Source organism: Anguilla rostrata, chromosome 6, assembly GCF_018555375.3.
Source record: "Anguilla rostrata isolate EN2019 chromosome 6, ASM1855537v3, whole genome shotgun sequence".
Lineage (NCBI taxonomy): Eukaryota > Metazoa > Chordata > Actinopteri > Anguilliformes > Anguillidae > Anguilla > Anguilla rostrata.
The window spans coordinates 16,758,083-16,830,171 of NC_057938.1; the positions used below are offsets into that span (position 1 = coordinate 16,758,083).

General features: G+C 38.5%; 2 protein-coding genes across 2 annotated transcripts; one reads left to right on the forward strand and one right to left on the reverse strand.

Moving 5' to 3' along the window:
* Positions 1-29,711: 29,711 nt before the first annotated feature.
* On the reverse strand, positions 29,712-35,768 carry LOC135256681 (zinc finger protein ZIC 1-like). The gene is made up of 3 exons (XM_064338691.1): positions 34,542-35,768; positions 33,988-34,151; positions 29,712-33,670 (listed from the first exon to the last, which is right to left on the reverse strand). The coding sequence occupies exons 1-3, from the start codon at positions 35,506-35,508 to the stop codon at positions 33,470-33,472; spliced, it is 1,332 nt and encodes a 443-aa protein (XP_064194761.1). The 5' UTR covers positions 35,509-35,768; the 3' UTR covers positions 29,712-33,469.
* Positions 35,769-40,581: 4,813 nt separating this feature from the next.
* On the forward strand, positions 40,582-45,968 carry LOC135256680 (zinc finger protein ZIC 4-like). Its single transcript, XM_064338690.1, has 2 exons — positions 40,582-42,326; positions 44,712-45,968. Exons 1-2 carry the CDS (start codon positions 41,177-41,179, stop codon positions 45,146-45,148), a joined length of 1,587 nt encoding a protein of 528 aa, XP_064194760.1. The 5' UTR covers positions 40,582-41,176; the 3' UTR covers positions 45,149-45,968.
* Positions 45,969-72,089: the final 26,121 nt, after the last annotated feature.

Here is a 72,089-nt window from a genome sequence, read left to right on the forward strand (position 1 = left end):
GTTGCCATGCCATGGCACACAGTGTTCTGCATTATTGGTACTTCTGTGGCAGCGTTTCAGCATCATGCTCATTGACTGAGTGTATCGTCTTTATCCTAGTCAGAAATATATGGACATCTGCATGCAACAGGAGAAAAAAGGAACACGGCCTTTCTTCATTTTACATTATAATATAGTTTGAAAAATGTTTAAATGGTAGCTCAATCACTTAATTTTAGAGATAAACACCCTGAGAGCAACCAGGGGATTCAAAGTACAGTAGGAAAGAAGAAAATTTGCAGGCACCAATTAAAAGAATCAAATCCAATCTTACAGCATCTGTCTGACCAAATTAAGCCACGTCAAGAGTATTTGTCCAGCATAGTATTCAGGATTAAAGGATTTTCTTCCATGGCTGAGTTGAGTATTCACCATGAAATGACTGAGCACATTAACAGGAAGATAGTTTACTTAATATTGGCAGGCAACATTGATCCTTCCACGGACAATCCTACCCAAATGCATCATGTCCTTTTGTCTTTCATCAGGCTACAAGTGTGCACTTTGTAACTTGCTTCTCTGCATAAGCCTATTGAATGGAAGCAGCAGGGAACTGATCCTGAACATCAGGCTGGTAATGTGCTGGTCTGATCTGGTCTCAACCTTTATGTTAATAGCCAATTAAACAAAGAGTATGGCTTTATCCAGACTATCCATCACTGGCAAATAAATAATGAAATAGCAGATATTGCCATATTAATGAGCATGAAGATGATGTAAATAATAGCCATGACTGTAAGATATTTTTAATAAGACTGGGATTATTTTAATTTTAATAGGACTGATATATATATATATATATATATATATATATATATATATATATAAAGAGAGAGAGAGAGAGAGAGTTAAATATAGCAGTAACCCTTCAGCAAGTCATTTAACCTGTGGCAATGAAACTCATCTCCAATGATATCCACTGTTAGTAGGGTTCAGTCAGTAGGGTTCCTTAGGTTTACTGATATTTTTGGTTCTCCAAGAATCCATTGGCTAAAAGTCATCTATAGTGATATATGTTTCTCCTCTGATTGGCACTAGCTCTTCTGTAGTACTGTGTGTCCTTTCTTTGCAGTGGAGTGCATTATGCTTCAGCTGCAGTGCTCCTTACATGGGTGCTGACAGCACAGCAATCACTTGGCCAGAACTGTGAATAAAAATGTGGGAAAAATAAATCCTGGCTGCCCTCATGCCTTGTGCTTTAAGCTTAAGAGGTAGTGTGCCCACTATTTAACTAATGTGCATGTTGTCCTGCACATAAAAAAACTAGGAGGCTATGAAGCACCATGCCATCATTGATAGGCGGTAGCAATTGTATGAACTGTTTGGAATTCTTTGTTAGGGGTGTTTATAGTAGTATTAAACAAAACCCAGCCTTGCTACTTCAGTAGGATTCTGTTGTGGCAGCTTGGAGAACACAGCAGTGATTTTGGGCAATGTGGAATGTAACCATGGTAACTGGGATCACATGGCATCATACAATTCAATATTTTTTTTTTTCACCAAGCAGCTCCAGCACCACATGTGCCTTCTAAAAGTTTGGTTCCAGCAGTGATTCATCCTTCAAATTGCACCAGGTTTGCTTTGTGACAGAGTTTTCTGCCACAGTAAAATGTCAAGTGCTAATTCAACTCTTATCAGATAACATTCGGTCCCACATTCCAGAGTGGGACCAAATGGTATCTGTTTAGAGTTGAATTAACACTGTTAGAGTTGAATAAACACTGACATTTTACTGTGATGATGGTACAGAAGGCACACAGTACCCAATATGTCAGTTTTGGAATTGGGTTGTTGTGAGGTGTTTTTGTGAGATGTTGTTCAGAACCACTGCAGTAGTTGATTTCTAGTGACATTTGTGGTAGAAGCATTAGATCTTATTAGAAGCATTAGCTTGAATTAAATTTAATCTAAAATGAATGCAATTGAGCTTGAGTACTCTAGTACCTCTTTCAGTGGTAGCGCTAGCCCATGGAATGCTGCATCTTTGTAATGTAGGACATTTCAAAAATCTGCACTTCACACAAATTCACTTACGTCTTGATACAAAAGAGCTATTTATAATACACCAACTCACAATAATAACACCATAAATGTATGTTGTTAATACATACCTCGTATAATGCAAACAAAAGCTCTGTACTCCAGAGTTGACTGTGCCTTATTGGAAAGTGTATTCTCTGCCTTATTGTGAATTTGGGACTCCTCTGGTTGACTGGGCAACTGCACTCTGCCTAGTGAAAGTGAAGCCCTCCAATGCAATGGCTGTGCGGCTCAGTTAGAAAACTTTACATTGAAAAGAAGTGGTGGCTAGTGGCATGCACTTCACATAACATGCATGCTGAACTGTGCTCTCCAGAAAGCTCTCCAGAAATGACAGAGGACATTGGAAAAGGTAGGAGGGGTCTGCAGAAATGATGTGTGGAGACATTTGGAGGCACAATAGGGGAACAAAAGTGAATGAACAAACATACAAATAATTAATGTGACCAAATTCACGGGGAACATTTTAAGGGAACATTGTGTGACACAAGCTCTCACACCTGCTCTGCTTGCTGAATATAGTTGAACCCAGGGTACACAGCAGCCAGTGGAGGTGCAGAGCAGTTACCCTCTGTGGGGTGATCATGTTTGTTTCTCCAGTCAGGAGCTGGGCTTTGTGGTTACACAAGTTTGGTAGCCTCAAACCCATGCTTGTTTCAATCCCACAAGCCAGTACACATAAACATTACAGCAATTCTCGACCCACTTAAGATTTAGCTCCGGAATCTGAACCTGTGTGCCTTGGGCTCGAGTCCCAAGTCCTTTGCTGTTTGCTATCTAAGAGCAGGGAACTTCACTTCTATTGAATGTTAACATAATCATTGAAGGTGCAAACTTGAAAGTACCTTTTCTAAACAAATTCAAAAACATGGTTGCCATGTGTATGCAAGTAAGAAGTGAAGGTAAGTCTTGAGTGAAGGACTCACACATTATGTGTTATATACTTTGCCATGGCACACTATCACACTGCATTTCTTTCCTCTTTTTAGGAGAGGCTTCCCCTTTTGTATTATGCGGTGTATGAGTCCTGTTTCCTGTATCAAAACCAGAAACATCATTTTAAAACACAAAATAAAATGGGCTGCAGTGTAATGCCGTTGTTAAGGACTAGTTAGCCAACGGTTTAACCTAGGTTCCATGGCACAACGTTCCTGTTGTAAGTGGTAGGTATGTCTATAAGCAAGCATACGTATCCAGCTCTATAAATGGACGTGTGCAGTGCCATTGCAGTTACCATTTCAGTTACCCAGGAATAGGGATACTGTCAAACAAATCACTTGTAATGCTATGCTATGATAAAAAAAATACAATATGGCATGAGCCAGACAGCTTAAAGTGCTGTCTAATCAACTGGAGACTGCAGTACTGCCAGCTGGATGTGGCAAGTGCCTTTTGAGAGAAATTCTCTCTTTTATATAGCTGAAGGATAATTTGTATTCATTAAAGTAATGAATTACATCGTAAACAGTTAGCGCGAATCCACATAAATTGAAATACGTGATTGGTAGTGCCATCAGAAAAGAACCATGATAATAATTTCATTAACTTAAACTGCAAATGGAACATAAAATCCTATTTAAATATTAAAACATATCCCTAGGTTTCACATTCACTTCTTTATGAGGCTATTTTTACAATTGTCTTGATATTGTTTTCATTTATTATCAAGAATATATTAATCTCTTGTATAACCTGTGTAGTCAGTACCATTTCAGAAAGTTGATATTTACAATGCATGTCTAGCTTGAATTGAGTTTTGCTTTTTCTATAAAAAGTAATTATGCAAGGATTAACATGAGAAAATACTTTTACTTGGACATACCAATACCACATAAAGCTAAAGGCCCTTATAAGTCATATTTGTGTATTTGCAGTGCCACTGTACTGCAGAGGGTTATTATTAACAGGAAATATAGCTTATTGGCCAAGTTTTTGTGGGTTTGATCTCCAAACCCACAGGTTATCTACAGTAGCATGCAATCATATGAACTAAGCAATATGTGGTTTAATTTTACGTAATTCAATAAGTACACAAATAATAAGGTCGATTTTGTTTAGAGAAAGAGTGGTGATGCACGAAGAATGTGGGCAGTCCAGTCTCAAGCTAAACTGTGGAATATGAAGTGCGGAAACCTATTCATCTTTCCCATTGTCCTTTGAGTGGGCTTCCAAATGAAAGTATTGCAAAAAACTTCAAGGATAACAAGGAAAGCTGAAGAGCACATTGAGAGTCCCAATAAAGGACTGATAAATGATTAATTCTTGATTAGAAATATTGCTATTTTTCACAGCTGTCAGTATAATGGAAGCATCAGCAACATTGGACGAGACAGCGCTTTCTCCATAATTGAGCCTTTAGCTTCTAGCTGCGCCCCAAAGCTTTCCATTAATCAAGTGGAGAGAAGTTCAAGCTCTCTGACAGCATGGACAGCATTAGACGGGCAAAGTGATTTCTAGGTAGTCAGAGGAACCTTTTCAGCAATTCATTCACATAAGAATCTAATTGTTTTTTACCCCCAGAGATTTGGGTGCCTATTTAGGCCTTTAGCATCAGCTGCTGTTTTTTGTGCCCCTGTTTGTGGTGTAAAGGTTTTGCAGCTTTTCGCTTTGGTCCGCAGTGGTTTATGAGAAGACAAAAACACAGAATCCCGTTACACAAGGATTTTTGCATAACATGGCAAAGTTCTGTGTGTTTTGATTCAAATGCATATTACTACCGTGAGTAAGCACCTTTTGGGGCACATCGGGCATGAGACAGCTAATTTAACATATGAAATCAATACAATATTGTATATATAAATCTGCATCAATTACCATTCTTTCATGAAATATATTAATTAATTTTATGGTGTAGCATAGATTACTTACTTTTAAGCACAGAGACACAAAAAATCAGATAGTCATATAGTTGCCTAATGTGCCATTTCAGTAGAGCTTCTCAGATCAGTGACCCAAAATTTGGGCCTCAAGACTAAAGCTGCAAATGTTTTCAAAACAAAAATAAGAAGAACAAACTTTGTTTCCAGCAGTCTCAACTCCATGATAAGGTGTCTAAATTTCCAGCCATTAAAAATTAATAGGTGACCAGAGAAGCAAGGCACATTACCAGTCAAAGAGACGTTCATTAATTATGTCATCTAATTGGATTGAGGCAGGTGTGCAGTGCTTCGGCAGGAGTGGTCACTGCCAGGGAAAAGGGACCCGAGCGTAAGTTTTTCTATTAGGCGTCAACCCGTCCCCAGATCCGCCTGCGAATTACTCTGCGCGTTATTGATTAATGACCATAATTTATTACGGTGCCTAGGATCGTGAATTGAGTTAAATGCGCAATTAATCAATTTTTTTTTTACCCATCAAATTATGAACAACGGCAGAATAGATGCCCCCCTTTTCTCCTTCCTACCTGCCTTGGTGTAAGACTCAGAAGGTATGTGGGTGTGTACTCTGGGGTGATGGGTGGGGAGGTGGTCTTGAGGGGGGTAATAACCGTCTTCCACTGGTTTAAGGTTTCCTGTCACTGTGACTAATGTCACATCGAGAAATCGAATATAACTCCGAGTGATGAAAAGACCACCGTATTCAAGCTTCTCGGCCAGCCTTCTAAAATAATAAAACACCTCTTTACACAGCTGAAAACCATTTATTCACTCAAAATAAGAACAGAGCCCCTGGGCCCAAATACATCATTGTTAAGTCAACAACATTATATTAAGCCGATAACTGATATTGGGTGGAAATGACCTTTGGCGACGTGACGATGGATTTCGGCTTTCCGAAATGCATTTGTACTGTACCTATCATTTCTCCAAACAGCCAGGACATGTATGAACTGTTAAGACCAGCTTTACAGGATTGTAATTGATCATAAATTCTGAACACAGCGCTATTAATCCTGGAGCTCTGGCTAACGCTCATTGATTTGAGACCATATTTTCTCTAGAAAGAGTATTGTTTCAAAAACAAAACAAAACAACAACAAAACAAAAAAAAAACCTTTAGGGCCACCCAAAAAGATGTGTCACAATTATTCACACTTTCAGAACCTTGTGTTCACAGGGATAGTCATCTTATGTTGTGTTTTATGTGGACATACTGGAAGGAATCTTTTTCTTACATACAAAATCTGTAAAGATCCTCCAGACTGCATTGGTGGACTGCCTTCTTCAATTCAAACCACAAATATTAGATCAATTTCAAATCTGAATTTCAAATCTGAGTTGAGCATTGCAAAATATGACTTTTGCAGTTATTTAAACCTTTTTTGGTTTGTTTTTAGTTGTGTGACCATAATACCTTGACAAGACCAAAATGGACCTTTTTTCATCCTATGCACCAGTTGTGGGTTTGGCGTTGGGAGAAGAATGCTTACGTTCCAAAGGACATCATGCCTATGGTGAAATATGGTGATGGTTCTTAGTAAGGTTAGTAAAATCACAAACTCTAGTACGTTCCAAGAGATTTTGGCCAGACGCCTGGTATCTCACACCAGGAAGCTGAAACATGGCCACAAATGGATCTTTCAGCAAGACAATGATTCCAAGCTTTTTTTGGGGAAAAAAAAAAACTTGATAAATAATATCTCAGAGCGATTCTATTAGGGTGAAAGAAAAAAATATTATCTTATCCATTTCTGAGCATATAATATAACTCATTGCCTGTATGTTGTATTTGATATACCTTCTTTCCTCATCTTTTTTAATGGTCTGAATAATTGCGGGTGGCACTGTGTATATTTCCTCAATAGCATTCAATTAAGTTTGTAAAATCTAATCAGAATTGGGAAACTTTCTAAACATTGTTTTCATGCAAATATCAAATTGTGAAAAACATTTTTCGGACTAATTTCTATTGCTTTCCCTTTTACGTTTACGTGAATCTCCATATGTATCCAAATATGACCATCTCAGTAAGAACATGTACACAAACATTCAAGTAAGCAGTACATCATAACTGGAATGTCATTACACTAAATTACTGCATGGAACATGCCTCATCAGGCCCTTTGGAGGCAGTTTCTGTTGGTTGGAGGTTAAAGGGCTCCAGGAACATGCTGATCCCCTTAGTGAAAATCAAAGGGGTCCAACCTCAGGGACAAGGCCAGTGTCGGAGATGAGGTTAAAAAAAGGGAAAAGCTTGGGAACGTGATCAGTGAAACCACAATGGAATGCTAACCCTGACCCCGACACAGCTTCTGAGGGAGTCCCCGTGGAGTGGGACACTCGCGCCCTCCCAGAAAAAGCCTTAGAAGTGTTTTCATTTACTACGATATGTTTTTTTTCCATCGGTATTTTCATAACCTTTGCCTCTGTTCTGTCCTTCAGAGCTGTCTCTCCTTTTGTCAGCCAGAGCGATGAGAATATCTCTGGAATATGTTCCTTGGCTTGGAGATGCCAATGTCCTTTTATATGCGCAGTGTATGGCAGTCCATCGCAAAAAACTTCCAGGCCTCATAGTCGAAGGTGCTCACCACAAGTGCAGACTAGGCCCTATAGGCACAGATTCAAGAGTGGTAAGATGGCAGCCATCGTGTCCTTTTGATCCTCCCAACGCAGCTACTAGCAGCTACTAGCTGCTATCCCCGCTACAAGGTCCAATCAGCAGTAACTGATAGTAGACACTTGTTCATTAGCACGTACATCTGCGGAGTGAGCATACCTCATCCGCCATGGCACACGGGTGTGGGTGGCACAGCAGTGACTCAAAAGGTTAATCATCCTTGATAGGCTAATTTAGACAGTTATTTACTACAGCCTGTTTCGGATGTGCAATTATTTGGTACACATATCTATTTAATATCTTTTTTTTTTTTTTTTAAACCTGCGCTGCCTAGTATATTCAGAAGAATAATTACAGCCAATCATTCTAATCATGACAGCCTGCTCATGCTTTGTGCTGCTCCCTGAGCGGTGACAGTGACATCCTGTGCCAGTTATAATTTGGGGTCAAGTGGGGTCAAGCACTAACCAATTTCAGCAACTGTTCTAATTTAGCTGATTGTAATACCTCATTGCTGGGTGTAAAAAGAAAAAAAAAACATCAAAAAAGAATAGAAATCAAACCACGCATGAAAAACGTGATCCAGGAGTGAAACACACAAGATGGTATGATTTTTCAAGAATACACATGAATTGTTGGCTGCTGTCTTGGAGTACCGTTTAATTTTTGTTTCAAAACCATACAACACCTTTACCTTTTTGCGTGGCTTCTCAGGATGAGCTTTAAAGGAAACTAGATACAAATAAAATGTTAATAGCTTGTTTGTAAAAAAAAATGTATCACCTATTTAAACAGATGGATATCTCACGGAAGCTATTCAGATTGCCCTCAATGGTCTTTAATCACCAACCACTGTCCCACGTGCTGACCACTAGAGATAAGGAGCCGTGACTGGAAAGCAAGGGCAATTGATCATATAAGAGTTGTCTGACTCAGCACAAGAGGGCAGTGTTAAAGCCTTTTCTTTCTGACTGATTCCTCGACAAGTTTGGCAGCTTTCAAAGAGCCCGTGTCACCTGCCTCTCCTTCACCCCTCCCCTCTGAGTCCAAGACAGTGATGTTGGCAGGAAGGCAAGAGAGCGCAGAGCCACAGGAATCCTGGGATCTTTCTGAAACATGAGTAAGAAATACCATCTTATACAATTAATTTAATTGACAAATATAAAAAATGTATAAGGTAAAGAAGCTCACATTTTAGACCATTCACAATTTCAGCCAAAAAATCAAGATGACCTTCAAATACTAATCCAAAAACATTTTTTTTTTAAATCATAGATTTTGGGAAGGGGGTGAATTTTCATTACAGCAACGTAGAGTACCTTTAGTCCAAACAACGGCCTTGTACTTCAAAGAGCCGGGATTAGGGTCTAGCATGTAATTAATGTGGTCGAGAGTGCAGTGACAGCAGTTCACAGCTAGCGAGACAGCCATGGACCAGCTGAGAGCCTCTGTGCAGCACAGGCAAAACTATTCCCAACAAAGCTCCATCTGTAGTAATTGTATGTGTGTGTGTGTGTGTGGATAATATAGAATTGCTTATGTACTTACCTATGTACAGATACTTCACCTGGGACATAATTGTTTTATAATTTTATTTGAGTGGCTCTCAGCTCTTAATGTGATTTAGGCCTTTGACCTGTGTTGCTCTCCCAGGTCATTTTAATTTCCCACCAACTGTTAAGCAGTTGGACCTGGAAATGTAACCGGACTAGAGCCCCTTAGAGCCTCCATTCCCTCTCTGTCTCCAACGGGTCCCGTTCTCTGCTGTTCGCATTCCAGCATTACTAATTACAGAGTAAGAGTCCATTAGCAATATTCAATGTCGGGACAAGCAGTGACAAAATGTTTATTTTCACAAATGAAAAATATTGGTGAATAGTTGAATCAAAAAAAAAATTAAGTAAAAAACAAGAAAAAGAAAATTGATAAATGCAGTGAATAAAAGCAAAAAAAAAAAAAAAAGAAGGCAAAATGAGGGGTAAGAATGCATGATTGCCTGGTCTGCCTGTTTCACGGGGTATGCTGATTTTCAAATGGAGAATTTTCCAGTGTCTTTGAAGCCTACACCCCACTGAGTGTCCAAACTTTGCCTCTGAGGAACACGAAAGGGGCTATTTTTATCTGCAGTGGGAGAGAATTTCTCCCCAGTTTTATATGTGAGAACAGCACTGTAGAACGATCCTTATTTTGGAACCTGTCAGCAGAATTCAACCTCCCTCCACACATACAAAAACACACGTGCATCCACACACAGATATGTACATTTGCATTGTTTTATGATTTTGTTTTAAAAAAAAAAAAAAATTCTGTTTCAGAATTTGTATTTGTGTTGTATATGTGTGTGTGTGTGTGCGTGGGTGCGTGTGTTAATGTACTGTATCTCTTATAGCCGGCACCATTTATTGATTCTCATTTTGAAATTTATGTTGCTTTTTCTGGCTTGGCCCCCCACTGCGGTCTCTATGGAAGCTCAGCAGACGGGTCACTCCAAGACAAGAAAGGAGGGCCAGATGCCGAATGATCTCAGCTCACAGAGCTGTACCCATCGCTCTTGAGCCGCATTAAAAAAAATAAAAAAAATCTAACAGGCAGCCTCTGTTCCACCACTAGCTCTCTTTTTTTTTTTTTTTACCGATATACATCTTTACAGAAAAAGAGAAAAAAAAATTATTCAGCACAAAAAAGCAAAAAAAAAAAAAAAAAACAGAACATTGCAACTCCCAGTATATTATTGCCACGGTCCTTTCTCATTTAAAATGGAGGGCTGACGAACCCTCCTCTGTGTGTATTTTCACTCACTTTATTGAGACAGGGGTAAAGCAGAGAGGGGGTCGCAGTGCAGACAGATAGAGACGGGATCTCAGTGCCAGAAGTGCCATGCTGGGTGAATTGAACCCCCAGCCGCATGGGGAGATTGGTATATGGGTTGAGAATGGGCTGCCCCACAGACTGCACACACGGTCTTCCCCCTTTTTTCTCATGAAGAAAGGCTTCGCTTTGATGTCAGCGTGCAGCGCTTTACCATTGTCTAGTTCACTCACTAACCAGGTGGCAGATAGTAAAAAATGGATTCCAGTAATAATAATACAAACTGACCTGGTGCTGATAACTTTTTATTTCCTTAAGGTCTAAACGCACTTAAGCATAATAGAAACAGATCATCTCATAAAATACAAAGCTCGGAAGAAAATGAGCTTGAAAGTCATTAACGCTTTTGTCTCAAGTAGGAAGATTCCCCCTTGTAGCCAATGACGTCTTCACCCGGGGGCCCCGATCCATCACACGCTGACTGCCTCAAACTGTTTGTGCCAGATTGAGCATCTGTCATAATTGGAGCCCTTTGCCAACATCCAGCAATGCTGCAGAAGGCAATCCTTATACAATTAAAGGACCTGCAGTTGACTTCCTTGCCTGATTTATGGGCAGGACTAATTAGCGGTTGGTTACCTTTAAAAATCTGCTGCCCTGTCCTATTCTCAAAACTGGGAAGCTTATTAGGTTACAGCTATGAATGTTTTCATGATTTAGCCGAACAAAGTGAAATGAACGTCTGGTCCTGTGGCAGCTGCGGTCTGCGGCCGAGAGGACCATTTGACCACGTTTCAGAGGTGGTTCATTTGCATTCTCACCTGCTAGTGACCACGCGTTACAGAAGAGGCCTGTTTCATAGTAATCACAATTCCACTTTTTGAAAAAGCTTGCATTCATGCATAGCAGTGTTATGAAGTGCAATGTAATGAAGCATTATCACTGTAAATATTTCACAGAATGGGCACTGGAATACATTTTTGTTGTGGCTGCAAAATCTACTAACGCACTGGGGGGTTTCAGTGTAGGGACATTCTCATCTGTCTGACAAAGGATCCTGATCATGCCCATTTGGACTATGCTCAAATAAGTGTCCATCATTTTGGACAGGAATGTATCATATGGCTGTGTTGCCCCATTCTCATTAAGTTTGAATTTAATACGTGCACACAAAAATCGGCCATGGTTCAGGCATCTACAGGACAACGTGATGAGTTAGCCTCTGTCCGGTATGTCACCAGTCTGGAACTGAACATTTCTGTTAAAGGGTTAGGCTAATTTGGCTTTAAATTTAAGTTTTTATGCCTTTATTCACACCTTTAACCTGTCATCCACACCTTCAATTTGAGGGTGACAGTTTAAAGAAGAGAGAGACTGACTATGACAGAGGGTTTCTCAGTTGATGGTCACACCCTTAGAAAAACCGAAGCTAATTAAGTTTGTTTCCTTAGAAACAACACATGTATTAAAGTTCTGTACCCACAACCCCATAGTCACCCTATGTTTAATAGCAATGATGTCAGTTTTATCTTATGTTTGAATTTAACAATACCATTGCATAGTGATGTTTTCTGTTAGTGCTAATATAGTAGGAGTGAACAGATGATGAATAAGTACTGAAGGGACATGGGGACTCCACCTTCAGCTGTCATATAATCACTTCCTTAAGACTCCATTATATCAAGTAGCTCTGCTTATCTGTTAACCTGGGAGTGAGACCTTTGTTGTGATGTCATAGCTACCTTCTTGCTTTCATTAAAGGTGCTGTAAACTGCAATATTTGCTCCAAACATGGTTTGGCAGAAGATTCATTTAGGTTTATCTCAAAATGTATTTACTGGGCTTCAAAAACAACGTTTTTAAATTTATAATACTTTTTCTTTCACGGTTTTGCAGTCTATAAGTTATTCCTAGTCTAAATGACTGAAATTCTTCTACATTTTCTTTAAGTTGGCTCATCTGAATCGAACTGAAAAATATTCTAGTGTTGGAGTAGGCGGTCTTAACTTGCCAAAATACATCAAAACTGATTACATTATGCTCACTTGGCCCAAGTGACTCCACTGGCTTGCAAAATTCTGACAACATTATTACATAAAACCATGTCTTTGCAACTTATAAAAACTCTTCACATTTCTGTCTTGACACAACTTCCCAGTTAATAGAGGGGTAATTGAAATCACCCATTATTAATGTCTCTTCTTCCTGACAAATTTGCCATATGTTTCCATAGAACATAGTGTTTATGTTGCTATCTGAAACGGGTGGCCTGTAACATTAAAGCCCTTCTCATATTTCCTCAGTTATTCCTAATGCCTGTCTCACTAGGAATTAGAGCATCAATAAGACACATTTCATAAGACACTCGCGCAGAAAATGAAAGTGTGTCGTATTCAAAATGTAAAGCTGCTGCATAGTCATTGTTAGCACTGTTGTACTGTTAGTACATTGTTAACAAGGTGCTGGGCTTTTTACGTGAACCCGTACACATTTTTTTTGCACGCAGTACGTTAAAGTGTCTGTCTATATTTAGACATTCTCTGTGGAACTCGTTTGCATTTCCTGCAGAGTGGCGACACAAGCGGGCGAGGGCAGAAATGAACAAAGCCGCTTTGATGACTCCGCGCCTCGGCTTTGATGGTCATTTAGATTTGTGGACTTGCGACAGCCGAAGCCCCCCCCCTCAGACGGCTTTCTGAGAGAACGGAGGAGAAAGAGACGGAGAGGAGAGAAAAGGGGAGACGTCTACACACGTGAAAGATGGGAGAAAGAGAGGAGAGGAGAGGGGAGGAGCGCGCGGGCGCACCGCCGCTCTGCGCCTGTGCCAACGCAGACAGGAAGCTCGGCGCGGAGAAAGCCTTGTGTCTCTCAGCGAGGCTGCGGACGCTTTGAAGAGCCTGCATTTTCCCTCCATTATTGGAGGAAAGGCTCCTGAGTGCGCTTTGCTTCCCCTAACGAGGGAAGTGGAGCGGTAAACCCATTTTTTCTCCTTTTTTTGCCTTTTCTTTTTTCCCCCTCTTCCCCCTGATTTTTTTTTTTTCCCTTTTTTCGCCGCAGAATGCAATTCACCCACAAACGGTTTATGAAAGAGCCATCTGTGACATGAATCTCTAATGCTTCCCTCAATGCCGGGGCTTGACAAGGGAGAGGACTTGGCTCGGCGAGGGAGAATGGAAACTCGCAGGCTCCGCTCCTCCCGCCCCTCCGCCCCGCACCCGCGCACGTTCTCCACCCTTCCTCCGCCTTCGCTCGCCTCCGCAGCCTTTGCCGCCGCCACCCCCGCGGTTTTCCTTTACCGCCTCTTGCGATATTTGTCACACGCGGGGGAAAAAAAAAAAAAAAGTCCCAGGTTTTTTTCTCTCCTGGTGTCGCGAGCTCGTAAATGAGTTTGCGACGGTGACACGGTGGCCCCCATCCAGACCTCGGCGGGATGAGCGCCGTGGCCTTGTGCCCGGGCGGGCTGGCTGAAGTCGAGCTCTTTCCCCGTTTCCAGGGAAAGCCTGACAGGGGAAGGAACCTGAAGCGAAGACACCCCACAGCCTCCAGCAGCCCTCGGCCTCTGCTGCCCTCTGATTGGCCATTTGTGCTGAAACACATGCGGCATCAGCGAGGACGCACCAACTGCGGAATGTGAAGTGCTTGTTTATTTGTGTATTCACTCCTTTGTTCATTCGTTTATTCAGTCGTTCTTTTGACTTAATTGACCAACTTGAAACAAAGGACCCAAAACAATTCAAAAAGCACTTTCCCAGAGGTTGAGGCTGTTGAGTCGCATGACTGTATTAATCGTGTTACTTGCGTTTACTGCACAGAACCTCCTTAAGTGTGGTAAACACAGAGGCCTGTTTCAGCTGTCAACTGACCCACTGCGCACTTTCCTGGGGTTGAATTTTCTTTGAGGTCTCCCCCAGGTGCCTTTTAACACATTTTGAATAAACACATATTGAGGGACCATCCTCTCCTTAGGCCTAAATAAATGACCCGCAGATGGTTTTTCACGACTGACAATGACACTCTGTCAGTGTTGTCCCTCTCAATTCAGACTGATAGCAATAAAAAAGGGACACTTGTGGCGAATGTAAATAGCGGAAGCGAAACACAAACGGGCCCACAATGGCAGCCGCATCACAACAGCTCTCCGTCCGAGCAATATTTACATTTCCTTTTCTTCAGAGCGGCAAAGGGTTTTCTTTGGCCCGCGGAGGGCCCCGAATGAGAATTGGTGGCTAATAACAGATTAAAAGGTGATGGGGGGACACCAGGGGATGGAAGGGATGGAAATCCTGGCCTCGGGGCCTGACTCCGGAGCACAACCCCCAGCGGAGGCAGTAAAGCAGTCAACACTTCTTTTTCACCCCCCTCCCCCCACCCCACCCCACACACACCCCCCCCAAGTGCCACCTGCATCACAATTAACCCCCGCCACAACCTTGAGGTCTCTGATTAGTGATGGCCTATTGTCTCCCTGCCATTAGCACGTGGCCCCCGCTCTGCCCTCTTCACACTCCAATCGGCTAATCAAATCAACCGCTGAGGCCCTCGAATGCGACACGACGCTGGGGACCCGCCCTCACCGCCGCCCTCCTTCCACCCCCCCCCCCCACACCCCCCACATAAGGGGAGGAGGGGCCTCTGCGGGCTCTGCAGTGGAAACAGAATGCTACCTGTGTACCCGGACAGGAAATGTTCTCAGCAGTGAACAATGGTCTGCCTCCTCCAATCGGATGTGAGCTGTGTGCGTGTTTTCTTTCCCTCACTGAAGGTTCTGGCCTTCATGTAACTGGCAGGCTTGAGAAATAGGGGCATTGACATATACTGTTTTTATTGTTATTAGTGACTGACATAAGTACAGGTTTTCGCAACAAACAGTGCTCATATTAAATAGTCAAGTTGCTGAAATCTGACACATATACCAAAATGTCTACATACATACTGTAACTGAACAAACCCACAGAAGCAAACATACTGAAATGACTCTATTTACTGTTACTGGCAATGAAATGTGCATACTGAAATGGTCTCTATAAGCATTATAATGGAACTACTACTTCAACTACTCACAATAAGAAAAACGGCAATGTAAAAACCAATGTATACACACACACAAGCATAACAGTGTTAAATATTTTAAGTTTATGCATTGCACGCCATAATATTTGGACAGTGTTTTTGGCTCTGTATTCCAGCACATTGGATTTAAAATGAAACCATAAATATGAGGTTAAAAGTCCAAGAAACTAGATTCAAATTGGGGTTATATAAGTGACAATTGATTGTCTTCTTAATATTTCTTTCAAGTTTTTAACCAAATTATAACCAATAAATTGTAACACTGTTTGATTATCGTGACCTGTTCAGCAGATAAGGACAAAGTGGGCATGTATCCTGTGCTCATTAATATTCATATCCATAAGACATGTTATTTGTAAACATGTTATATGTAACATTAGTAACATTAGATTACCAGACAACACAAAAGAAAGAAACATAAACTAGCCTTTACCATTGCATAGTTAAACCTGCAGATTATTCAATCCGTAATAACATGGTGACCCTAACACTAACATTAGACTTCACAGCAGTCGCAAACTCTGGACATTACACCTGAATAAAGAAAGGCTTTGATTCCACATTCTATGCTTGGAAGCTATTTAATTATAGCTAGCAAACGGCAGGCTGAATTACTGATCCACAAAACCTTTTTCCAGAACTCGGCAGGCTTTTATAGGTACTGCTTAGGTACTGCCTAGCAAACTGTACCCTGGCCAACCCGTCTTTGCGGCTAACTAGTGGATAACAAAAACCAAATGAAACAGACACACGCTCTCTCTGTCACACACACACACACACACACACACACACACACACACACACATTCAGTAAGTGTGTGTCTTCACTAAGTGTGTGTCTCTGTGTCAAATAAGATACTTCGGGTGGTGCTATATGCAAATGGATCGCCTAGAAAAAAAAAAATTTGCTTGGATGAAGCAAGCGCTTCTGATCCGGCCTCATTTACTCGATGTGCACTTGGAATAGCATGTCCAGCAGAAAATGAGACAACATGTTCCCTAGGGAGGCACTTAAAACAAAAAAAAACTAAAAAAAAATCAAAAATCTCATTGGCAAACAAACCAAATTAATTTCAAATTCAAATGAGGCACATACATGCAGGATGCCTGTTTGGAGGATACATGCATGGATACATTTCACCCAAAATGTCTATTAAGATGTGAAATAGTAGCAATTCTAGGGATGGAGATGCACGCACTGATAACGTCCATTTTCTGGGCAGCTTCTGCAAAAGCCATCTCTTTCATCTGCGGGCTGAGAAGAACATGGTTTTGAGAGAGGTAAATTAGAGGGATAGAATATAGAGGGAGAGAATCAGGGTTGAGTGAGAAGTCTGCCAGATGTGTCAATATCTTGGGGGAGGGGAGTGGGTGTAGCGGTGTATCATTGTAGCAGCAGGCTGGATGACACTTTGAGTGTTAAAGAGTCATAAGCAAGAGAGCGCTGTGGGTGCTACAGATCTCTCATCACGGAGACTGGATGCTTACACTGCTGCTTTAGATTAGTGTCTTACAGTCTTGCATTAAATCTGTCCTTTGAGAATGTAATTAATAAAGGGTCCAAGCACAGGAGGTGCTGGAACCTAATTATAAAGATTATTGTTATTATTTTTGTTATGTCACAGAAAACTCAACAGCACACAGTGTACACTCATGAAAATTTGTGCCTTGTATATAAGGGCTTAACCTTAATAGCAAACCAAAACAGAAATATGCCCATATTTGGATGTACATGCTCACAAAGAGAAAATTTGCTTAAAAGACATTTTAAATTTTGTGAAAAGCACCTAACCTCATTCATCACGAGAATCTTTGTGGCTCTGAGTGCTCGGATCCAATAATTGTTGCTTCTGCTGTATTCATAAAAAATATTTTAGCTGAGGTTAAAGAAGAAATGTTAATTCAATCCAGGAAACCATCTCCAAAATTCTGAGCTGTATTAAGGGCATTACAGAGTACTATAATAGATATACCAAGAGGATGATAAGTGCAATACCCTGCTTGACAACATAGCATTCCAGGCACATTTAAACAATTTTGTCCGCTGTCAGTGAAAATTTGGATTGTACCTGTGTTAAAACGAAAATTAATCTTGAGCGTGTACTCAGACTGGCTTCACAACAGAATTATGTTTCATAAGTTACAAAAATGAACAAAGCTTCATTTGCTTAGAGTCCTCCCACCAAAAAATACACTGCAAGTGACAGCATATGGATTTATTTAAAATATCTTTCTGTACTTATCAAGTAGTGCATTCATTTCCTACCCTGGCCGCAGTTCTTTTGAGACCAGAGAGTATGAAAAGCTCCTGGAAGGCCTACTTTAGGACAGAAAGTGTCGTGGCAGCTCACTTCCCCTATCCCATGTGTTAATCTGGCTCGCTGATTACCATGTGTCAGGAGTAACTGTTGAGCTTCCAGCAAGGCTGGTTCCCTTTCCAGAAGCTTTAACAGTCTGCTACCCACTGCGAAGGGTGAAATCCAAATCCCATGCGAAGGGGTGGGTGTTGGAGGGGAAGAAATTTTCAAACATGCACAGAATGTGCCCTTTTCCCTTTTTTTTCGGACAGGAAAAACTGCCAACCTATTCCAAAACAACTAATCCAACTCATACTCAATATGATGATGGTTATCTGTAGAGTGATATTTACATTTGTATACAGTGGTGTATTGTGATATTTAGTTATATACTGTAGCTGTTAATCTATTTGTATTGCTGTATAGTGGTATTTACTTGTGTTTTAAATCTGTTTGTTTATTCAGTTAACTTTATGCCTACTGATTGTAAATGTACTTTTCCTGCCTTCACACTTCTATATTCCTGAGACTAAAGCTGATGTTCAGCAGTTTTGCTAGCTCTGAATATTACCATGTCTATTTTATTTTCTTTTTTGTCTACTGATATTTAATGCTGTGATATAACTGGGTGAATTGTGAGCAAGGCAAGTGTGAGTCAATGAGACAAGTGTGTGAACTGAATTGGCCTAGAGGAAATGGGTCTGAATTGGTGGTCTAGAGGGCTTGTCTGATATGGGGCTGGGGGGGGGGGCACATTGGCAGTGTGCTAGGAAGCACAAGCTATAGTGAAGTGGGTGCTAATCCATCTCCCGCTGAGGGGCCTCTGCAGCAGTCCAATGCAACGCATAAGCCTCTTACTCACGCTGAAAACAAAGCCCCCTTTCCAAAGTCTGGGCCGGACCTCTCAGTGCACATGCTCCAGTCCAACAGACTGCCTTGCGCCTCATTCCAAAAAAACCAAGAAGGTGACAGGCTAGATTCTGTCAGATCCCAATCTGCTTTGTCCTTAAGTCACATTACATGTAATGAATTCATGAAGTAACTTGACAGTGTGGAAGCTCTGTAGCTGTGATACAATGGGACTTACAGAACAAATGTTCTTGGGAGGTATCATGTTGTTTTTATGTTTCTTACAATGATGTTTGTTGCTTCACATTTCCCAGTCTTCCTCTCTGACAGATTAGTTTACAGATCAGTTTTATTCTCCAGGTATTCCAGTAAATTGTGCCATTTAGTTGAGCAGGAGTGATTGTGTTTCATATGTATAGTCCCTCAGAACCAGGTACAGCTCCAGAAAGATGAACACCTCTTCTTCTGGTGTGATCTGTGCCTGTGTTGGTGCAGCATGTCTCCTCTTTAGGGAGATCAGAGGACAGCTTTCCTGGGGACCTTATTCCTTGAAACTTGTACACAATCTCTCATATGCATGTGGCACTTTATTGAACCATAATTGGTGTAAAATTCACTTCCATTCAGCACAATGACAGTACTGCATATAATAGCTAGTCTAGTTAGACTACTAGGCCTAAACCCTAGCCGTTGCTAATTGCATTATCGCTAACGAAAGCTAGCACAAGTCTATCCTACATCAACTGGTACTAAGTACAATCTATGAACTTTTGGGAACAAATGGCAGTAGGCCTCTTATCAAATTTGGTTTGAATGAACTAGACCTGCTGGCCAACTTAGAAGTCATAGCTTTGAGTTATGTAAACAAGTTTACATGGTTGTGGGTGACAAATTAATTGTGTTTTTTCTAGCAGTAGGCTGTGTGTACATATAATAAATGAATCACGTTGCACATCATAAGTTCATGTGCAGAGCTCTCCAAAAAGTCAAATTAGATTTTTTTTTTTTAAAGCTAAGCAGCATACAGCGCACAGGGTCCCAAAATTTGAGGACACTACCAACACTGATTGTTTCCATTATCTATTAGGGTCTAATATAATTATGACAGTCTGTTTATACTTCTTATTCAAAAACATTAATTTTAATAATATTCTGTAAGTCAAAAAGTGTCTAGCTGTTTATAATGCAAGAACACTATAGCAGTAGTGACATTAACTGGTAGAATTGCAGATTCATTGAATTAATAGATCATTTTAGTTATTAATAGCCCAGATATTTACATGTTGAACTTTAGGAACATGCACTGAATGGAATAAACAGTGTGACAATGAATAGGGGAATGCTTAGTTTACGGTGGGTTAACCCGATATCCAAATTGATTCCCATTTCAGACAAGTGATTTGAAAATGTGTTGAAATTTTAAGTTGTAACTGTTCTAAATAATGTATCCTTGAATAGGAAGTGTTATTGGAGTATCGATATTGCATCATTCCTTCATAAATAATGAAAACAACCAGGACTTGGTAATGGCCTCATACTTTTCTTCCCAACTGGATCTTTGCTTGATCTACTTGGAAGTATAAGTAGGCATGCGCTAAATCTTTATATTGATCATTGTTACTACATCGGGTAGCCTACACAGCCAGAGTGATGAGGTGCACGAAATTGGATGGGTTTTTTTTCTCTTCAAAAAATTGGATGATATATACTGCATATAGTATTATAGATGCCAGTTTTGAGCATCTCATGCATTGTGGTGGTCAGATTATTTTTAAGAAAGTTGTACCGAGTGTTGCCAACAAGCACATTTAAATTTATTTGATTTTGGGGGATTTATGTTACCATGGCATGCTAAATCTTGGCTGATTATTACCACTGGATACCATAAAGCCTATATAATTATAGGACAATAATAGCATATAATAAAAAGTACTATTTTGACTGACTAGGCTAGACTATTAATCAAAATTGCAATGGTTCAGGGAGACTCATCAATACGACCTCCTACGCTCTTTTGCATCTGCATATTACCATCATTGCACATACTGTAAAATAAACTGCATTCCTTTTTCACTGTTACCGCTGCACATCTAGCAGTTTCAGTTAAATTCAATTCAATTCAATAAACTTTATTTATGTTTGATGGGGTAATTAATTGCTGGGCATATCATCAATCAACATCAAAAACAGACAGAACACAATACGCACATCAACCTGACATCACATACAAAAGAATTTCAAATAAACAAGCAGAAAATGTTTTAAAAATGCAATAAAAAAGTGCAATAAAAAGGTATCAAGTATGTATATATGCATAAAAACATGCACATGTGCATTTACTTGCGCCATTCACGGTCCTAACGTAAGCATAGAACTCAGGATACCTGCATCCCATAGTCACTTGCCTATACACTAGTGCTGTAGCAAGATAGCAATTGTATCTATGCTGGCTACAGAGGCCAGAGGCATGCCCGCATCTACCACAATGAATAGTGATCCGTATGGAGCCACACTACTGGCGTATCACTTGCAGTCTCCTTCTATGCACAACTGTTTGCACAGAGGACAGGTTAAAATGCTATTTTGCTGTGTGTGTGTGTGTGTGTGTATGCTTTAACAATACATTAATTCATGGGCATGCACAAAAATATATCCTTTCTATATATACAGGAAAGAAAGCTTGCAGCTTTATACATTTGACATTGTTCAGAAATCACCTTTAAATGAGTACAGTTCATTCCAATCTGCGAGTCTCTTTGGAGTAATAGACTCCATCTGACAAGTCTCCGACATTCCATCTGTTTAATTCTTCATTTACATTCCGTGAGTGGCATGTCCAAAGCTAATAAACTCATCATCGCACGGAAAGCAGGTTTATTCCCCTCTCCCTGTAAAGCACGGCACCAGGTGAGACGATGCCCCCTCCTACTGTATGCCGGTTTACATTCAGCTAATTTGCCTGTTCGCGCTCGCCGAGGAAAATCCCCGCACAGCAGCCCCACAATTATATCCAGGTGCAAGGATTTAATTTGACAAAATTTTGGGGTGGATCTTTTTGCTTGTGGGGCCCCTCCGCTCTGTGCCAAGCGTAGTGCATGCCCTTGAAAAAGATCATGTGATCGAAGATCTTGACTGACAGCAGAAGCTGTTCCAGAACTCTTAAAGTCATAAACTGTCTGGTCCATTAAGATAATTAGAATGGCAGTAAGTGCAAACATCCCACTGAATATTCAGATCATACTTGGAATGCAAATGAACTTGGAATCTAGCCATTCAGAGGATAAGATATGTAAAAAAAAAAAAAAAAAAGGGTGTATTTGTGTCTGCGAGTGTGTGTGAGGGGGGCTGTGGGGACTGGAGGTGGATGGAGATTATGTAAAATGGGAAATGGCATTGCATATGAATCAGTCACGTTGGTTTTATAGTCCTTTGCGTTTTATGAGTGTTTGCGTGTGCGTGTCTGTAAATGTTGGTTGCGATCCAAGACTATTTCACTGTGTTCAGGCTTGGTGGATGTTCCTGAATGATGGGGTTGAAGGGCTGAGTTACAGAATCATTTTTGCCAGAGTTGCAGTAGTGCCTGTCTGATGGAGGCCGTCTCATTGTCGCTGCTGAAAGGGTCCGTGGTCTGGGAGCTCATCACTGACTGAGACCGGAGGTTCCCATAGTACAGGGGCAGGGTACCATGCCAGGAAAGTTATGGCACAGTGCACTTAAAGTTAACATCTTATTTGGGGGACTCAAAAATGAATTAGTAAAAATGAGAGGGGGACATTGAATTGATCTGCTAGTACGATAACCAAATCTACACACAGGAAAGAGAGTGGTAAGCGTAGTTTTGGTTTTGTGTGCTGCATCTCCAAGTGACTTAGGGCCGATCTGTTACACCTCTACTTATTATCTTCCCCTTGAGTAAGTGTAGCATGAGGAAAGAGGGTGGGTATGGGGGGGGGGGGAGGGGGGGGGAGAGCAACTGTCCAAATTTTTTTTTTCAGGACAGCTGAAAGGCATCAGGGATGTTCAGGGCATATCGCCCAACCACCCACCTGGGCCTCAGAGACTGCTGGCATGCTGGGAGTCAGGTCAGAGTAACCAATGGAAAAGCACACTGAAAAATGTGATAGAGTTATCCATGAATGCTTGAATGTTTACAGATGTGCATAAATTATATAGGTGTAATTAGCATTTAGAGTTAATTATTACTTTGCCGAGACCTTAAGGTGTAATGCATTATTTAAAAAAAGCTTAAAACACTGTCATTGGAGGGTGTGCTGTAATTGATGTGACATGATTTAGCTCAATTCCCACAGACACCGGAGTGGTTTAGTTCTGTGGTAGTTCCATGAGGATGGTTCCCTATAGACCCCTGGATTCTGTCAAAACCACCTTGTCATTTTATTGGAAAACAGCGTTGACAAACAGGCTAAGATTCTGTTGATTCAAAAACAAAACGTACCTCCATCTTTAAGTTGGAGTTGTTCTTACAGCACAATTACTCATACATTTAAGACGGGATTATTGCTTATATTGTGTCACCATCCACACAAACAGTAACACCATCTAATGAAATCAGAAAACTGTAAAAATACCTATATCTGATGGTATAATAAAACACAAGTGGCGTTTTACATGTAAGCTGTGAAATAAAATTTTAAAAGTTAAAATGAACTAAATAATATTTGGCAATATCTTATTGAAATCCCAAATGAATCACAGTGCAAAACCATTTGATTGTTAATACCCTAATCAAAGATCACCAAAAACATCATTCTTTTATGATCCAAAGAATTTATGGCATTCCTTGGCTATGGATTCATTTGCTGTTATCCCTTTTTAACGTATGATAATGGTCTTATTTAATTGCCTTAAAATGAGAGATATTTATTACACTTGGACCCATTTTTCTCCCTTTATGGCAGTTTGCATTACGTCTTTCAGGGTACAGAGTGAAATTAGACTTTGAGAGCATACATTCAAATGTGGGCTCTCTGACTTAATTTGTAACTGCTAGGACATACAAAATGCCAGCAAAATTATATGGAAGGCCATACCTGATTCAACTCCTTTGGTATTTACTCTTGAGCACCTCCGTGTACATGATAGCTAATTATCTAGTTTGTTTAATTTAGGGACCACAGCTTAATAGCTTCTTATGATGTCTAGGAAACATCTTTTATTTCAGCATTTTTATTTCAGACAACAATTTTGACACCAAATTACAACCAGGCCTACACACAAAATGGGCAAGTCATTTATGTCACAAATTAAATTCATTTTTGTTGTTTCTTTTCTGTCTTGTTTTTGTTTTGTGTTTTATTTATTCTTAAAAGACTTTCCACTGCATCTTCTTCCTTCTTGGAATGCATGAGGGACCATGGCAGTGCCCAGGGAAGGGGCATTCAGTCCGCAGGGTTTGACAGATCACTCAAAAGCAAATCTACAGATATTTTTCATAACACAAGCCAGTAAAGAAGAAATAAGATACACGCCCCCTTGGAATTTTCCCCTTGCACGGCAGCTTATTACTGGTGTTGGTAATATCTAAAGTAGTTTGGCATTGATGGTCAAATTTGTTTCTGTGAGTATGATTTTTAAAAGATACATGTGTCTACTAGGGGAAACTGATTCCCTTGTTTGTGTTCCAGAGTGTTGGAGTTGAGTTTGAGCATATATGCTTGATGTAGCATGAGAGGCACAGACAAAATGAGTTGAAGCCACAATAATGTCAAGTCATACTACTGGTCATGAGGTTGAAGGGTGGTTGTGATAAGAGTCAGCGGATATGCTTATTGATACGGCAGTTTTTAGAGATTAGCAGTTATCCTTTCTATTAAGAATGACCATTGTAGGTAAGGTTTTTTTTTAATGTTAGACGGGCCATGGTTTTAACTCATATAATTTAAGAAACAGGTCTGATAACTATTCCATCAATAAAACAAAGATAGAGACAATTAAAACAAATTAAAAATCATATTGGAGTTTGACATCATAAATTAAACATATTTGGAGTTTAGACACATCACGAAGATGGAGTTGTTTAATCAATATGTTTCCTATCTTTTTTCAATAATTAAAACAGTGATAACTATTCATATAAACAGATAGAGACAATTAAACAAATTAAACAACATTTGGGTTAGAACAATCCTTCTGGTACAGTAAATGTCAGAGCTTCAGCTTGTGTTTTCAACTTCAGTGATTCTATGCCTATTCCATTATGGAACCGGGGGGAATGGTGAGATGTGACCAGGTGGATTGTTTTTGGAGGAGTCACAGTTTTAACTGATTTCAGAAGCAGATGAACTAGTGCAAGTATAATTACATTAATATATGCATTAATTTGAACATAATATCGGAAATGTGTCCCCTTAAAAAGCACTGATCTGGAAAAAGGCTCACAAAAGCATTGAACAGAACTTCCATGACTGTGGTTCTGTTCATCAAAAATGAAAGGGGGCTTAGCTTTCTCAACAGCATGTTTCTGGACAACATTCCTGGCAGTAGCCCTTGCCAATCAAGAGAGATTTGGCAAGAAAGGTTTTTTAATTGCATACTTGGTTGCATTGATATATCTGAATCCCCAAACATCTCTTCTTTTTTATTAGGTTAGCTCATTTCTGTTTGGGAAGGGAATTTCAAACATTCAGAACCCTGAATTTTTACTCACCATCCTTCTGTGTTTCCTCACCAAGACTGAAATCCAGAAAATATTGTTCATAAACATGTGGCAAAGTGTTGCAACTAAAAACGTTTTTAACTAAGTTCTTTACATCCCCCTGAAACTTGTCCAGACAGACAATGTCCAGAGTGATGTGAGGTCCTGGGAACCCACACAATCCATGGTCATTGTGTTGTGTTACAGGGTGTCCCCAGGGCTAGAAGTAAGTTAACCCTACTTTCGGCGTAGGTCCCCATCTTGTCAAATGGGCCTGTATAGTACACGTCCAAGATTATGAAGGACAACTTGTTCTTCAAACGTCACTTTAAAAAAATAAAGAGAAATTCATCTGAAACATTGTAATTGCTTGTCCAAGCGTAATTATCTGTATTAAAGCAAGATTGCAAAATAATATATGAATATAAATGTTAAATGTACAGTAAATGTTGAATGTGAATGTAAACATTTTCAAATTTTAAATATGAGTTTAAATATTAAATGTAAATGGTAAATATAAAGGAAAGATTTATCTGTAAATGATTTAAAAAGTGACATTTAAAAATTGCAGTGCATTGTTGATATTTGGCAATGTGTGAAAACTGAGCAGGATTATAGAATGTTCAATATTTTACAAATGGTACCCAATACTGGATTAAATTTTGCAAGTTAGCTTGATACATCACAACATGTGAAATGGCATTAGTAGGTGTTGCTATGGATTCTGTCAGGTGGCTGTGGTTTACTGGCCTCCAGACTCTAAGCTAGCTATTAATTTAAAACTAGGTTTAACAGCAAGCAAACACTATCATTTACTTGCTTCATCATTGTAAATGTCTATGCCAGGAATAAGTCCAGTTTCAATCATGATTTCTTCTTCTGTAATTCTTCACTGCATTGGAGCAATCAAAAGTAACAGCATGTCATTTCATGGTTATAACTGACAGGGTGGCCACACATTGGGAAAACTCAACCAATCAACACATAAAGCTAGATGAATATGCAAGTTTATTCATGAGACACTAGTAGTCACTGGATACAAACTGGTTTTTAACAATAAAATGTGTCAGATCATCATATGGCTGAGCATGTGTTGTAAACTAATCCAGCTAGTTACAAACCAGTCTCAATTGGAATTATTTTTATTGTATATGGGAAGGAAATAGAGGCAAACAACAGAGTCACACTTCTCCCCCATTGACAACAGTGGATAGTAGAAAAACTGAGGTTGGCTTAGTCTCCTTAGTGAGCTTTCCAGGCAGCCCCTCCTTCCTGAGACTCAGTTTTCACCCTTTCTGAGCCAGCCCTCTACCCATTACGTTGCCAAGACATCAGATTCCTGGCGCATGCGTATTTCCAAAACGATGATTGAACACAATAAGTTGTAAGTTTATGTGCAAGAGGAAGTTGTTAAATCTAATCAAATCTCTTGTAATGGTCTGTCAGCTCACTCAACATGGTTAAATTAGTTAATCTGACTAAAACTCAGGATAATTTTTCACAATGGATCTATGCGGAAAAATACAAGGCAAAAAGTCAAGTTCAGAAATGTGCCATATGTGAAAATTCCTTGTGTGATTATATGAAGTGAAAAATATAAATGACATGTACTCTATATTTAATGTTAAAGTGTCCCCCCCCCCCCCAATAGGACAATACATATAAAACAAAGTATCAGAAAACATCTCTCTGACAATATTACATGTCCATTTTTTGTATGGCATTTTTCAGATTGCAAGGTTCTTTTTTTGTGTGATTCATATCCATTTAATACTCCCCTTTTGTAGCAGTGATAATAAGTAGATAAGATACATCGATATATGCTTCTTCCTGGTCCTCACCCAATTTTACTGACTGGTCAATGCATTGCTCTGAGGTACCTTTCTCTGAGGGTCTACTGCATGACCTCAATGCACCAACTGAATGATTATTAAAAGAACAGAATCTTAAATCCTATATCAGGAGAGAACGTTTGTCCTAGAAAATACAAAAGTTCAGCAGTGTTCACAGTTCCCTTTGAACTCAAACAACCGGAGGCTTTTTGCAACACGTGAGAGGAAAGGAGGTATTCTAAGTCAAGGAAAGACACTAGGTGCAAGCCAGTATTAGCCTTAAACAGTTTTTCCTGAAATAACATGAATTGTTACCACAAGGATCACCGAGTAGGTACCAGACTGCCACTTCAAAGAAAAAACTATTTTCAGTTATCATCGTTTTATATATATATATTTTTTTTTATTTATTTTTTTTAATTTTTTTTTTAGGTTATGCATATTACAATGTGTTTTAACTTCTGGGCTTGCACCACACTTTGTGCAATAAGCATGTTTCCTTTACATTGCAATTCAGAAGTGATGGGTGGGATTTATCCCTGATGCAATAAGCATGTTTCCTTTACATTGCAATTCAGAATTCAGGATTTATCCCTGATTTTCACCAGCATGCTAACATGTAGACTCATCCAGGAAAAGCTTGTGTAATTAAATCTTCTCTCCATTACAATATTTCACAAAATTTTATGGCTGCCATTTAAACAATGGCGGATCCTCTTCCTTGAGTGAAACATTGAAACTTTGAAACATTGACTTGATAGTTGCTTATTGTTTTAAAACCCACTGGGTTGCAAATGGCTGGAAGGTATTACACTAGCCATGTGCCCCGTGCCTGCAGGGCTATCAACCTTTGATACAATGCCTTGCTTTTCACCCCATCTAACAGTACGAGTAGTAGAAAATAACTGGAAATCTGTCTGATTTAAAATCATGTAACACCTCTTCTCCCAAAACTTGAGAATAATGTAATAACTAATCATAGGAATGTTAAGAACATTACAATTATGATAATAACCACACTGGTGTGTGTGCAAATGCATGTCACGCAGACATACACAAACATCAATACACGCACATATGATTTATAAGTAAACATGTATGATTTAAAAACCATTATGAACATTAAGTTCAGCACAGTATTATTTACATTATATGGAACCTATGACAACCATCAAGTTGAGTTTAACCAAAAAATAAAAACGAGAAAAAAAAGTCCTCTACACTATCCTTGAGGTCAGTATTCTATTTATAGGGGATCCGATAATTAAACTATGACACGTCAAACATGTATTATGAAGTCAGTTTGATATAAGTACCTGTAATGCTATCATCTGGCAATGTTTCAGTTTACTCAAAGAAAGTAACACGTCAATGTAACCAGCTAAATGAATAATTATGCGCGCTTGCAGGAACGTATTACTTCATTATGATCGATTGAAAATGAATCAATTTGCGATGATGTGTATCCACTATGTAGTTTTTAATCATTCGGAAGTGTCATATCATGCAAAAATGCTGAAATCTAAAGGCATATAAAAAGAAATAACACAACGCACACACGCACACACACACACACACTCCCTTGTATCAAGAATTTATTATCAAGTGTGTGAATATTATATTGGCTATTATATTTGGGATAAAAGGCAATGGGATTTTATTTGTTGACAGATCAAACTATATGAGATAACTGTCTTTCTGTCCTCATAGGCTACGTCCCGTTGAAAACAACTGTATGACTCAATTTAACGTCAAGGAACTTAAGTAAATTAAATATCAGGACATGCAAATAATAGCGTAGGAATTAAATTTAGTAGCACCGTTTCCACAACAGGTGCATGGCCTCATTCAATATAATCGCATAGTGATTTGTTCATGAATGTAAATATTCTGATGGTAAGCCAAAGTTTTGTTTATTGTCTACAAATTATTTTTTCAGTCCACAAAACAACAATTTTGTTTAGCAACCGATTCCGTTTGAATATATCAAGTGGGCGTAGCCTACATAAAGTTCGAAAACTTGGCGGTTAGTCGGCACGCATGTTTTCCCGCACAGAGATGAAATTATATAGTTAACCGTTTTAACCTATATCCAGTCTCCGCTTTGAAGCGAACCCCTAGCATAATTCGATTATGCGATTTCTATTGGACTTACAGGATTTCTAAGTGCCGATCGGTGATCGTCTTGCCTCCCCATCAGGTGCGGGGCGTAGCTGAAGTTACCCTATATAACCGTCCTTGATGTTGCAGTACGGAGGCTGACCCACCGAGTTTCATATTGCATTTGCACAGCACACCCCTACCAGGCAGCTCGAAGTCAGCCAAGGGTCAGCCATATCCAATGCGAGAGAGAGAGAGAGAGAGAGAGAGAAAGAGAGAGAGGGAGAGAGAGAGAGAGAGAGAGAGAGAGAGAGAGAGAGAGAGAGAGAGAGAGAGCGAGAGAGAGCTATCTTTATATTAGTGAAGGGCAATACATCATTCCCTGGGCAACAGTTGTATGATTACCATAAGTTGTCTGCGTAAGCCTATTCATGACAATTGAGAGAGCTTGATCCGAAAAAATAATTTTTTGACTTGCCGACCCTAAGGCTTCCATGTGTGCAAAAATAAAGTTATAGCCAATGTATTATGAAAGACGCTGTTGAAATCTTACGTAACAATACTCAAAAACGTTGAGAGAATATTTGAAAAATAAATCGGCAATGACAATCTATTAATTTAATATGAGTAACATCTCCATAAGCTTGTCTGTGATTAATTTTGACACCACACTAATTTACATGAAGTAATTATCCTGAAACATAAGTGCTATGCCATTTACATTTTACCCTTATGTGACATCTGCATAACCGTTAATGTATTTCCTCATTTACTTCAGCTATTGGGGTTGATAAAAGTAACAACATGTAAGGCCAATGGTTTATTCGGCTACAAGTGAATAGGCTCCCACAGGGACATGCTAAGGAAACAGGCAGGATTCTCTCTGACATATAATAGCAAGATACATTATTATTGTGGCAGAGCAGTCGCTACCAACGTGTTTGGTCAACTGGAGCTTGATTCTAGATTAGTTAGGTGGATTATTTTCTTAAGAAAATAAGTAGGCTAAATGTGATTGTGTGCGCGGGTGTGCTTGCATGTGAGTAAGAGAGAGAGGCGCTAATGAACAAAAGTATTTTAGCTTCTTCATGAAGTCACTTAATAAAGGTTGTCCCTTAAAAGTTCAACCAAAAATGCAATGAAATCGAGCCATCAAAGGCAGCAGAAAAAAATGCATAGCCTACTCGTGTAAAATGACAATTAGGCTTAGGCTACAAGATCAGGAATCTGGAGATGAACGAAACGTGAAATATAGGCCTGTAGCCTATTGTCCATGACTGTAATGGACTAAGATCGTGATCTGAAATAGGCTACCGTTAAATCGTAAACGAGTCGTCAATGCACACACAGTCTGTATTTTAGAGCTTATAAATTACGTTTATTGTAGGTCTAGCCTATTGTAAGAACGAATTATCAGAAACACACGGGGCATTTCTTTCAGTAGCCTATTTAATATTCGGCGTTAACCTATGTTTTCTGAGAATACACACATGTTCTTCAAACCATTCCACAATTCCATTGTTAGGTTTATTTACAGAACAATACACAAACAGAAAATATGCAATTATTTTATTTTCATCTAGTTAGGGATTGTATGCAAAGGCCCAGCAAGTGAATATGATAAACTTGTTTGTCGTAAGGGAATTGACAAAGAGCCAAAATTGAGAAAACTGTTTAAAAAATAAAATGGTAAATGAAGCTGCAGTCTATCAATTACTTAGTGACTTAAGATACAGTACTCAACTTTACCCCACCAGTAAAGCTTATCACATACATTCAACACATGTTAAAAGGGTTCAGTTGTATTTTCCTCTTCGAGAAAGAAGCAGGAAGTTAGCTGAAATTCACTCAAGCGCGCTATTCTTCGACGCCTTCTAATGAAATATGTAGTGCACTGAAATATATAGATTTTTAAAGTATATTCTTTTGCGTTAAGACTTCAGACCGTGGCATATGTAGGCTAAATAGTGGCCAATTTAGTCGGTGATGGCTAGGATATTGAGTAAATATGCCTTTACTGCAGTGAATAAACATGTAACATGTACACCGTATCACTACACTGTACTGCTGCTCATAAAAAAAATAATGTTAAAATTAAAAAACGTCCGTAGTGCCGTATTGCGTAGATACACACAATACAGTCACAATATTGCAATTATACATTAAGTGTGTAAGTCAAAACGCACACGTAGAACACCGTGTACGGTTCCAAACGGTGTCAAACAATTACTTCTATTGCCAAAGTTGCCATTTCAAGATATACCCTAACGCACATGCAGCAAAACACAGGCAAGGAATTGCCATTTGACAGACATATTTATTATTAATGAGAAAAATTCAACTTTCAAAATATATTTTACACTGCAAGGTGGCGCTATGTATTCAAGAGCCTATGAATATATTACACAAGTAATCTCCATTTATTAAAAAAAACAAAAAAAAAAAACAAAAAAAAACAAGCAATACAATAACCTACTGAACCGGCTATATATTTAGAATTGCGATATATATTTAGATAAATTTGATCACACCCCATTTATGTTGATGATGTAACCTATGTATACAATCTACACAAGCTAACATGCCCTGGGGTGTGCACAGTGCGAGTGGGCGTGTCGGATTTATTTAACTGTGCACGTGGTTTAAACCTTTGTGTTAAACATTCTGATTACTTATGCGTATATAACCGTTAGATGTGTCAATCTTTGAGCTTATGAATTCCGTTCTGCGCCTTCCCTCAGCGTTGTTGGTGTTAGCCAAGCCCGTGATCACCCTTGTCAGTTGACTTGATGTCTGCTTATTGCAGTCAGGAAGAAATAACGGCAAGATTAACATCATTCCAGCCATAGCAAAGTCTCGGTGTTTTTCAGATGCCATGCCAACCGCCATGAAACTGATTATCTTCCAAGGAAAAAAAAAGGAAAAAAAAAAAAACGTTTAGCAGTTATTGGGCATAATTAATCATGTTTATGAAACTTAACAATTTGCTGTTTGTATAAAATAAAATTCTATTTTAATTGTGACTGAATTCGACAGGGTAAAAGATCATTTATAACATCTATTTATTCTCAGCATAGTTCGTTTTACTGGTTTATAAAACTGAAAACGAGATGGTAGAGAATGCACCATGATCATAGGCCTATAAGGTCTGTGGCAAACATAATTGTTTTTACCGATCTTAAGAACAGTCGGACTTTTTGGGTCTGAGCATTTGGCATAGCCTACTTTTATTTTACATAATGGATTAGGCTACTTGTTCATCTCATGCCATTGATCTACGTTTACATTTTTGGTGAAATATAGGATAGGAATATGTATGTTGAATGTAATTTTCGCGTTCAGTTTAAGCAGGAATTTGTTACGAAGTACGACAAAAGATGTGATATGTATAAAGGGCTATATTCCGTAGTCTAATAGGGAAAAAATTCAAAGAACAGTTATTTTCATTTTAAGTTTTAATACTGTACAAAATGTAACCAAAATGTTTATAAACTCAACATAACATTTAAAAAGACATTTATCCATAAATATCGATATGTGTGATACCAGCCTTTTACATGCGAGGAATATGGAAATTTGTGCTGCACATCTATTTTTTTTTTTTTTTTTTTACTTTTCCAAGGCAATGAACAGATAATTTTGGAAAATGACAGATAGTTCGTATATTGGCTACTATACATATATATCACCTTTTACATAAACAGAGTGACACGGAGTTTCAGGCTTTTACTATACGATTTATCGACATGACATTTGATAACAACAATTTACTGTACTCAGACTAGACTGCGAGACGAAATGTTTCCACTGTATACAAAATCACATTAACACTAATAGTCGGTTAATTCGACGCGTAACCATACAGGGTAATTCACATTTGGTACACATTAACCGTAACATTCTTGTCAATCAAGACTATTAACCGCATATTTCTTCACAACATTTTCAGTTTCCATAAATTTGGGGACCACATTTTTCACAAAATCCCTTAAACTGTGATATATCTATTTACAAAATTACATATTACATATGAAACAAGTAAATCTTTATATACAAACAGGCCGCAACTCGCAAATAGCATGCAATTTGAGATATCCTGTGTACAGTCTTTCAAGACCCTAACTCGGGCGTCGGACGTTTTATCATATTGCTCAAGCCTCAACCTTTGAAAAACAGCCGTTTACCAAAGAACTTTCGGTTCCACGTGTTTCAGTCCGTGCTTACTTTGTAGCTTTTGTGGTCTTTGAGTCCGAGCAGTCCTAACTCTGCAGTCGTAAAAATATTTTAGACGTACCATTCGTTAAAATTTGACGACAGCGCGCTGTGATGACTGGTCGCGTGATGCACTGTTGAGGACGCTGGAGATATAGCGCTGCTGCTTTGGTTCTCTGCGGATGGAGATACAATTGTTGGAGGCGTGGATGATTCGTACCCTGAACTGGCTGCTGGAGAGGGTTGTGACCCTGATGAAGACGATTCGTGAACCTAAAACATAAACACAATTACAGGTAAGTATTTTTCTCAACGAATTTTGTTGAATATCCTATGAGTTTTAAAACAATCAGTAATCTCCAAAGTGCAAGTTACTCAGACATTCAGCTGCAATGTTTTAAACAATGGATACACATAACCAGAGCCACATAATATAATAAATGCTATTTTATTGCAAACTTATAATTACACGTTTCTATGCTTAAAATACATAGAATATGACAAAAAGAACCAATGAATGCTCCACCCCTTCACACACACACACACACACACGCACACACACACACACACACACACAAATTAAAGTTTACCTTCATGTGTTTTCTGAGGGAACTGGGATGTGTGTAAGATTTGTCACACATTTTGCAGAGATAGGGTTTGTCAGACGTGTGGACGTGCATATGTTTCTTACGATCACTGCTGTTCGCAAACCGCCTGTCACAACCTTCAAACTCGCATTTAAATGGTTTTTCGCCTGTCACGAAAACAAATAACAAAGTTTCAATAAGTTCTATAAAATATAAAAGCAAGCAGTATTAAAACATAACATGTTTTTGCAAAACGTGTATATGGAAGCCAAATATTATTTCCATTTCGTGCTAGTTCAATTTTTTTATTTTTCAGATTTTTTTGTATCTATGAATTTTACAATGGAAAAATCCCAGGTTTTGTTATATTTTTTTCATAACAGAAAATGCACCTACTCTATAAAGCTAATACCATATTTGAATAAATCATTATTCGTTTACAGAAATACGGTTTACAACTGCATATGGTTAATATCACAAAACAATTCAATAGAGTACATAAAAACACGTTGATGTCCCATGAGAGAGAAACGTATGGAGACGTGCAGAATTCTTACCAGTGTGAGTTCTTTTGTGGATTTTTAGATTTTCTGATCTTGCGAATACTTTGCCACAGCCGGGAAATGGGCATGGGAACGGCTTCTCGCCCGTGTGCACTCTGATATGATTAACTAGCTTGTATTTAGCTTTAAATGGCTTGCCTTCCCGGGGACATTCTTCCCAAAAGCAGATGTGATTTGACTGTTCTGGGCCCCCAACATGCTCAACAGTGAGGTGAGTCACGAGCTCGTGCATGGTGCTGAAAGTTTTGTTACAAGACTTTTTGGGATTCGACAGCTGGTCCGGTTCAATCCACTTACAGATAAGCTCTTGTTTAATCGGTTGCCTCATGTATCGAAAAAAGGCCCCAGCCCCGTGGTGTGCAGCCATGTTCATATTCATAGCACCATAACCGTGCAACTGTGTCGATGCATAGTGCTCAGACCTGGGACTCGTCACCTGCCCATACTGTTCTGCTCTGCCGTACATGTCCCCGGTAAACCCCAGACGCATCTGACTATTTACAACGTTCGGAGACCCATGTGTGGCTGCCTGCTCGTGCAGTCCCGGGAATAGAAGGTGTCCGGTGGCATCTGAGTGTCCATGAGCCCCTGCGAAAGTTCCTGCCGCTGAGGCAAAAAGACTGTGTTGTGCGCTTGCTGCGTCACCGAATCCCCGATTTCGGAACAGAAAGTCCCTGGTGGAGTTGAACGCTGCAGTTGAGTAGGAGCTTACATGAGCAGGGTGGTGGTGATGCCCCAAAGCGGCTGCTGCGTAGCTCGGAGTCTGCGAAGAGAAAGCTGTTTGTCCAGAACCAAGTTCGTGAGTACCATGGTTGATTTTGAAAGCTCCCATCCCGTCAGCAAACGGATTTAACCCCAACCCAACTTCTCTATCGGTGACTTCGCCTGTTGAATGATGTCTGGAGGAACCGAACGTAGTTACTCCTATGGCAGGATACTGTGGCCCTGCGTCAAGGAGCATCGTAAGTCTGCAGTAGCAACTGCAAGAAAAATATGAACGCACGCGCAAATCTCTGCTTTCGCTTTGAGGGTTGTGCGTCTTAATCAGATACGCTCACACCCACCTCTACGTTTACTTTTTATTTTTCAGAGCTAGATTTTTTCGCTTTTATTCAACCGTTGGCCAGAATCACGCAATGCAACGTCTTCTGTAGTTTTTCGTCCTGTGGAGAAACTTTCACCTCCTCAGCCGGGCGGTGAGTCCGAGACTGATAGTTGCAATCATTCCTGCAGATAAATGAATTGAAAACACAACACCGGCCCCCTAGATGAATGGGAAATAGGGGAGGTGTCACGTGAGTCCCTGCCTGGTCTCCTATTCGAGGAAGCCGTTTTCTCCTTACTCTCACACTCCAGCCAAGAACAGTTCACGATCTTCTAGCTCCGCATCGATTGGCTCATGATCAATCTTAGATATTGCAAGGTAGTTGATTGTGATTTTGGCTAGTGTAGGATGACGACGAAGAGTTAAGATAAGAAATATACATTAAGTCGTAGAAATAAAGGAGTTTAAAATAAATTATCTTGCACGTTTTGGAAACGGCATTACACAGTCGGTATTGTTTTTTTTATTTTTATGTTGATTAATTTCGGAACATGTTTATGATGAAAGTAAGCCGTTGAATTTATGTCAGACGTTTTCGGTGTTTTGTTGTGTGGGCAAGTATGGCCAATTCACCCCCTATTCTGAGAAAGTCTGGTTGTGGGGTACAGTGACATTCTTTGGTACATGATAAATGACCACTCTGGTGCGACATCTGAATAGAAAATTGTTCATTTAAAATTCACAATTCACATGTCAAACTGATTGGAATTCTTTCACACGCGGAGCTACAATTGGACTAAAGGGCAACTGGTGTCTTTGTTGTCGGGAGAGTCTTTTGGTCTCTAGAGAAAATTCAGTTAACTTAAGGTGCGTGAACAAAAAGAGGAAAAGTGGCAGCTGAGATATTTTACAAGAAGTGAACCAAAATGTGATTTCCAGAGATCACAGGATAGAGAAATAAATGAATCAACAAACGGATTGCACATAGCCCATTACGTTATTGTAGCTTGTGACAAATAGTAAACATTCCACAAGAAAGCGTCAGTATTTTATAAGATATGCTTCACCCATGCAGAGAGAAAATTTTCGGATTTCCTCATTTCTTTGTAGAAAACGTGACGCCCCGCTCCACGCAGGACGTGTTAGGCAATAGTGACATACATGCTATGTGGAAAATTACAATAATTGCTACAAAATTGATATGATCCACTTGTACAATGTATCATATATCCCACATTCCTGATTTACCGCCGCTAGTTGCAGTGCGGAAATTAAACGTATTGTACAATATTTTTCAATATAATTTTAGCTTTCCCATGGCATTGGGACTGATCCAAACGTGCAGTTGGGCGTGCCACAGAGGCACATTGTTGCAATGCTACAATAGAGTACAGCATACCAAGAGGCAATATTGCGCTATCGGATTCACGCTGGATCGTTGTATTACGATTACAAATCACAATAATGACACCTTCTCACCATCATTTTAAATCGTCAGTTTACTAGACAAGTTCCGTTCATTGGTCTGCCCAATTTTCTTTTCTTTCCAATGCTCATTTTTGTTCACTAATGTAGCAGCACAATTGCCAGTATAAAAACGTGTGGGCAGTGGAAGTTGGAGCATGTGGAATTTGCAGCACTCACAGCGGGAAATGGAGGCTGCCGAGTTCAAAGCCGCGTGCCCCTACGTGACACACCAGCCATTAAAATATCTTCCCGACCGCACGTTTCTACCCTAACATACCCCAAACTGATTTCAGAAAGTCGGGCAGAAAAGAAGAAATGAGCGCTGGCTGTAGTAGGCTATTGTATATGCATAGATCGTTCACAAGCGTAGGCCTATAACACCGGGAAAAAAGCTCAGAAGACCCTCCAACAGGTGGGGAAGGTGGAGAACGGTAAGACTGAAAACATATTGACCTGAATGTATTATTATAACCAATAATGTCTCCTTGCAGAGTTTCTAGAAACGATTCGAATATATTTTCCCCTCTTACCATGAATGTATTGTCTAGCAATCCCGCATGAGTATTTGGAATCAAAGGAGATAAAAAGTCAACTGATATCGCGAGTCTGATATAATAGCTACTTATTTTGGTAGAAGCGAGAGCTACGAGGGGGGAAGTAAAAGCGTGTTACATTTAGGCCTATATTAAATTACATTAGTATTTGTACATGCATTGACTACTCGTAATGCTCTTTTTTCTCATAACGAGTAGGCTATATACGCGAATAGGCTATTTCCCAAATTTGCGAGAACCCAGTGATCAATTTTGGTTTTTATAAAATTTGACAATGTAAGTTGTTTTCAGACTCCACACATTTAATTCCTCAAATGGTTCTCGGTCCTGTAAATCATATTTATTATTGATTTTAAGTTAGACCCTTGACACTAGACAGAAGACAACTTCATTATATTTGGTGGAATGGGTAGCCTGCAGCACCGTATCGTATATGGGCATACAGGATTTGCAGACAGTTCTTGCGCCAGTAGGCTACCTTTTTAATTATAATGTGATAGATGCCACCTTGCGAGAATGTCACGACATGATAGAATTGTTTATATCAGATCATAGTTCTCTTTTCAGTTGTGCGTAGTGCCGCAAGTTTGAACCAAAGCAACAAAAGGACCAATATTATAGGCTGCTCCAGTGATGTATAAACTGAGAGCGCTGGTGCGACCGCAGCGGAGTGTGCAGATAACATTTTCAGGATTAGACAGATTTCAAACGATGTTTGCATATTTATGGCGGGTTTGACACGATGTTGGCACCAAGTACTTTCCTCTGGTCAGTTGCCATTGGGAAAGAGGGACAACGTTAATTTACATAACTGCTACTTAATGCAGGTAAAACAGTGAAGACAAAAGAGTGAACGTATTTACGAAGCTCTGCAATCCCATACGGCCTACAATTATGTATTTTCGGGAGGCAGCCTTGAAATTCAAACAATATGTTCTTAGAAGTATAACAGGGGATGCTTTCTGAAAAGAAACATAATGATAAAACACTCGGTAAGTTTGACCTGTTGAGATAAATTCCATGTAAATGTATATGTTAATGTAGTATATTTATATTTATTTATATTTGTATTTATTATATTGTACATGTTGTAAACGTTGTATATAATGTATTTTCTTTTAAAAAACTTTTATTTATTTATTTTTGAAGGGGGGGGGGGGCTGTGGTTGGTATGAAACGAAAATCTTATGGAGTACAGACACAAAATTACCAGGCGCCCAAGAAAATAATAATAATAACAATATTAATATTATTATTAATAATAATAATAATAATAATAAGAATAAGAATAAGAATAAGAATAAGAATAAGAATAAGAATAAGAAGAAGAAGAAGAAGAAAAGAAGACTAAAATAATGCATGTTCAAAAATGTACTTAATACACCCAGAATAAAGGGGTTACAAAGTTTATTGTAACGGAACAGTGAGTGCACCATTGACCACCAGGTAGTAAAATATTTGCGTGACATGCTTTCAGAGGGATTTGCAGTTTGTAATGCACTCACATTATATACACATTGTTTATTTATGGAGAACAAACCACCAAGTGAACGCTTATATATTTAATATTTAATATAATTTGGGTAGGTTGTCATATACTTGCACCTGATACCGGATGATTTGGTTGAAGTTAGATGATATGGGATCCTTAGGTAAGCACAACTTATGCGTCTTTACAAGTTCCACACCAAGTTTCCAAGATTTCAGTCTCGAGGTTAGTGTTAAATTTAATTCTTGTACATTCAAATGTGAATTCTATTTAATCCAATTTTCATGGTAATAGTATGCATATGGAATTATATTTCTATGTACTTAAAGTTGTTACGGCTAATGCAACTGCAAATAACCACCCCCCCCAAAAAAAAAACAAAAAAAAACATACATAAACACACAGCTAGCTATAAGACACCTTTCAAAATTTTTACATTTAAATGTCATGTGAAAATGCATTTTGAGTTTTCCCACCTGATGCTCCTGCGTCCACCATTATAACGTTCACCATTATAGTGCTTAAATTTAAAACAATGAAATAAACGTTAAAATATAGGCGTGTTGATGATGGTGCTTTATAAGATGTAGTAATTACTTAGACTCAATAGTGCTTTCTAACGTCCAAAACATTATTTGGACGATATTGTCTTTTGAAATGTAACCTTTATCTGAAATACAATTAGAAATATATATACACTCAATATAAAAAATTTTTTCGCCTGTTCACAAAACATATCAGTAGTGAAGCATTTCTTTAGAAACATTCTTACTAGAGGTATGATTAGCTAAAAGTGTGCTTACATGTCATACCAATTGCGCAAATCCACAGTTGGCTACATAAAATTTATCACACAAAAGGGATGTTATGTTGTGTTAACCATTTAGTTCATGAATATTTGTTTGACTTCAAAGAAGCATACTTCTGTATCTATTCTGATTTGTCTTCTCGCCTTGCTAACTCCTCCTCTCACTCCTTCGGAAGACACCTCCCCTTGTGTTTTGGTAGACTGATTTTGAAAGAACTCATGGACCGAGTTCGACGTAGCCCAGGGACAACATTACTGCGGATCATAACAAGAGATTCAGACCAAAATTCTCTACTATAATAGTGAACGGTACACTCGCGAACATAGGAAAAAAGCACGACGAAATAAAAAATAAATAAAAATCGCTGCGCAGCGGAGGGGCGTTGGGGGGGTCGGGGGGCTGGACACATATCTGTGCCTGCTAAGTTTTCGGTATGCATTTGTCCTGTGAATCCCACGCATCCGTCCGTTTCTCTATTCAAAAGTACAGCTCGCTTTTCTTTCAAAACGTTTGCAAAGTAAACATATTTAACTGGAAATATTTAATGTAGGCTACGGTTGATAGCATTCCATTATAATTTAATGAAAAAAAAAAAAAATACACAAGATTACAAGAATACAAGACTATGTAGCCCACTTTTTCACATAGTAAAACGTCCGTCCAGTACACACACACACACACACACACACACACACACACACATATGTATATACTTCTGAGTTGTTCATTCTCTTTTTATCCGTTCTTTCTGTCTCTCTCTCGTACAAAATGGATTGCCGTTCATCAAACTAACGGTTCTTAAACAGCTTTACAAAGACAGCTTTGTTACATGAAGAAAACGTTTGGAGGATAATACCCTTAAAAGTATCATACCCTTTGCATAACAACAACAACAGAAAAAAACGCATTTCTTGTGTTGCCTGGGGCTTGGCGCAGGCGCTTTGGAGCCTTGCTGTCACTGAAACATTTTTCTTCACATTGGAAACTGTCACAAGTGACGTCAATCATTGTGCGCTGACCAATTAGAAAGCTCCGTGATTGTTTAGCTCCACGGGCTGCAGAGCCGACCATGAATCTCTATTCAGTTTCTCAAAGCGTCCTGCTGTTGCCTCTTAAACGAATGGGATCCCACGTAGGCAGCGAGATAGAATCAAAACTTTAAAAAAGTTTTTTTTTGACATATTTTATTGCGATTAAAATAGATTTGTCATCATCATCATCATTATTATTTTGCCTGCTGTCAAGTTGCTCTAAAATTAGGAGTAATGAGCGTGGATGCTTTAGGAAACCCAATGGCGGAGCCTGCGTTTTCTAAGCGGAGCACGGCGCTGAGATTAGTTGACTTGGCGGGGGCTCACCACCACCTCCATCATCACCACCATACCCCTCAGAGCGTGACAGGCTTCCCGGCGTTCAGCAGCCATCCACACTCAATGGGTCACGCGCACCCTGGAGATATTACTGCAGAACCCCGCCTGGGGCCGAGTCCATTCGGCCCAGAACACATGGGGCACTCCGCGGCCCTCAAAATCAGCCCAGCCCATCATTATCCTCACCACCATCACCACCACAATCATCATATGACAGGCCACAGTGAAGTGGTCTCCAGTCAAACGGAAGCTTTCGGCCCAGTGCAGGCAGCGGCAGTCCCTTACTCCATGTCTCACTCGGCCCAGGCGCTGTCTGCGGGTAGAGATTTCCTAATACGAAGGGATTTGGCTGCTCCAGCTATGCCCGGTCTGATTGACCAGTCCTCTGGTGCAGTTTCTCATCACGGAATATTTGTCTCAACAACAGGTAGCTATCCTGGACACTATGGTCATCACGCCGAAGCTGGAAACCATGCCCTCTTCTCTGGCCTTCATCATGAACAGCCATCTAACGGAGCTCCAGGTGGCCAAGCCTTGAATGGACAAATACGGTTGGGAATACCTGGAGAAATGTACGTTAGGTCTGATCACATGAGTCAAATGGCAGGCTCCAGGACTGATGCATTTTCCGCCTCACCTTTGCACGGCTACAGCGGCGTGAATATGAGTATGAATCTCAGCGCTCACCACCAAGGACCTGGTGCCTTCTTCCGCTACATGAGACAGCCGATCAAGCAAGAACTTATCTGCAAGTGGCTTGATCCTGAGCAAGCCGGGAAAAAACTTTGCTCTAAAACTTACAGTACAATGCACGAGCTGGTTACGCATGTTACGGTGGAGCATGTCGGAGGACCGGAGCAGGGAAATCACGTCTGCTTTTGGGAAGAATGTCCCCGAGAAGGGAAACCCTTTAAAGCAAAGTACAAACTAGTTAATCATATCAGAGTGCACACGGGCGAGAAGCCGTTCCCATGCCCATTTCCTGGTTGTGGGAAAGTATTCGCAAGATCTGAAAATCTAAAAATCCACAAAAGGACACACACAGGTCAGTGTTTTTTTTTTAAATTAACCTTAATACAGTCTTTTAATGACATTGGGTTTATAACCAAGTGTTTTTCCAAGACCTCTGTTAATTCAATGATATCGGTCAATTTAAAGTTAACTCGGATCCAAACGCTCTTGTGATAATAATAATAATAATAATAATAATAATAATAATAATAATAATAATAATAATAATAATAATAATAATAGGAATCGAGTGCATTAAATTCCTTATGAAAAAAAATAATAATAAAGGAAAACATGATTTTCCAGGCCCAATATGCCTATGTGTTTTCGTGCTTTAAATGCATTCTTTAAATCACTGTGCATTGTTTACCCATTGTTTAAAAGTTCGTCACCTGTAAAAAGATGTTTTGTCATGGCTAAATCTTAAAACATGCAAAAACTTAGTGCATTTATGTCTGGTGAACAATCAGCCAGAACTACTCTTACAAAGTGTTGGACATGGAAACTAGCAGGTTTCTTCAGAAGGGGGGACATTTTTGAGTTAACGAAGATCACCTTTGTTGTGGGGAGCTATTGTTTTAAGAGTAGAAATGAACATTTGCCTTAGCAACCATCAGAAAGCATTGTTTAGTCGACTGAACGAATTTATTTTCCTTGTCATCTGCAGTCTGTAAATTAAGCGTGTTTGGGGTACACGAAGTGGCGGATAAGGCCTAGCTGCTTCTATCTTGCGGGAGAATACACCAGAAAGAAATTATATGACATCAGTTACTTTACTTTCTGCTTCTACCTTAGTCTAGTCAATTTTATATGTCCAAATTATAACTGGCCGGCTCTTTATTCGTTTTCATTTCCCGCAGGTGATTGTTACGAGTTCGAGTTGCCATGTGACTAATCGCCATTTATTTGTGTAAGTCAAATGAATGTGTCCTAGGTCAGACATATTCCCCTCTGTATTTTCCTTATAGTTCATACTTGGAATGAAAAAAAGAACAGTTCGAACGATATAGCCTAATGTAATATGTTGGCACAATCTTTTTAAAGCATCTCGAAAGTCAGGAAAAGCTAAAAAATAATTTAAGCACTAGGTGATAGTATAATTTAGCGTATCATTACGGGGTTGTAGCCCTGATTGAGAAAGTTTAATTTGTTATGTGAACGCAGGTGTAGCGTATTAAAATTAATATACAAAAATAGCATATAGATTAGCACAGAATGCAGCGGGGGAGTTAAAATAATCTATTCAAATATATTCTTCATGACATGTAGCCACTACGGTATTATCATACAACTGCTCTGAAATGAGAAAAACTAAAATTGAAAAAATATGAACTGTCGTAGGCTACTACGTTTGGCCTGCTCGTGCAAAAAAAAAATGTCTGTTTCTCTCATCAGTGACGTAGTGTTATAGTGAATTCCATCAAAATGCTGGTTATAAATAATATGCTTTCGAGTAAACTCTATCTTTTTTAAGATTATGGCAACACCTTTCTTTTAGTTCATTATGCCATCTACTCTTTTTTTCTTTTAAAATGAAAACAAAAGGCTTCAGGTCGTTGTAGTTACCTAAAATGTTTCTTAGCTCACAGGAATATGAAAACACATTTTGGTTCTCGGTACGCTTAGTGCACAACACAATTGCGGTGTTTATGGATAAACGAATCCCAGGGGTTTCCTGCTTACAGCTTGCTTGTAGTACACTAATAACCTTGATTGGCTGTCTCAACACAACATAAGGTCACCGCGCAAGTTCAATTAGACAGCAACGTTCAAAATTTTCATCTCTGCGCAGTCTAAATGTTAGCACTGGGAATATCTCCGAGGCTCATCAGTAGCGAGTAAACGACATGGATAGGTATTGCCTATGAAAATAGCAAATACAACGTTGGTATGCTATATTTTGCTTCCACTATGATCATGTGACGTACATCTGGGGGATCCAATGTAGAATCAAGAAATGTTTGAATGAATATACATGATAAGCAGAAAGATTGAAATATGATTTACTTAGCTGTACAATGCAATAGATCTATTGTCCAAATGAGCCATTGTTATACCGGAACATATACATCGACAAATAATCAATAACAGGCTACATTTGAGTTTTTGAAGGAAAAAAATCATGTGACACAATAGTTCAAGGCCAAGTAACAGATTTGGGGCACTGGGTTCTAAAGAAGTTTAATTAAAAGCATGAACAGCTCCTTTTAGGAGCGGCCTGTCAAATAATTCCTCTTGATCTGGGAATTTTAATTAGCATTAAATTAAAGCTGAATTATAAACGGTTTTATGATACTTAGTTATGTGGCTTATTCTAAATAAAAGTTGACAGCCGTTGTATGGCTGTCAATGTGGAATTAACTATATTCAAATGCATAGTCCTGTTTTACGTCTCCTTTTCTCTCCTTCTCTCTTACAGGTGAAAAGCCCTTTAAATGTGAATTTGAAGGATGCGATAGACGCTTTGCTAACAGCAGTGACCGAAAGAAGCACTCCCACGTGCACACGAGCGATAAGCCGTACAACTGCAAAATGAGAGGCTGTGATAAGTCGTACACGCACCCAAGCTCCTTGAGAAAGCATATGAAAGTACACTGCAAGTCTCCGCCTCCAAGTTCGGGCTACGAATCTTCGACTCCGTCGCTCGTTTCCCCCTCTTCGGACTCGGGTCGCGAGCCAGTGTCATCCACTCACTCAGACCCTCTCTCGTCTAACCAAGCTGCCAATTTAAGCGAGTGGTATGTTTGTCACAGTTCAGGGGCAAGTGGCACACAGACCCCTCCCAGCAGCTCGTCTTCACCTGACCCAGCAGATGGGCCTCCTTACATAAACTCCGAGCCAGGAGACACATTCTGACCAAAACTCCTGCAGATGACCAACATTGTTCACAAAATCCGTTCAAAATCTGACATTTAATACCAGCCAGTAAAAATGGGCGAATGCGTTGCTCTTTGCACCAGCAAACAAACAAATATTGAAAATTGTTGTTTAAAAAAAAAAATAAAAAAAAACTAAGGCCAGTTTTACACGCTCTAATCAAGATGGGCGATCATTTATTATTTTTTAGGAACTTAGGATATATATATAACGTGTTTTGCTGAAGTTTATGTAAATTATGTTTTGTTTTTGCTTTTCAATAATTTATTTTTTTAAATGGACATGGGCATTTTTGTATTATTGAACCAAAGTGTTTAAGAGAACGTGTATATTTGTAAATGGTGAAGTTTTTCTGGTCAAGTGATAACAGCAATTTTGTAAAATCTTTTAAGTCTTTTGAGGAAATATTTTTTATTGTTTCGTACTGATTCGTATAAAAACAGTAATTGAAAAAATATAACAATTTAACGTAGGCCTTCATATTAAATTATTGTCTGTATGCTGTCAGTTGGCATGCCAACAGCTACATTTTAGTGACATTTTTGTTGTTGTGCTGTTGAGGTATTTCTATATTTGGCGTTTCGTTCATTTTTGTTGAAACTATCTGGATCAAAGTGAGCATTGTGTTTTAGCACATTGGTTACGAATTCGATATTTTAGAGCAATGTGAATCGAGATTTTTTTCTTCTCGAACGGTGTACCAAATGCCTTGTACTTGTCAGTATTTGGAAATAAATTGTATATTATAGTGATGTTATTCAAAACTTTCAAGCTCCGTCTGGTAAAATAATCTGCTTTGTTTTGTCATGATCCATTTATTGCTTGATTTATTCGCACATTTTCAGTTTGATAACATATGAGCGTAAGCATGGGCCAACCATCTTAAGACAACTAATTTAATACGAGCAGGACAAGTACGGGTTCCTCCGAGCGTTCTCAAAAAGGTCAGGACAGATGCCCTACCCAACATATATGACATACTAGGGCAATAGCGTCTTTTAAACCTACTTTAGCTGACTGACTAGATTTTTTCTACTATGTTTCCCTCGTCTAAATGGTGTTAATGTTTCTGTCAGTTGTCATTATAAGAATCCCAGAGGAGTGTAAGCATGACACCAAAGCAAACTGCGGTAGAAGTCAACCGTGGGTCATGAGGAAGGCAGAGAGATGTCAAAGCTCATGTCAAGAGATTATTCTGTATAAAGATCTGTGACGATAACGGCGTTTTCTATCAGAAGTACAACTTGGCATTGGGTAGGCTTCTGGCAAAGGGATATGCAGCAAATATCATTAATATAAAAATTGACATTACTATTATTACCACTACTACTTATAATAATATTAATAATTAAAACAATGATAATAAGAAGAACAATAGTACTAATTAAAATAATAATAGGCCTATATATTTTTTACAATATTTAATTTTCCTCACACGCCGTTTATTTTCGGGGTAATCTGTGGCGACGGATGAAAAGATAAAATTTTCTCATCCAAACTTCAAAGCTTTTATTACACAAAGAACGTTTTCACAACGGTGGATCTTCATGGTGAGTTAGGACTTTTATGGTTGCAGGCCAGTCAAATCCAAGTAATGTGGGTCTGAATGTGAAGACGCGGCTGATTTTGCTGTTCTTGAATAATAGTTTGTACCCATGGGCAATCTGTTGTAAATATATGTTTTGTTTGACGTTGACTCAGTGATTTTCAATTAATAGCAAGTAAACAAGGACAACGGAGACAACAAAAGAAGCTCGCGCAAATACGTCATTGTCCCACATAATAATGCGATGTCATTGCGTAAAGGAGTCGCATGAATTGAAGCGTCAGTAACTTTTGTTTGTTCTTTCTATCGGGATCAGAGGAGGCCTTGAGAGCTGACAGAAACTTTGAAAAGCCACGGAAATGCTTTTTAAGTAAAGAAAGAAGGCTCCAGAAAAAAATCGGAATGTTCACATGGACTGATATGGGGGTTGAAAAGTATTTAAACGTGTTATGGTGTTTCAGCACGCCACGCTGCGCTGGCTGTGGCAAAGGGGAGTGCAACAGCAATCAGTTTAATAACATGAGCACATATTTAAATCCAAGTGCAGTATAATTTCCAACAATATTATCCATATATTGGTAACGGATTCATACAAGCAGGATGCATGCATGCATAAATTTTTTCTTAAGAATGTATACTGCCAAACAGTGCAATGCCACCTTATTTGGAATTATATGGGACTCATATATATGGTGACGTGATGGTGCGTTGATACAGACTTTGTGGTGAGAGAGTTTATAGTTCGTATTTAGTAACTGTCTTGTTGTTTATTTTACCCAAGTACTCTAATGAATGGAGAGAAAATAAACACGGTGGAAAATAAAGAGTTGATCCCTCTTTAGCGCTAACTCTCTTGGGTTAACAGAAAGGATGGGTCGGTCTCAGTTTAATCGACAAGTCTTTGAAGTGAGAGATATCTGAAGGATTCTTTCCTGTCGTCTAAACGACGCTGATGACACGGAAAGAGTTCTTTGTCACCATTTGTTCTCCTCTTCTGCTTTGAGACCGTCTTTTATTCGGAACCGTTACCGTTCAAACGAAATAGAAGACAAAAGTTCAGGCAATATTTAAAGAACACAACATGGTATACATTAAAGACTTAGCATTTAAAATATGTAGAACTCGGTAAAATTAAACAGCAGCACTGTGATCAAATGGAGGCTACTGCATATTAGCTGCCAGTTCAAATAAATACAGTCTATTTAAAATTAAAATAAGTTACACGGTGCACTTCGACTTAGCCTATATCCTATCTACAAATTTCGACCCTTCTCGCTTTGAAACCACAAATAAGACAGAAGCATATAAAGCATTTGTGAATTGCATTCTGTGTGATTAAATAAATGTGATCCCACCGAAGAAAAAAAATAAAAATTAGCATTATTTCTTAGACTACCAAATGAACTGCCATGTCCACTGAAGAATGGCAAGGTGTCACAGCCCGGAAGTTTGCAGTGGCCGAATGTATGTAAACAAGTTCATTGCCGCTCCAGCCTGGTGAGGATATCAGTGTTCACTATAGTCAACAAAAGCGGGAAGGACCCCCTGTAAAACATGTTGAGAGACGTGTGGCCATCATTAGTGGCTCCTTTATTGACGCAGGCTTTCCTTTTTTATCTTTTGACAAAGCGTTTAGTTTGGATTCCTCCCCTGTTGGTTCCCATCATCGGCCACATCACTACTTCTTGAGAGCATTAATTAACGTCTATTCATCGATAAACCACTGACAGCTCTATGTGGACAGCGATGCCTTTAAACAATTTGTCGCACAGGAAAGAAAAAAGACAGATTTGGTGTGTATTCCATTTTTCAGTTTGGCTCTCTCTCTCTCTCTCTATCTCTCTCTCTCACACTCTCTCTCTCTTTCTCTCCCCCCTCTCTCTCTATCTCTCTCGCTCGGTCACTCGCTCGCTCTCTGGCTCTCTCCTTTCACTTTTTCTCTCAGTCGCTCGCATGCCCGCTCGCACGCACGCACATTTTAATCATTATTGTGTTCGCGACCATTCCGTTTTCAGAGATGCATCTGGATTTGCTATAAAAATTAATAAGCCATGCACGCGCCCGCCACGCTACTGATACGCATCTTACCGTTGTCAGTTCCGCACATCTTAATCAGCATTCCAGCAAGAGAGCCATTTCCTGGGGAAACGTTAAAATTGTAACATTTTTCAGAAAGCTGGTACCTTCAGAGTTTATAAAATGAAATGCGAAGACGTTAGAATGGAGTGTTGATATGCGTATCTCTACGAAACGCACAGAAGGTGAACGTTTACCCCCTAATTAAACATTCCTTTCATTCTAATAACAGATTTCCATTAGGGGATTACTTCCGTTATTCGACAATAGGATATTGATCAATTTTGCCATTATGATTCCTCCAGCGTTATTATTGAACACTTAGATTGTATTCGAAGTATAAAATATCGTGTCATTGTAAAAGATGGGAAGCGATGATCCTATTTACAGTTTGCTTTATTTAACAAGACTTTCTAAATGAGAGATTAGCAGATTCAGGGAAAAGCATGTCCCATTCAGGATTTCAGTAACCTTTTGTATTTCTGGAATCAGTAGGCCTACACAAAAATAAAAAATAAAATAATAGTAAAAGAAATCACCTAGCCGCTGCTACCCAAGTATTATAACATTTTATTAAGAAGTGTGAAGTGTAAAAGTAATTGAAACGCATATTCCCAGCAGATTGGCTGGTAATCCAAAGCATTACTGTAGTTTTAGTTTGAAAGCCTTAAAAAGGCGATGACATTAAATTAAGTCGCCGATTATGGAATTTCCAGTAATTAAAATAAATAATCTGCTCGCATAGGAGAGACGAGTACCATGTGGATTCCATTTTCGAACACACACACACACACGCACGGACGCACACAGACACGCACGCACGCACGTACGCAAAAATGAAGACGAGAAAGGAACATGCATGATTATCAGCAGCAAAGGTACACCTAAACATAGTGCAACATGGGGTTAGCTGGGGCTAAGGATGATGGGTCGGGATAAGATATAGATTCGTATTAGTGTTTTGAGGCATGAAAGCAATTATTGGAATTTTTCCATTATAGGGACGAATGTGAATATCGCGATCAGGATTTCGGGGACCGCCTGCTGTATTAACTGAGGCGGTATCTGATTTTGTAAATATCTTTACATCACGGTTCACCTTCAACATGTAGGCCTTTGTACTCTAGTGAAGATGGGGGATGACGGGGGCTTCACATGGGTCTACAGAATGGTCTGTCAGTGTTATATTTTAAAACGCCGAGGCCTATAACACGCGTGTATTGGTTTTTCCAAATAAGTAACTGATACACGCTCTTGCTGCAACCTGCCTTGATATTGGGTGATTAAGCAAGTGATTTGTATTGAATTAGAATCAAGATATGTAACTTATGTGCGCTTGGAGTCTAATAAGTACGCTGGACCACAAATAAGTCTTGGCCATATTTCTTAAAATAGTTTCACAGTGAGCATAACCGCTTCAGTGTCTATCGCTAATTTGAATAAAACGCTTAAACCTTAATACATTTTTTCAGCAAAATATATGTCAATGCACTCAACATTTCAAGGCGCTAAATTATTTTGCTTTCATCGATGAACGAAAATCAGTCCCCATAGTTATAAAGGCTGAACACTAATCTCCAACAACCTTTCCATAATATGGTGGAATGTGCCACACTGCTTCACACCTGCAATTTGAATGGAAACTTCCTTTCAATTTAAGACACGCTTGGTGCCTTTGACTCCCAAAGCACTCCAATGAATTAAAGGAGTGTACTGCACTTATTTCGCCATCCGCTTTGATCCTCGCTTTTCTTTATTTGTTATCCTTTGCAGCAAGCGCGGTCCATGTGGAATTTGAATATGTATCATAATAGCTAAGATGTTAATTGACACTATCATTACACTTGTTCAATACACATTTAATTTCTGTCCATTCTGTCACTGAATTAACATTGTTATCTCTTGAGATAAACATAATTTAAAAAAAAAATCTTTCCACATTACAGGGAAACATGTTGGTATGACAACGATTTAGTCAAACGGCAAAAAAGTTAATTCTGTCCTTTTTAGAAAAAAACTTTTTTGTGTCAAAATTTTTGTTTTGCCTATTAACACAAATAAATGCTGGAATTAATGAATTCTTGTCTCAAATATATAATTCACAGCTGTAAATTAAGAACAGAGCTGTGCCCTTAGGTGCAATAACCTAGTGGATTCAGAAACCTATACATTACACCTTCACCTTTATGGTGAAAGAAAGTGGGCCTATTTGCAGAGATAAATTAAATAAGTAAAAGACAAGTGAAATACATTTTAAAAACTGAAGGAAATAAACATTTGTTCTCCAAGTTAGCAAAGCGATTGACTGTCCCAAACCGCCAGACACAGAACATTGTTTTAATTTAATGTAGCCTACAGCAACCACGGGGGTCTATCAGTGAAATGGATTACAATTGCTACAGACAAAACTAACGAAATTATGAAAACGGCCACACTTCTACACAACATTAATATGGAAGAGGGTCTGTCTTAATCTAATAAAATCTACTGTGTCTCCAATAAAATTGCACTCAGGATAAATTGCACATGAGATCCATCACTTCTGTTGCAGCAAAGCTTAGTGTAAAGGATCATATATTTGCACCCTCAAATGGAAGCTGTTCAGATTTATATACGAGGGTCGTACATCACTGCGAACAAATTATTATGAATTGGTAAACGTGCCCTTGAGCGAATAACTCTTCGCCATTATTTGTCATCCTTTGGCTCATCCCTCTACCATTTAATAATCTGAGGCACGTTCGGGAAACGCAGGCGAAACATAAAAATAATAACACAACATCAAGTGTTCTAGGCTTTGGGAATTCAAATGCGCACCAAGGTCATATCTGACACAATTTTTATGAGAAAGGAAATCCCTTCCAGACAAAGTCGTTCTCCGCTGAAATGTATACACTTTGTTCACGTGGCATAATTTAAAGCTTTATGAAGACAACAGATAGGCCGCAGAAATCCCGGAAGTAACCGGAGTGTATATCAACCAACATGAAATGACAGCTGAGTGAATCTGATAAGATATAGCCGCGTTTTTTGAAAAATACATGCAAAAATAAATAAATAAATAGTATGGACGATGTCACAGACCTTTGTAAATTTCCAGAAAGTTTCGAAAACTGTCCAGACACCCTGGATTGTTATCAGTAATCTACCCACTGCAGCCAGACAAGAGGGTGGGGTGGACCAAGATATTTCCATAAATAGTGGTGAAGTTATTAGTATATGGGTTAATAAATAAGTATCATTCGACGGGGCCGCAGTGCTGTTGTTTATAGGCTTTCCAATCACGCTGATGTTGCTTCTGTATTCAGACCTCTGTTAACTTTATAGCATAACAGAAAATCCTCAGGCAGTCACGTGGCACACAGGGACACATGAGGGACACAATGATGATGGTTGCTGCTGATGATATTATTATTATTATTATTATTATTATTATTATTATTATTATTATTATTATTATTGATAATTTATGTTGCCATTTTACGGCATTTAATAACATTTTAATGGCTAAGGGATTTTAAAAATACAAATCCAAGGCTTTCGTGGATTTTAGTTGTATGGCAAATGCATTTCTTTCTACAGCATCAGGTTTACTCTGTTTGCTGAACAACGCTGAGACTAATTATCGCAGGGACAGCCTAGGCTGGATATTTCCGAAAAAAGCAGGGGAAATGTCTTAAGACAAATGCATTTCTCATCTAGAACGATTATGCCCTACAATAAAGCATTAAAACAGTTACAGATAAAAATTAAAATAAAAAAAAACTAATGACGTGTTTTAATCAATCGCCTCAGGTTACATGTAAACGTTTGCAGCTCAGACAGCAACATATTGCATGTATACCAAAGGCAAACTTGACAGAATACAATCTACACATTTTGCACAGTCTAGTTTATTTTAAGACTATATCCGTGTACATTGTGAAGAACATATGTTAAAGTCATAGGCTATTGCAGTATATAATGTTACACCATATATTACAGGAAGATGAAAAGTGGTTTGATTGAAACTCCCTGCTCGCCATACTTCCATCCACATATAGGTCAACCATATAGTTTTAAGCGGAAAGTGTGGGTGCTGACATGTAGCCTATAGACTCCGGCAAAATGAAGGCCAAGTTTGATAAAAGATATAGGATGGGTTTCAATAAATATTTTCTTAACAGTTTGACAATTCAAGAGGCCAGTTTCCTTCAAAACACAGTTTGGCAAGTTGAATATTAAACAAAACGAACCAAAAACATTTTGTGAAGAAAAAAGAAAACATTTGCTTTTTTGGTCAATGAAAATTAAAGCGTTGATTGAATCCAGGCGATAATTCGAGTGTTGTTACTTGCAGCAAGACTCCACTTCCTGAAATGTCAAGGAAATACATGATGACATGTTTATATACTTTCTAATATTTGTTGAACAATCAAAATATAAATTCATGAAATATGTGGCGCTCCACAGAGATCATATTAATGAAGTCATTTACGCTTTTATGATGTCAGAGTCTTAGTTACGTCTAATGCCATTCGCTCCTTCAGATCCCCATGAGGGTTTATTATATTTGTTCCAGTCGCTTCCCAGCCGTGAATGCAGAATCACCTTATGTAGGTGTTCTCCGGAATATACGGCCCAGTTCCTTCTTTAAACGAAAGTATTCATATTTTATACCCTTTGATCCGTCTGGGCTACACATATAGTAATTTTTCACGACTTACATCTATTGCGTGACACCCCATGGTCGTCTTACCCTGTAGGCTAATAGCAACTTCGAGAAAATTTGGTAAGATCTGCAGACTGATCGTTTAAGTGTTCATAATCGAAAGAGTAATGACGTAGCCAACGAGTCTGACAACCTCAAAGCTCAATAGTTTCTTCAACTTGTAACAGACCCAAAAGCCAACAACATAAATATTGTTTTCTAAAGGAGAAAATAATATTTGATTAAATGAAGCACATTCTCGTTTCTTAAAGCAAGCAGTATTAAATATCCGGGCAAAAGGTAGCAAAGACTTATCTGTAATAAACCGGGTTGTGGCAACTAGCCTATAGATTTTTCGAATGTCAAAAGCCACCTGCTTGTCATTAAGAAGCAAGGCCAATGGGAGGGGGCGATATCAGTGTACTGGGGTGACCACAGTACAGTTAAACTAGACTCAATATCCACAGAAGACAAACTCTGCGTCGAAGTTTTCCGAGCTGCAACGGGGTAACATGTAACATTTGAAGAAAATCCGAAAACGTTTATCGAGGAACTTAGGACGGAGTAAAAAATGAAGCGATTCTTCAGCGTCTTCTCCTGATTTTAAGTTTTCAGCTACCATTCCCTATGCAGTACAAAAGCATATATCCAAAATCACATGCAAAGGCAAATATGGATATAATCTTATTCAGTCATTTCAACGACGAGGGTGTTCAGGCCTAGACTACGTTCTATATTCTACGTTCAATGTTAGACTTATTGCTGTGTTTCTGTCCCCAGCTATGTTTTCTGTCATTATAAATTAAAATTAAAAAGACATTCAACGTGACTCTCGATTTTACGTGCAACAAGGGGACAGAAAGAAAAGAGAATAAAGATATATTAGCGTTTTGATTATAACACTTTCTATAGATATTCCTTCATAGCGTGCTATCGGTTTGACCTGGTTGTTGGTCATGCGTTTGCAATTTATTTATTTACTTTCTTCTTTTTTGGGGGGTGGTGGAGGGGTTAAACCTAGACATGAACATAATATTTCCCTAAAGATTACATAATTAATTTGGGTCTCAAACTTTCTGTAGCTTATTGCTTACTTAAAATTTGGCACTAAACTTTACATGCTTATATATAAATTATAGATTTTAATGAGGACGAATTTACAAAAGCTAGTTTGTGAATTTTATTTAGATTTTTTATTTTTTACTTCATACTTCCCTAGTTTGATTTTATGGAGGCGAGTCTTTTCACGCTTAAAAAATAGCATAGCCAAGTATTTCAGTGAGAAAAAAAGCTACTTGAAATTCGTTGTCCAGTCTCTTTGGTATTTTTAATTAAGACATCATCTTTGAGAAGGTTGAATGATTTATGTCAAGGCTGGACCCCATTGTTCACGAGTTAATTCATCAAAAGCAAAGTTTCTTTACGATTTTTTTCTTTTTGCAAAGAAAGACTGAAATAATAAACCGACCACTGTGACATTCTTTAGTAGGCTACTTTTCTATTTTTCATAACGCGGCAGATACTCTTTTGTGGTAGGCCTACAAGGGCGGGAGTCGACAGTGTCTGCGATTTCTCTAACGTTCTCACACTTTGTTTACTGGTGGCTGATTATATTGTTCGCTTTTAATAGAAATGTTCCTAGAAAATGTTTTCACCCCTAGAAAATAATACTAAGCTGCTCTTCATATGATTACACCCAAGTGAGATTGTAAATAAAGTGCTTGCTTTTAAAAAAATTACTTCACACACTTCGTACGCCCGCAGAAAGTTCAGTCTTATGAGCAGGAAGATAGACCTTGTCGTCCTAGCTGCCTGCCGCGCAATTAATGGAATGTTAGTCTTCTGGGCCAACTTTTCCCTCGGAAATATGTGTGCTATCGGGAAATATACAGAAGTAGCTTGAACTTTATCCATCTGCATTCCAGCACCCATTACTATATGCTACTGTAAACTATCTGTACACTAGCAAATAATTATAAACGTTAATGACGCCAGAATATCTTAAATTCGGGCCGTATTTAAGTGGTCAAATAGTTTTCTGGTAGCGGCTGAAATCGGATACACTATTTATTTTTTCTGCAATAGAAATTTTTATTGAAGTACAAATATAAATCATGTCTTAATACACCATATTTTAGTATTAGGTGGGGTTTTCTTTTTTTAACTTTAACATAATAGCCCTTCGAGACCAACAAGGGCTAAAGGTATGTATAATCAATGTTCTATACGTCATTTACTGTTAAAACGTAGCCAAGAGCAACATTACTGCCGCCTGGTAAATAGTGGTGCCACGTCTATTCGGTAGGTGAATCAGCACACTCTGGAACTGAAAAGGACTTGACCTTTGCCTGTATGTTTGTCTAATGCACAATCAGCCTTTATAAGAGACACACGAGTGTGACACGTCCTATTCAACAGAGGGATGTTCGAAAGTCACACATAATGCTAAGGAGTTTAAATAGCTAGATTATAGGTATTTATAAATACAATAATGGAAACAATATACTAAAAAAGACCACTATTTGAGTGCCATGCTATTAATTGAAATTCGCACAAAAATGAAGAGGCGGAGAAAAAGATTGACCTTTTCGAATAGCCTTTTTTCTCTTTTTGTTTGAAAACGTAAGCTATTTATCTATTTATTAATTGTATAGAAGTCAAGTACACAATCAAACGCTGGAAAGACGATCGTTTTCGAGTAGTCGTAACACATTCGTGTACAGTCTTAACCAATAAATAGCTTGCTCCGAAACGAAATAACAACAGTCAAACTGGGTAGCCTACCAATAGAAAAAGATTGACACTTATAGTAGCTAACTTCATACAGTATGGTAACTTCTGACAGGTGAGAATTGCACTTAGGAAAGTAACTAGCTGGCGAAGCACCAAAAGTCCCAACAGGCAGAAACACATGGGAAAATAGACCGATCATGTTTCACCCACCTGTTTAACATGAATTAATTTAGTTTCACACAGGAAAGACTCATTCTGAACGACAGTTGTAGGACTATTTGAAAGGTGCGGTTAGCGAGCTGCCATTACGACAGATACGGCTATAGGTATCTAACACACAAAGAACCAGATCGTGCTCTGACCCTTTCTTTTGCCCAAAGCTTGAACAGTTAATCGGCTAGGCTACTTCAGAGAGACAATAACATCACCCTTTTCACAATAATATAATGGCCACTTCATAATTCATGCCATGTCCACTTTTTGGAACGGGGTTTCAACTTAAAGAAGGGGGAAAGGGGCGTGAGTAACAAACTACTCTTTCGATTTATTTATTTGTCTTGTATTTATCCAGGAAAAAGCCATTGAGATTAGATTTTGAGTTACACAAAATTAAAAATACAAAGGAAGTCACCCAAGCGAAAATATATAATACTTACGTGTATTCGAAAAATAATTTAAGTATAGAATGCTTCAAGTATAGTTTTTATACTTAATTTAATGTACACTTCCGTACTTTGTACTTTAGTATCCTTTTGGAAAGTATCCTCTACATGCAATTGTTTAATGGTATATGAAGTGTACTTACAGAAAGAACACTAAAGTACAATTACAGTTCATTTAAATTAAAGGATATTTAGCACTACTAGCATATTTAGTAAACTATTAGCACTTTGTTTACATCCCTGGAAAGTGTATTATCACCCTTTTCTAACACCTAGACTAGACTAAAGACTTTTCACTGTAGAACCCAGTTGCCATGTTTAATTGTATTGTTATTTTGTCCGTAAGCATCAATCATAGTTTTATATATTTCATTGTGTGTGTATATAAATACATACACAATTTTAATTGTGTAAGTTATTAATTTGAGCAGAATAAAGTTGTGTGCTTCTCCTACTTGAAGTGTGTTCGTAATGGAATACACTAAATGGTACCAGAAAATGAAATATAGGTATAAGTACCTGGCATAGTGGTGCAGAAACAGCCTAATTGCAAGAAGGTCCCAGTTGCAATGGATTGGCAACCTGTTCCGCCCCAACCTTGAATGCTATTTTAAGTATATTTTGAACATAGTAGTGATAACTTAAAATCGTACAAAAAGTGTATTTCCACTACCTACAAATCACCCATTCAGTCAGTACACTTACTACAAGTTTTTAAAAAGTGTCCCAATTTAGTACACTTAAGTACTTAAGTAATCCTAAGTGCATTAATGTCGTGGAGAAGTTATACAAAAGAACAACCATAGTGTATTTAGGTACACTTAAAGTGCAGGCAATTTAACACACAATTTGTAGTTTTGTACAGTATATGATTAGTATATGTGCATGAAAAGTATACTTAGTATGTTTTGAAAAAGTGTCCCAATTTAGTACACTTAAGTACTTAAGTAATCCTAAGTGCATTAATGTCGTGGAGAAGTTATACAAAAGAACAACCATAGTGTATTTAGGTACACTTAAAGTGCAGGCAATTTAACACACAATTTGTAGTTTTGTACAGTATATGATTAGTATATGTGCATGAAAAGTATACTTAGTATGTTTTGAAAAAGTATGCTTAAAGTGTATATATATATATATATATATATATATATATATATATATATATATATAAAATTTATTTTTTTATATATATATTATTATTTATTCATTTATTTTGCTCGGGCAACAATAAAATTGACCAAAACCTACATACAGTGATGAGACTTTTGTAAACAGGAATGAGCAGTAGGGATTAATGGCAAGAGCACAGAGTAAAGTCTGTAAGCATGTGGCTAGTGACACAATTTGTATTGTTTTGAGACTGTATGTTCATCCATACTGTAGGTTCAACCCTGTAGGTATTGTAGCTCTTTTTATATAGTTCCCCCATTTTAGGGAGACCAAAAGTAGTCAAATTAACATAATCTTTAGTTAAAAAGTTGTCATATTTAGTACATGGTACTTTAGTACTTTAGTTGTCATATTTAATCCTTTGCATTTGATAACTTCCTGAAGTCTGCAGTCCATAGATATCACCAGATGCTGGATATTTTCTGTGGTGATGCTTTGCCAGGCCTATTGCAGCCATTTTCAGTTCCTGGTTTTGCCTACAGTCTTGTCTTCAGTGAGTGAAACGTGTTCAGTGTTCAGTTGGATTTAGGTCGGGTGATTGACATGTCAAGTCGCATGCATTCAAGTTTCTGGCCCTGGAAACCGCCCAAGTTGCTTTACCAGTGTGTTTGTGGTCATTGTCCTACTGCAAGGTGAAGTGTCATCCAATGAGTTTTGAGGCATTTGGTTTGCTCTGAGGAGATAAGATGTTTCTGTACACCTCAAAATTCGTCCTTCTGCCAGCAGTCATGTCATCAATGGAGACAAGAGAGCCAGTGCCAGTAGCAGCCATGCCCAATCCTTAACACTACCTCCACCGTGTTTTACAGATGATGGTGGGGGGGATGCGTTGCATCATGAGCAGTTCCTGTCTTTTTTCACTCTTTCCTGTTTTCATAACTTTGGCACAAGTTAATACTCATTCAATTATACCATGAGACAGAACTCTACAGTTATTTCATGTAATTATTAGCAAACTCTAACCTGGTCATTCTACACTTGACGGTTATCAGTGGTTTGCATCGTGCAGTAAACCCTCTGAGGTCATGCTAGGGTAGTCTTCACTTTATGGTAGTCTTTGACACACCTACCTACATCCTGGAGGGTGCACTTGATCTGTTTGACAGTTTAAAGAGGGGTTTTCTTCACAGTTGAATGTATTCTTCAGTCATCCACAACAGTGGTCTTCCATGGTCTATCAGGTTGTTTGCTATTGCTGAGCTCACTAATGCATTCTGGCTTCCAAACAATGTATCAACCAGTTCATTTTGACACACCCAATGTTTAGACTATGTCTTTGACCAATTTATCCTGATTTTTCAGCCTCATGATGTCCTACTTTACCTGGTATTGACACTTTCTTTGGTCTTCATGTTGACAGACAGCAGCAACAGACACCAAATTCAAATGTTATACCTCGAATCAACTCTAGACCTTATGTTAGCTTTCCTGTGCATGGACTAATGATGTAATGGCACATAACTGGCCAGAAACAGCTGAGCTGCCAGCTGAACTATAATGGTGAAACTATGTATAAAAAGGGCTGTAATTCCTGCAAGGTTCACACGATATGGTTGTAAAAGCCCTCAAATTAAAGTTGACAGTCTGCACTGTAATCTCATATGCATTGTTTCTTTCCTAATCCGATTTGCTGGAGTACAGAGCCAAAATCGCAAAAATTGTGTCACTGTCCAAATACTTGCACATCAGCCACTGCCATGGATTACACATTTAAAATCAGCAATGGGAACTAGAACGTGTGGTTTAAGGTCTTTTTGTAGATTGTTCCAACTGTATAGAATAAAATGCCTGAAATTAAGCCGTCTTCTTATTAAAATGCTCACACAGTAAAATGTCTAGTGTTAATTCAACTCTTAATAGATAACATTTTGGTCCCACATTCCAGAGTTGGGCCAAATGTTATCTGTTAAGAGTTGAATTAACACTGTTAAAGTTGAATTAATACTGAACATTTTACTGTGTATCCCCTCCAATGCACTTCATTTCATTTGTAAATTGATTTCAGTATACACCCACATTATTATTATTATTATTATTATTATTATTATTATTATTATTCACAACAAGAACAACAACGACGATAATAACTCAGTTATTAGTGGTTCTATTGAATATTCTATATTTTACTGTTAAGAGATTCTGTGCAAGCCATGCTCACAACCCAAGAATGTGAGTCTATTGGTAAATTTGATTTACGATTTACTGTTTTACGTTCAGTTTACGGGCACATAATCTAAACACGTTCAAAATCAGAGTGGCGGGCAATAGCTAAATATTTGCTTGTAATCTGACTTTGCATATTCGTTGTCATCCGTATACTCTAACAGTAAAAGAAAATGTAAAGGTCTCACTGAACCGAAGATCATTTAGCGGCACGTAGACAACCATATGACTGTATTTATGAGGTGTAACTAAATGCACACACTGAAGGGATCTGTATATCCCATCAACCGTTAGACTGCGGCAAGAGGCAATGTTTCTTCAAAGTATACCAGACGAATAAAATCAGTTTATGTTTTTGGATATGGTGCAAGGGCGTGCAGTTCATACGCTGAGAAACGTTAGACTAAGGCATAGGCATATTCGGTTCTTAGCCTGTTTGTGAATTATAGCGTAGTAAATGGTCACAGGAAAAAGAGATGTTCCACTAACATTGTCAAGATATATAAAAAAAATAAGTTAATTATGGCAATGACGATGGAGTACCCTATGTTAATACTTGCCTTGTTGATAAAAATAAATTACAATTACTACTACTCTTACTACTACTACTACTACTACTACTAATAATAATAATAATAATAATTCCAAGAAGTTCGCAATAAACGCAAAAGTTGTAAAGGTCATTTACACTGCCAGTAGACTACAAGGATGCATATTATTGTCTTAATATATGTCTCAAAAAACAAAGTGAAATATGACATACATTTAAATAAATTACATATGTTGTATAAGTAATCACTTTCTGTAACAAAAGTACATTTATTTATTTAAAATGAAATTAAGAACGATATGCCATAGCCTACGTTATTACTGTCATGATTTCAAAACTTCTGAATTGGAACAGACGTTTGTCGTTTCATTTTTATTTTTTACATTTTTTAAATAATAATAATAATAATAATAATAATAATAATAATAATAATAATAATAATAATGTATTTTTTCTGTCTGGTTTCTCACATTTTGATTTAGGTGTAATTACAGGATATTCACGTAGGTTCATTTTACTAATATATGTTTGTGATTAAGTAGAAAATAGTAGGCCATTTTTGTTCCTTGCCCTGTTTTGCGCTGCATATGTATGTGTGTGTATGCAGGCTTGTAGTAACCCGTAAGATTTTGCCTATGCCAGTAACTCAGAGATCCCTGATTGTTAAGATTTGAAACTACAGTGAGACAGTAGACTTCATTTTGGCTGCATTCCGTCTGATTAATTAATTAATTAATTAATTTTTTATTGTGTTTTATGATTAGGGTCTTAGTCACTCCAATTGACAAAATAGGACATGCTAGTAACTCTGTAAACATAATGTGCACATAGGTACAGCCACAAAAGGAAGTTTGGCCATATATTCACATTTCACACGGTATAACCACAAATGAAGTTATCCACGTTGGCTTTCCCCTCTTTTGTTCAAAACCACGCAGCATGTGTACCCAAAGGTGTACATTGTGCTGATAAAGCACATCAAAGAAAACTTGGAACTTGGATAAATTAAAAATGCTCTCTCTCTCTCTCTCTCTCTCTCTCCTCTCTCTCTCTCTCTGTGTGTGTGTGTGTGTCTGCGTGAGAGAGATGAACACAACGTTTCAGTAAGTCTGAAAACATTATACAACCGTAGCTAGTCATGCAATTATGTGCAACTACATAGTGCAATTGTCTCACTCAGTAGGTTAAGCCGATGAACTTTTTATTGCTTTTTATTTTTTATTAATATTTAGAATTTGTTTGTTATTCGTGGGGTTTTTTATTTTATGAATTAAATCAATTATATTTGTTAATTGTGTTGTTCCATGTATTTAATAGTTATATTTACATACAGCATGAGTGGTCTTAATGTTACTTTAACTCAATGATCCTGATGTGTTCGTGGACCCTCGAACGATGCAGGTTATTTCTACTGAGGTATGGATCACTCATGAATTTACAAGTGAATTTAAAGTGTGGCCTTAAGTTACGATGTTACGAAACATCAGTCTTGACATCTGCACTGGTGATCTAACGAAGATTGTAGTGCCTTTTGGGAAACAAGGCCCTATACGCTGAACGCCAAAGGCTATTTGAAGAGAGAGAAGTAATAGAATAACCAACACTTTGTTCAGTATTTTCTTTCATTTAAAAATGCGTGTTGTGAATAATGCGGCAAAATTAAAGCGAATACAAGGAGCCAATCATGAATACCACCATTGTCCGTGCTCTTTTTTTATTCACCGTATCATAACCCCCCTCGGAGAAGAAAGCATTAATATGCTGCAGGAAGTGACACGTTTCTATTGAAAACCAAAGAATTTAGGCGAATAGCGGGTTGGTGTAAAGAAACAATATCAATAGGATCAAAGGCTGCGTACACAGACGTGTAAATGCACATGTGAATCAAAGATGAACGATGCACATTCAGTAACTGAACTTAGCAACCAGATTTATATATTTGACCCTGTTTCACCGACGGTCTTAAAATGACCCTTGGAAGCAGCCAAAATCCGTTACTTCCCACTGATACTGTTTTATACCACTTGCTTAATGAAAACACATTGTGCACGTCAATTAAAATGCGTGTTATAGGGAAAACAATTTAGTTAACCGTATATTTAATAACCAAACAAAGGACCAGACCAGACCAGAGTTACATGACTGACAGTGCTAGGCAACAATGCGTTGGATGGAAATGCAGTGGAGTGAACACGATTGTAGGAGGTAATATTCTGTAAACGTCACTCCCCGCATCCATGCGTGCGGACCCAAAGAGAGAGGGAAGAGGCTATTTTGTACCATTAATATGCCTACAATTTAACCAAACGCAATCAAATTATGGTTGTTAATTTGTACCAAAGGCCTACTAAAGTGTGACTTACTGCAACAACGACATTTATAGCTAATCTCAATAAATCGTTGTTTAAAACCTGGCCTATTGATCGTAGGAGCCCAATTGTCCCAATCGAAAAGAACGTGTTTTATTTCTAACGCTAATTAAGTCGGCTGATAAGCGTGTGCGTGAGACACAAGTGTTTTGCACAGTCCAGAATAAGCGCTAAGTAAACAGGGCAGACAGAAGACTGCACTCTTTGTTGGGACAGAGCAGCTGGCCAGCCCCCTATTGTAGTGAATTTCATTGCCCGCAACCTACCCGCTGCCCCCTAGCCAATCCAACGCACAAAAACGACTGGGTTGTTCTGCATGCGTGAGCTACACCGCCGTCCCAGCCTACGCTTTTATTTCCCTCTATTGAAGGCAGAGTGCCTTGGACATTTTGCCCCTTTCTGGCGACCACAAAGCTGGTTTAGAATGCTTTAGAGGGAGATGAAGAGAAGAATTAAGTTAATCAATCGCTTCTAAGAAAGAGCACTACAACAAGAACAACGAAGCAGGAAGTTATAAGTAAAAGTAGAAAAGGGGGAAATGGCCCTACACTGTTATAGTTGCATTGTTTCCCCCCCTCTCAAGAACGGCTTTGGGAACCGTGCCAGTCCGGGTGAAACATGTTTGCAGTGACTCGGTAGATTGTCTAAATGAAAAATGGAAAGATAGATGCGAGGCAGCTGCTCTCTTTAACTGTACAGTTGAGTTCAATTGTTAATTGCGGTGAGTTCTTAATGACCCACCATTTTCAATAAATGTGTCTTCTCAGTGTAGTAAACAAATATAGTTTGGGATTGGGGAACACTTCAGAACCTAAGGTTTTACAGTGAACTTTGACACATAGGAATCACTCTCGTGAATATCGAATCATCTATAAGAAAGCTCTCCAACCACGGTTCTGGAGAGTCACAATGTTAACTGAATTTTGTATATGCAACACTAAACAATTCACTTAAGTAGCCGATTGCACAGTAAACACCTCATCTCATTTATCAGGTCAGAATTAATTGCTGGAACAAAGCCTGCTTTTACCAGAACAGCAATCAATTAAGTTTTCCCAAGAAAACTTGATATGACAAAAATAGTTGCACAAGCAGATATCCAAAAAGAGATCAAGTGTAGTTTTAATCTATGGGACAAATAAATGCCAACTCAGACTACTATAAGGCTGATGAGACCTTCAGGGAAGTGACAGGCTCAGCAATAATATATGTTCCTAGGGTCACATTACATACCTAATTTATTTAACCTGTTTAGATTTTTACAATTGTTTACAACTTTATTTTGGCATCTACTTTTCTCTCTCATATGTCAAACAGTAAACCCCATGCTTGCTGACTGTTTCGCATTTTATTCACCATGCTTTGTAACGCATTCTAATAGCTTCACACTGTGAACACCATGGTTTTTCACTGTTTAAAATGTATTCACTGTGCCTTTTTACTGTCGAACACGACAGACACCACGTTTAAAGACTGCTTTCTATATGTCTGTTTCTGATTGTAGACCTTTTCCTTTCTGAATATCTAATCTTGAGGTCTGTGTTTCCTGGCTGTTCTTCATTTAGTGTAGACCCAGTGCAGCCTAGTTATACACACAGTACATCATGCTTTAGGGCCAGTCCACATTTAATCCCCGGTTCATCATGCTTTATGGCTTTTCCACATTAGAGGCGCCAGGCTTTCTGGCTTTTATTGCAGTAAGAAGTTGTCTTGGGTATGATAACTGCATCACAACTGCATTAAGTGAAGATTAGAAAGGCAAAAAATGAACACAAACTTATACCTAGTCCATATAGTTCTGTAAAGCTTCACACAGAATGAAATATTAAACAGAGAAATCTTTACACGCATGCACAATATTGTTTCCACAACTTTTGTGCCAGTACAGCATAATAAATATGACAATTAAACATAGCTTATGCAGTGAAGCATACACACACACACACACAAAAAAAGGGAAATCTTAACGTCCTGTTTGACATTTACAGAGCAATGATCATTAAACAGGGAAAGATCATAAAAAGCAGTACTTTATTGAGCATGGGTCTGCCTGCATAAACATCATTATTCTCTCACACGTACACATTTTGCTGCTCATTGCTCATTTAGCATATATATATTTATCCTCTTTAATGATTTCTATGTTCTGTACATCAAAATGTGAGGTGAGTCAGTCTAGCACATTTAATTTCAAATTTTGAGCTCTGTGGAAAACAAATAAACAAATATTTGAAACTAAAACCCAGAGAAAGTTATAAGCTTAATGTACCAAGCACAGGTGATGTGATTGACCCTCGCAAGTCTGACTGCTGATGAAAGTCTGGCAATTAGTTTATTTTCCTCAAAGAGAGGTGTCGAACATGCCACATTCTTAAATATTTCTTTCAGAACAGCAATTAGCAGAACCAGATGTTCCATTCTGGTCTGGTAATTGAAAAGGGATAGTTCACCCTAAAATGAAAGGTTATTCATTTTTCTACCATGAGAAATAACTTTTTAGCTGATAATTCTTTTTCCCAAATTGGTCAATCTAGCAGACCAGCTTTACAAGGCATTGTTTCCTTAATGAACGGAGATGTATCGCTGGGGAATCAACAAGTTTGGCTTTCTCTGACATTGCAAAAAAATAAATAAATAAATAAATATATAAAAAACGTGACAGTAAAAATGAGCAATTAGGAGGATATAAATGCAACCACAACTATGTCCATAACAAAATAACCGCTTAAGTAATTTTCATTTCACAAGAAACCTGTCTACAAGCTAAAGTGCCTAATGAATTGCATTATCCATATTAACTGGTCTCGTAAGATATTTTCGTAGACAAATAAAATCTGAGAAAATGCTGTAGAGAGCCGTTATTTGTGTGCTTAAAGACATTTCCAAGAAAGGGTAAAAAAAACAAATAAAAATATTCATTGAGAGGGTGAGCTATCTCTTTAATGTGCAATAAATTCATTATACAAGGGTAACATTTCTTCAGACAGTTTCTCTGATTGTGTATTAATTTGTCAAGTGCTCTTGTTTAATGTGATGTAAAGGGAAATTATAGCAAAAAAGAGCAACAAACATAACTGAGGACCTTTAGAGAGTGGACAGAATACAAACCGGTGCAATGCCCAGATATTACATAAGGGAATAAAATGAAATATTAATTGCACAAATATTTGCCAGTATTACAATTAATTTTGTAATACTATATTACTATATGCTATATTACAATATAAACAGAACGATCAAGTAGATAAGTAAATATCTATCTATCTATCTATCTATCTATCTATCTATCTATCTAATTTTTCAGGGCAATGACATTTCTATAAATGTGCATACCCCATTTTCATATTTTCTCCTCCACTGAAACCAACAGCTTAGAGAAAATGAATGAATGCTAAGAATCTGACCAAAGCACTGTACAAAGAACTTTTCCACTTTTTTTGGCTGGTCGGTCAATATATAAAACCAAGTTTAGTCATGTTTTAGAATGAAGGTGAGAGAGATGAGAAGGAATGAACTCGCAGAGGGTCATGGGCTGTCAATCAAACTTATTTCCAATCCGGTTTCGGCCCTCCAGATGACCCCTATTGGTGGGAGAGGGTGGACGAAAGCTTTCACGGGCCCTCACATCTCCCATGTGGAGCTGGCCAGCCTTGTACCGGGTCTGTGGAGAAGTCCATTTATACATGGGGGCAACACATGTTTGCGCCAGGCCGCATCAAAGGTCAGTCTGCTATGCTTTGAACACTTCAAAGCAGGAGATGGGACTGTAGTTTTTAAGTTTTTACGGCAGGTGTATGCAGGGGTCCCTGACCAATCTGGGGTGGTCTTAGGGAGGGGGGGGTGGGGGTGGGACACGGTGGGGCCAGGAGCGCTGTCTGACCAGGCTGTCTGAAATATCTCAATGCGACAAGAGATGTTCAGAATCTCAGCCCTGAACAGACTTGGAGATAGACTTGACGTAGCGGTCTCTACTTCAAGGGTCTCTGATTTCAGAGGGACTCAGCAGGACGGAGTGTGGCCGTTGTCATTCCCCTCAAAGGAAGCAAATACATCTGGGACCCACAGGCCACCCCCCCCCCCTCCCCACTGGCTAAAAGAAGCAGTCATCCCTCTGGGAAAGTCCTCTACTGTCACACTGCTGACACAGCATCTGAGAGAACTGTTGGCCCTCGTTGGTTTTTGTGTACTTTTGGCCAAGGATTGAATTAGGCTTCTATTTGATCCAAGCGCTATTCCCCTTTTGTCCTATCACAAATACTACATGTAAGGAACAGAAGAGTAACGCCCAACATTAAGGACAAGTGCACTGCAATTTACATTCCATAGAGGTCCAAACTCACCTCTATTGTGTATATTTATTTTAGTTAATTATGCAAAACTAAGAATTTGATGATAGCAGGCCTATACACATCGGTCAGGTTAATCGCAAAATAGGGAGGGATGAAGACCCCTTTGAGTGATTCAGTTAAGCATTCTCGTGTGTTCTATGTGCTGTTCTAAGTCCATTTATTTTGTACCGTGCAGAGAATTTTACCATAATCGCAATCTTTAAAGTCATCAATGGCAGCAAGGGCTCCAGAAATGTTCTGAGGGACCCTTCTGACTGAAAAGTGTATTACTCTTCCAGCCACACAGATATCTGAGCCCACAGAGTGGCTGTGCACATTGTTAAAAATGGCTTCGGAGGCCTAAAACAAAGCAGGTGGGTTTACAACAGTTCACAGATGGTGGGAAATTGTGCATAATGAGGAAGAAGTCGACACCGGCAAGCACTTTCATCTTTGACGGGGAAGGGCTGAGCAAGTGCATATGTGCATTCTAGAAAAGAAAATAAAACCGGAATAGATATCTTTACATTCAGAATTTCCAAGAAATATTTAAAAAACCAAAACAGTCAGATGATGCGCATATGCGTTTATTGTGAGAAGCTTTCATTTGTAAAGACAGTGGAGATTTTGCTTTGCTTGTATACATACTTGGGCTGACAGAGCAAGCAATGCACATATTGCCTTATTAAAAGTCCTATACTGTAACTTCCTGATAAATATTATCCTCAAAACATGTGCCTCTTTTGTTTCAATGTTATGACAAAAGTGGGACTCATTTTGTAGTGCAATGATTAAAAGAACATTACCTGGCTCTTAAGATTCCCTGAACAAGCTGTGCCAAATTGGTTGTTTTCCATTTGGTGATTGATTGAACTTTAAAAAAAAATGCGATTTGGCTTGCTTTGTTTTTTGGTCCCCAGTCATCTCCTGTTATTAAGGAGGGATTGTGGAATTTCTCACTTGGAGTCCAATTAAGGATTTGCATAGTGACAAGATTTTTCACTTTAATTACCATATATAATGTAGGATTGAACTCCTTCTCTTATTCATCAAACTATGAAGGAGAAGCAGAACTCATCAAGTGTACAGATAGCTGTACCTATAATTGGCCCTTACTCTCCGTAATGCCAGGGAAATGCAGAGCTTTGTGGAGTGTATGATAAACATTGAAGCAATTAAAGTGATATGTAAAACACATATTTGTCAAATTATGAAAATACGGGACTTATTTGGGAAACCGAAACAATGGTTCACTTTAAAACAATGGTAAAATATCCTGGAAGGAAATAAAGACACGGCAATTATTTTATATGTAAACAACAAGTGAAGTCTATTTTGCAATACAAATATAGCATCTCAATGTACAAATAGTATCTGTCCCTGTTCAAAAAATGTACTCATGTACAGTTTGTATTTGAGTGCGTGGCTATTTGTATAGGGTATGTTAGATTAGTTTGGAGAAACTTTTCATGATTGACACTTTTACATTTGAATAAATTGATGTCACTTATGTGGTTAAAATGCTTGACTTTCCACATTTGCCGGTAGGTATATTTTCAATGATTCACTTAAAACCCTGCTGTCAAGAACGTGCATCTGTTTGGCCTCCGAATGCAAACCCATTCATCCCTTCAAAATGGAAAAATTATAGTCAGCTAAATGGTAGCTCATCAGAGCCTGTCTCTCAATATTCCACAGTAACATCATAAAAAAGAAAGAAAAAAAAAAACTAAAAGACACATGGACTTTCACACCAAATGTGCTGTTCACATGATTAATCCCATTATACCACACATTGGGGGAATGGCAGACATCACTTTGTTGAGTTGGTGGCATTGTGAAACGGGCTTTTGTTGGGGCAGTTGGAGGTGGGAGTGTATGTGGGGGGAGTGGGGGGGTGGAGGAGTGCCTGGAATATTTACTTTACAAGGATTCCTTGTGCTAAATTCTCTGGACAGACATGCTGTGATCACAACTGGCTCCCTTTAAACAAGATCTGAGAGATTCTTTATTTGACAGAAAAACAGTGTAGCGCCGTTAAAACTTAATGATGCAAAACTGCTAAGTTTTTCTTTTTCTTTTTCTTTTTTTATAGGGTTACTCTGAAACACTGTCATCTCCATTGATCTGCAAATGGGTGGCTGTATTCTTATTTAAAGTAAAAGGATCGCTTTGTCTACTAAAAAATAAATAATAATTTTAAGAGGTGAAACTGAATGTAAAATCTAAAGGGCAACCGATGACTCACGTAAGACTTACATAAATTTCAATGTTTATCAATATGGTATAACAAAGTGATGTATTACTACAATTAATTTATCTCTGTTAGTAGAAAAAAAAGTAATTTTAGTCATACAACAGGCAAATTGTTAAGTAGATTTGTTTCAGGTTTGCTACATTGAGATCTGTAAAAAGAAATCTGGTCTACCGAAATATTAAATATGATAAATGTGGGGAAAAAAACTTGTTTTATGACTAACATTATTCTGGGGGGATACCACATAATCTCACTCCAAAAATGTTTTCAATAAGGACATTGCTGCAACATTTTTAATATCTTTTGAATCCAGAAAAATGAGTATAGGTTGTCTGTCCACAAGCCTGGGGTCACATTGTTCTGTTTTTACCAACCAACTGTATGTCTCCAACTGTCAACTTTGAGAAATTAGCATTTTTCCCCTTTTTTGGTCTTGTCTAATGGAATGTGAAATTATAAAAAACTGAAATCTATGTCATAATGTAAAATTCTTTTTTAAAATGAGCCTAGTGTTGTGCTCACTCATCAGATAATTACAATAGCTTCAGTTTCCTAATAATGCACCACTTGATAGTTTTCACAAACCAGAATTGCCCATTCAATCATATTAAAACCACAATAAAAAATAATTTTCTGGTCAGCACCTCTGCACACGATGGAGCACTGGAGACTCTTGGTCAAACTATTTTCACTGCAGAGGAGCATCTGACTGGGAAAACGGCCTTTTGACTACAAGCTGTTGCTTGGGAACTTGTCACATTACTGACACTTGTCATGTAAGTCCTATGACCATCAATGATAGGGCACTTTACTGGGCTGTGGGCAGGTTGCTTGCAGATGCAACTGGCCCAGGTACACCAATTAATGGGTGATACAGGCAAATACCCAGGGATGCAGTTTGAGAAAGTGCAGTGGAGGGAATGGTGAGACAGCCTCTCTTTCTTTCTTTTTTCTTTCTTTCTCTCTCTCTCTCTATCTCTCTCTCTTTATCTCTGTCTCTGTGTTAAAAATAGTTGTTGATGAGCATGTACTGCTTTACTGTTCCTGTTTTAGGTACAGCATGTTCTCTGTCGCTCTCTCATTTCAGATTTGTAGAGTGTCGGTGGATTAGCGTATAGCGCTTTGCCACGCCCACGTGAGGTACGGGTGGCTTTTGGCTCGCAGCCCTGTGGGAGTCTGGCATGATGTGCATCACCATGACACAGGCCGCCATCTCGACGGGGAGTTTCGGCACCGCAAGACAAGAGGTGTCCACTCACCCCATTGAATACCCAGCTCCCCTGACGGGTGCGTGATTTATTTCTGGAACCAGTCATGGCACAGATCACAAAGTCTCATTCAGCGTGTCACTTTGGGCCAAAAAATCAAAATAAATAAAAAAGCTTTAGGGCTGGATGACAACCACACGTCAATGGTTGTGCCCTGCAATATGGTCCTCCTTGTCAGGATTCAATTCATTCATTTTAAATCACCGCCCACGCTGGAACCACAGTCACTCTAGTTATGGCGTATGGAAAAGCACAAGGTCATATTGAAAGAAAATGGTTTTCGCATGTGCTTGTGCGAACACACCACAAAACACAGCAGAGCAACCCAAAGACTAGAGCGCTGAAGTGTTTCACACATGTCTCAGCTCTACAAGAACAGGACAAAGTCCAAGTTTTGTAAATGAGGCCTTTTTTTTTCTTTTGAGGAAAGAATGTTTCTCATATCTCACAAAGATGATGCAGGTTGAAGAGATGGAGTGTTTTTCATAAGAGACAGCATCAAACAACTCAAAGTGGTGTCATTTGCTTTAAGGCTACAACATGGAAGACATATGGAAACACACAAGCTCTTAACATTTTGTTGAAAATGGGAAGATGAATGGTAGGGATTTCTTAAAGGTAGATAAGACTAGGGTATTGCCCACACATCATGTTCGCATAGTGAAAACAATAACTCTAACTTTCGGCAGAATGGAGCCAGAAAGAAAACGCATACAAATAAATGTTTGTGTGATAATGACAATATTTAAAGACACTGACCTGGATTAAATCAACATTGAAACCTTGTAATAAAATGAAAACTTTAGTATTTATATACACAGTCCAGTTTATTTGTCTTCAACCACACAGTTTGGCAAGTTCAGAAATCATCTAAATGACCTCCAGACTATGTCTGTTAAAGAAAACAACACATGATATATTGTAGATGCTTTGCTTTCTCAAATAAAAAGTGCTGTCATTTCACTTTAAAAAAAATATGGTTTCTGGATTTACCCTTAATATAACATTGCTTGTACTGATCACATTAATGGGAGCAATAACAATGCTCTAATAACTAATTCTTATTTTACATTATATTTGCAGGATCTCAATGCACCATGCCTAC

What these genes read in the sequence shown, in the direction of transcription:
- LOC135256680 (XM_064338690.1), top strand. Translation starts at nt 41,177, where the DNA reads ATGAGCGTGGATGCTTTAGGAAACCCAATGGCGGAGCCTGCGTTTTCT. An exon ending in CCACAAAAGGACACACACAG is followed by an intron (nt 42,327 to 44,711) that starts GTCAGTGTTTTT and finishes TCTCTCTTACAG; the next exon opens with GTGAAAAGCCCTTTAAATGT.
- LOC135256681 (XM_064338691.1), bottom strand. Translation starts at nt 35,508, where the DNA reads ATGCTCCTTGACGCAGGGCCACAGTATCCTGCCATAGGAGTAACTACG. An exon ending in CCACAAAAGAACTCACACTG is followed by an intron (nt 34,152 to 34,541) that starts GTAAGAATTCTG and finishes TTTTCGTGACAG; the next exon opens with GCGAAAAACCATTTAAATGC. An exon ending in CCCTCAGAAAACACATGAAG is followed by an intron (nt 33,671 to 33,987) that starts GTAAACTTTAAT and finishes TTTATGTTTTAG; the next exon opens with GTTCACGAATCGTCTTCATC.